At 43.7% G+C, this 72,089-nt stretch overlaps 1 protein-coding gene across 1 annotated transcript; it reads left to right on the top strand.

The window, feature by feature from the left end:
- The first annotated feature begins 28,054 nt into the window (after positions 1 to 28,054).
- ATP5F1A (ATP synthase F1 subunit alpha) lies at positions 28,055 to 46,460 on the top strand. Its single transcript, XM_082244187.1, has 12 exons — positions 28,055 to 28,232; positions 33,342 to 33,420; positions 34,486 to 34,655; positions 37,064 to 37,237; positions 41,201 to 41,367; positions 42,211 to 42,359; positions 42,934 to 43,085; positions 43,686 to 43,910; positions 43,997 to 44,104; positions 44,756 to 44,900; positions 44,987 to 45,137; positions 46,246 to 46,460. The coding sequence occupies exons 1-12, from the start codon at positions 28,173 to 28,175 to the stop codon at positions 46,322 to 46,324; spliced, it is 1,659 nt and encodes a 552-aa protein (XP_082100313.1). The 5' UTR covers positions 28,055 to 28,172; the 3' UTR covers positions 46,325 to 46,460.
- The last annotated feature ends 25,629 nt before the right edge of the window (positions 46,461 to 72,089 follow it).

The raw sequence follows: 72,089 nt of genomic DNA, 5'->3' as shown, positions 1-72,089 counted from the left end.
ACAAGGAGGCCTCCAGGGTAACCCAGAGTTTCAACTCTGCATGAAGTGTCCAGTCAATCCAGCGGGAGAGCATGGCCGCCTGGTAATAGCGCCTAGGGTCCGGGAGTGCCACTCCACCGTGTCGTTTAGGCAACACTAGGAAACGGCGCGCCAACCGCGGCCACTTACCCGCCCGCACGAAGTCGGTAAAAGTCGACTCAACTTGTCCCAGAAATGCCCCCGGGAGCGAAATCGGCAGCGTCTGAAAGAGGTATAGTAGTTTGGGGAGTATCGACATCTTCAGAATGTTACACCGGCCGAACCAGGAATGAAGCCCCTTGGACCACCTCGCCAACAGGGCCCGAATGCTCACCAGGAGGGGGGGGAAATTGAGGCGGAACAGGTCAGCTGGGTTGGGTGAGAGCACGGTGCCCAGATATCGAAGCCCCCCCTGGGCCCATCGAAAAGGGAAATCCAAAGTCAAGAGATTCTGAAGAGGCCGTGGCAGGGCCACCCCCATGATCTCCGACTTGGAGAGGTTGATTTTCAAGTTGGAGACGGAGCCAAAAACCTCAAATTCCCGCAGAAGGCACGGGAGGGAGACCAGGGGCTGGGAGAGGGAAAAAAGGAGGTCATCGGCATACGCCGAGATTTTGTATGTGGTGTTCCCTACGAGGATGCCCGAGATGTTGTCATTTGCCCGCACTCGGGTCATAAAGGGCTCGAGTGAAAGTGCGAAAAGGAGAGGCGACAAGGGGCACCCCTGACGGGTACCGTTACGAATGCGGATCTGATCCGAGAGGACCCCATTTGCCTTCACGCGCGCGCTCGGGATGGTGTAGACACTCTGGATCCACGCCATCATTCGATCCCCTATACCAAACCTACGGAGCGTCGCAAAACAGGTAATGCCAATTCACCCTGTCAAACGCCTTTTCCGTGTCAGTACTTAAAAAAAACGTGGGGAGGTTGGTGCGGCGAGCCTGGTTATAAGATCGATAACCTTGATGGTGTTATCCCTGGCTTCGCGGGTGGGGACAAATCCCACCTGATCCCGATGCACCAGGGCCAGCAAATGTAACTGAAGGCGGAGGGCTAAGAGTTTGGTAAAAAACTTCAGGTCTGCGTTCAACAGGGAAATCGGGCGATAGCTCCCGCAGGCGGAGGGATCCTTCCACTCCTTGGGGATCACGGAGATGTGGGCACCCAAGGATTCCTCCCGAAAGGCGGAGGTAGTACCCACCGCGTTAAAGAATTGCAATAAGTGGGGGGCCAAGATCTCTTTCATTGTTTGATAGTAGGAGACGGGGAAGCCGTCAGGCCCGGGAGCCTTGCCCTTCTTCGCAGAGGAGATCACCGCAGAAAGTTCCTCCAGTGTAAACGGCGCTTCCAGCTCCTCCTGGTCTGAGGAGGAAATGCCCGGGAGATCCACGGAGTCAAGATAGGTCAATGTGGCGTGCCCATGCGACGGTTGTTGGGGGAAGATCATATAAGCGGGAGTAAAAGTCGCCAAAGCACCTAGATATCTCCCTAGGAAGGTGGGCCCTAGAGCCACTGGCATCCAACAGATAGGGTACGTAGGACGCCTTCTGCTGCTCCCGGAGAGCGCGTGCCAGCATCTTTCCGCATTTGTCCCCCGATTTGTAAGAGAACCGCTTGCACCGCTGCAATGCGGCCTTAGCTCGATGAAAGGAAAAATTCAGCGCAAATGGATCTGATTATTGGAATGGCTGCAGCCTACCCCAAAAATATAGTACAAGACTATATCAAAAAATGAAGGAAGTATGATAGGGTAATTGGCGCTGCCAATAGTATTAAAAAATGTGTGTATATATATATATACACAAGGGAGTGGTATATCTGACAAATGCAAAAACGATGTAAGAAAATGTGTAAAAAATGTGATAACAATGGTGTAACTAAAGGTCCTTATATATACCCAATGGTTTCAATGTAATCTCACAATATGTATCTTAATCAACAGAGGATATGATTATATCATTAATAAATATTAATCATAAACCAGTAAAATGAAACAACATAAATAAATAAAAAAATAAAATATGTGCGGTGCCAACAAGCAATAAATATATTTCAACCAGTGAAAAATAAGTGAATCTAAAAGTAATTGTCGTGACTGGTGTAATAAATAATTTAAACACTAGGTGGCAGTATTGATAAAAAATGTAAAGTGTGGATATCCAAATAAATGACAGTTGTAAAGTGATAAAATGTGCCAAGTGGTATGTTAATATCAGGAGAAAACAGTCAATACTAAAAAAGTGAAATAATGGATATCCAGGTGAAAAATTAATATATAAAATAAATACTAAAAATTAAATATCGTGCCAAGTGAAATAGTTTGAAATCCATAAAAACACTTATAGAAATTCCAAGAATAAATCTACACAGATAATTAGATAGTCCAAAAAAAGTGAAAAAAGTCCAACAATTATTGATCAATATAATGATCTTCCAAAAAGGTGCAACAATAATGTGCTATAAAGTGCCAGCGAAGGTTTTCATGGATGGAGGGGGTGCTTCCCAGTGATGGATCAGGTTGTGGGTGTCGGGTGAGGGAATTTCCGTGCTCCCCTTCCTACAAAGCCCGCACTCACCAGAGAGCGGCACCCCTACAGGGGTAACCAGCGTTGGATTAATGGGGTGTTCCCCGGAAAACTGCGGTGAGCCTCTCCACTCCTTCTGGGATCAAATGCACTTCCTCCTTCCAGCAATAATGTAATTTAGGCAAACGATGTGGCATGGGATCTTGGGCAGCACTCCAAAGTGTTAGCTGCTCCTGATGACGTCAGCTTGATGACGAAACGCGTAGAGCGTAGGCACGTCAGTTCCGCCCTTTGACACGCATATCCGGTTGCTGATACGCACGGCGTCCGGAAGTACCGCTATACGAGGGGTTCGCGGTCCCTACCTGCTTACGGACACTGTATCGTTATTTTAAATGTGAGTACTTTATGTTATATGCCTAATAAACAGACACATTTTGCAGTACATCACTATATTAGTGTTTTCTATCCATATAATCTCGGACATCATTGATAACACTTTGGAGTGCTGCCCAAGATCCCATGCCACATCGTTTGCCTAAATTACATTATTGCTGGAAGGAGGAAGTGCATTTGATCCCAGAAGGAGTGGAGAGGCTCACCGCAGTTTTCCGGGGAACACCCCATTAATCCAACGCTGGTTACCCCTGTAGGGGTGCCGCTCTCTGGTGAGTGCGGGCTATGTAGGAAGGGGAGCACAGAAATTCCCTCACCCGACACCCACAACCTGATCCATCACTGGGAAGCACCCCCTCCATCCATGAAAACCTTCGTTGGCACTTTATAGCACATTATTGTTGCACCTTTTTGGAAGATCATTATATTGATCAATAATTGTTGGACTTTTTTCACTTTTTTTGGACTATCTAATTATCTGTGTAGATTTATTCTTGGAATTTCTATAAGTGTTTTTATAGATTTCAAACTATTTCACTTGGCACGATATTTAATTTTTAGTATTTATTTTATATATTAATTTTTCACCTGGATATCCATTATTTCACTTTTTTAGTATTGACTGTTTTCTCCTGATATTAACATACCACTTGGCACATTTTATCACTTTACAACTGTCATTTATTTGGATATCCACACTTTACATTTTTTATCAATACTGCCACCTAGTGTTTAAATTATTTATTACACCAGTCACGACAATTACTTTTAGATTCACTTATTTTTCACTGGTTGAAATATATTTATTGCTTGTTGGCACCGCACATATTTTATTTTTTTATTTATTTATGTTGTTTCATTTTACTGGTTTATGATTAATATTTATTAATGATATAATCATATCCTCTGTTGATTAAGATACATATTGTGAGATTACATTGAAACCATTGGGTATATATAAGGACCTTTAGTTACACCATTGTTATCAAATTTTTTACACATTTTCTTACATCGTTTTTGCATTTGTCAGATATACCACTCCCTTGTGTATATATATATATATATATACACACATTTTTTAATACTATTGGCAGCGCCAATTACCCTATCATACGGCCTTAGCTCGATATCGCAAAAGATCCACCACCTGAGTCCTTAAATGGGTCAGCCTCAGACCGGTTTCCCGATCGGGTCCCCGTTTGTGTCGCTCTTCCAGAGAAACCACTTCAGCCAACAGAGCGGTCAATTTGGCCTCCCGCTCCCGTTTGAGGCGAGCCCCATGTCGAATGAACACCCCCCGTATCACAGCCTTGTGGGCCTCCCAAAGCACTCCCGGATCACAATCCGGAGTGGAGTTCAGTTGGAAATAAGACTGGAGTTGTTGCGTGACATCCGCTAGAACGTCGGGATCCTGGAGGAGCCCCTCGTTCACCCGCCAATGCCAGTCCGCGTCCCGGAGGGTCCCGCTGAGGCTGACCGACATCGTGACCGTGCGTGGTCGGACCAAGTAATGGTGCCTATCTCCACGTCCACAACATATTGGAGAAGGCGGTGAGGGATCAGAAACAGGTCTATCCTGGAGTAAGCCTGGTGGGAGTGGAAAAATATGAATAATCTCGTTCACCTGCACGTAAGAGACGCCACGCATCCACCAGCTGGAGGTCATGCAGAATGGAATGGACCTGCCGACGTGGACCCCGAGGCACCGACGACGTCCCGGTGGAGGTATCCATCGCCGGGTCAAGCGGGAGGTTAAAATCCCCTCCCAGGAGCAGACGTCCCTCTGCGAAGTCGACGAGCGCCGTCAGAGTCTTCCGAACAATTTTCCACTAACTGCCACTAACATCACCAGTGACATTAATACAGTGATCGGTGCTAATAATATACACTGACAATGTACTAATGGTACTGAATGGGAAGGGGTTAACATCTAGGGTGATCAAAAGGTTAAATCTGCCTGGACAAATCCAGTTCTCTATCCCCTGGACCCACTACCTTGCCAGCATGCACTTCATCAATACTAATCGTATCCACCTTCAAATATCTGGGTGTCAACATCTTTCCCGATCCTAATAAATATATTGAGTTAAATCTCCTCCCCCTGTGGCGTAAATTCCGTGAGAAATGCACATCATGGTGTAAACTTCCATTATTGAGAGAATTAAGTCAAATAAAATGGTATGGGCCCCTCAATTATTGTATATATTCAACAACTCCCCGAAAGTGTTTTTTTATTCATAGATTCCTGATTTTGCAATCTAATCTGACGTAAAAAAAACGGCTCGGATTACTCTGCCCAGACTTCAAATGGGTAAGGAACAGGGAGGTATGGCAGTTCTGCATTCCAGAGCCTACTATTTAGCTTCCCAATTACAACAACTTGGGGGTTAAGGGCACATAGACCCGATGGACTCTAACCATGGGCATACATGCAAAGTGCTTTTTTTTTTTTTTTTTTTGTTCAGCCAATGGGCTGAATGGGAAAAAAGGATCCTAATCGATTCCTCCATTCACATTGATCGATGTGGATGAAGAAATCTGTCAAGAAAAGTGAAAACAAATATATGCTGAAGCTTATGGACCCAGCCCCTATGCTTCGTCATATATTTTTTTTTTTTTTTAACTGTGGTGGTGAAATCCCCTCCTACAGCGCCGTAGCCACTAATTTACGTATGCTGAGAGCAAACCCTGTAGCTGTCAGAATAAACAGATTAGTGCTACAGCTGATGGGCGTCTGCAAACCAAACAATGGTTAACAGTAAAACACAGTAACAATAAAACATTACAGTATAGTATAAAGTACAGTAAAAACAGAACACTATCTCAATAAAACGACAACTATTTTTTTTTTTTTTTACACTTCCTTTTGTAATTCTAAAAAACTTTAAATGTTTCAGGCTAGGGTCTCTCAGAATGCAAAAGCCTTCGAACATCTTTTAGACCCTGTGTGAATGTGTGTCCTACACTGTGCCGAGCTGTACCCTATACAAACTAATATAGCGACAGAAACAGTCCTGGATGCAGAGATCAGGTTTGCCAGGACAGGAGGGACATAAATAGCGGGTGTCACGCATATATCCATGTTTGTTACAAACACAACATCTTTTTGGGGTGCTCTTTGGGTAGTGGTACCAGGAAGGCCATCTGGAAAATGCCTCTCATGCAGCCCTCTCACTGCATCTGGATTGGGAAATTGGGCCACAGCACCTTCTGGATACAGAAGGGCTGTGATAATCTCTTCCTGGAATGTTAGGAAGGATACACTTCTTCCTGACTCTTTGTATAGTACATAGGAGTTAAGCAGAGCCAGTTGGAAGAAATATACAGTACAGACACTTTTGAGGACCAGTGTCTGGCCTTACGGGCAACTAAGTACGGCCCCATCATTTGGTCATTGAAGTCCAGCCCTCCCAATCTAAGGTCGTAGTCTTTGTCCTTCCACCTCACTGCGAACAATTCATTACACCTCAAGCAGGCTCTCTTCAACACCCCCCCCCCCATCTAATTCAGGAATTTACAAGCTGTTGGGGGAAGCCAAGGTGACTAGATCTCACAGTGCCACATGCACCAATTTCAAATTCAAAAAGTTGTCTAAAAAGTGGCACGCTTGTGTAATATTTGTCCACGTACAAGTGGTACCCCTTTCCGAATAAGTGTGACACCAATTCCCAAACAATCTTGCCGCTGCTTCCTACATAGTCTGGGCAGTCGGGGGGGGGGGGGGGGGGCTTCACATTGCTACCTTTTCCCTTGTAAACCAGGAATCTACATGTATAGCCTGTTGCCCTGTAACAGAGCTTATACATCTTGACCCCATATCTGGCATGCTTGCTGAGAAGAAAAAGGGAGGCCAGAAAATTTAATCAGAGACTCATCTATGCAGACATCTTGTTGGGGCGTATACAAGGCTGAAAATGTTTGGTTCAAGTGGTTTACGAGGGGCCGAATTTTGTGGAGCCGATCATATTCAGGGTCCCCCCGAGGATGATAGAGTTCATTGTCGTTGAAAGTGCATAAACTGCAAGATTTGCCTATATCCAGTCCTGGCCATGGCAGCAGAGAACACATGCAAATGATGAATTGGGTGGTCATTGAACCAAAATGACTGCAACTCATTCTTTTTAGTAATGGCCATGTTGACGGATAGGCCCAGAAAAGTCTTAAACATGGAGACCATGATAGGTTTCCATGCAACTTGTCTGACAAGGGTCAAATTTGGGTTTGCGGCAATACACTGATTAGCATATACATTGGTACAATAGATCCGACAGATCTTGCATGAAAAACAGCTAAAAAACCAAGAGGAGTAAAAGCTGCTGTTTCCACCTGAATTCAGGGTTGGCTACTGAAAAGGGAAAGCATGGGCCCTGCAGAACCTGTGGGCTGCCAATAAGGATTTGCAAGCGCAATCAGGAAAGGCATTATGGGCTCTGCAGGACTGTGTTTGAATTCTTGGTGGCTGCGGGACACTATTTGTGCTAGCCACCGCACCATCTTATCGGACTGCACTTATCGGACTCGCCATGTCACCAAGTGTTACTGCACTGCTGGTTTTTCTATGATCAGGATGTACTAGGCTGCTGGTGCTCACCAGTTCACCAGAAGGTAGAGCTGCACTAGTACTGGCACTCTGCTGCATACAGGAATCATGCAATTGAAGCTGGGTCCTAGAGTCGGTCTCCTGCCATTGGTGCCCTGACAACTGACATTGTGACAGGGCAGTGAAAGGGTTAACTAAGGGTAATCAGGGGGGTTAAAACTTTATTAGGGAATATATGGCCTGTACCCTGACCCTACCTGGTACTGACTGTAACGGTATCTAGCATCACTGTGAAACTAATATAGTGATCAGTAAAAAATCTGTACACTGTACCTAGTTGAAACTGTGACAGGGAGTGAAATGGTTAACTGAGGGGGGGCGATCAAGGGGTAAATGTGCCTAACTGTGTGTACTGGTGTCAGTGTAGTGCTTGTACTCACAGTAGATGCTCTCTCCTCTCATGCTGGAACCAAAAAGTTCTCCAGGAGAAGTGATTGCATCATTTTCTGTGCCTGTGTTTACATTACACAGACACAGGATGTCCTGCCATTTGTCAGAACTGATCAGCAGATCCAGGCCATAAATCATTGTTGATTGATCGGTTCTGAATCAAATCCGATCACCACCGGGCCAGCGCACTGGTACGTGATTTGGCACAGACAGGCCGCCCTGCTGCAGTAAATGTACCTGGGCGGTCCGGAAGAGGTTAAAGGAAAAAAAAAAAGAAGATATACCCGTGCTCCAATCCAAACAGCTTAGGGGTTGTAAAGTCAGAAGGTTTTTTATCTTAATGCATTCTATGCATTAAGATAAAAAGCCTTCTGTGTGTAGCAGCCCCCCCTAATACTCACCTGAGCCCATGTCTATCCAGCGATGTCCACGAGTCCCATGGCCTTCCGGGACTCTCCCTCCAGATTGGCTGAGAGACGCCATTTGCTCCCACGTCTGTCAATCAAAGTCAGTTAGCCAATTAGGAGAGAGAGGGGTGGGGCGGAAAAGCAGCTCTGTGTCTTGCAGCTGCTTGCTGTGGGGGGGGGGGGGGTACTCAACAGGAGGGAGGGGCCAGGAGCAGAGAAGAGGGAACCGAGAAGAGGAGGATCCAGGCAAAACCAACGCACAGAGCAGGCAAGCATAAGTATATGTGTGTATATATATATAAACCATCAGGTGCTAAAGGAATGTGACCACATGGTAACGCTAAAACTTCTGAATGAACCCTCTGCTCACTGCTATACACCTTCTATATCAAACTTTGTATAAAAGGAGGGATATTTAGTTCACATTAATTGCACATTGCAAAACATGTTTAAGCCGGCCAACTTCGTCAAAGTAATCCCTCTCTGGCCAGTTTTTTTTTTTTTTTTGGTTGCACTAGATGGAGTGCTGTCCTTTTTTCAACCTTTCTAACTATGAGATGGGCGATCGGATACTCCCTGGATCAACATTCATTATTGCTGATCCAGAAGAAGGCAAAAACCCTACTGAAGCATGAGCCAATTTGCTCCAACAGGGAAAAAATTCCTTCTTGACCCCCTTAGAATATATTTGAATAAATTATTTTTCTGGTGCAAATGGCAGCAGCAGGAATTTTCTGGTTTCTGCAGCTTTTTTTGCAGTCTGTGAGTGGCTAACTATGGCCTGCCGAGCCTGTGCATACTAATGACAGTGTGGTGGCGGATGCAGCTATTCGTGTTTGTTCACACAGTGCACTTTATGTGCGTCCAGCAGCGATCACCACAGATAATCGCTGGCTGCATGAACATCCAGAGGAAGGCAATGTAAGGTGCTGTTCTGTGCTCCCTTAGTAATGTAATGTGCTGTGCTGTCCCCCCCATCCCACCCCTCCTCAACAACACCGCTGCGATGAATCCCCCCCCCTCACCACTACTACCGCTGCCATTAATCCCACCCCCTCACCACCACTGCCACTGATCCCACCCCCTTCACCACCACCGTTGCCACTGATCCCACCCCCTTAACCGCTGCCACTGATTCCACCCCCTTAATCACCACCAATGCCACTAATCCCACCCCCTCACCAGCACCGCTGCCACTGATCCCTCCCCCTCACCACCACTGCTGCCACTGATCCCACCCCCCCCTCACCACCACCTCTCCTGCCACTGATCCCACCCCCCCTCACCACCACCCCGCCCCCCGCTGCCACTGATCCCACCCCCTTCACCACCATCCCCTTTACCACCACTACCCCGCATCCTACCCCCCTCACCACCACCACCGCTGCCACTGATCCCTCCCCCTCACCACCACTGCTGCCACTGATCCCACCCCCCTCACCAGCACCCCCGCTGCCACTCATCCCACCCCCCCCTCACCACCCCCACTGCCACTGATCCCACCCCCTTCACCACCATCCCCTTTACCACCACTGCCCCTCATCCCACCCCCCTCACCACCGCTGCCACTGATCCATCCCCCTCACCACCACTTCTGCCACTGATACCACCCCCCCCCTCACGACCACCTCTGCTGCCACTCATCCCACCCCCCTCACCACCACCCCTGCTGCCACTGATCCCACCCCCTTCACCACCAGCCTTGCTGCCACTCATCCCACCCCCTTCAGCACCACCACTTCCACTCACTCAATCCCACCAATGCTGCCACCTATCCTATCCCACCACCGCTATCACTGACCCAGCCCCCCCCCCCCACGACCACCACTGCCACTGTTCCCTACCACCACCACTCATCCTGTTCCACAGCCACTGATCCTATCCCACCACCACCCCTGCCACTAAATCCATCCCACCATCACCTCTGCCACTCATCCCATCCTATCCCCCCACCACTGCCACTCATCCCATCCCATCCCCCCCACCACTGCCACTCATCCCATACTATCCCCCCCAACACTACCACCACCACTCATTCCATTCCATCTACCCCACCACTACTGCTGCCACTTAACCCATTCCCCCCTCCACTGCCACTCATGCCATTCCTTTACCGCTGCCATTTATTCCATCACCGCTGCCACTCATCCCATTCTATCCCCGCATCACTACCACCACTGCTGCGACTCATGTCAACCCCATGCTCCAGGGGACCTATGCCTCCCTCCTGTACACCTAGATAGGAGGGGCAGCATATAGAGGAACCAATCCCAATGTAGGGGATCAGTTCCTCTATATGCCGCCCCTTCTATATCCAGGTGTACGGGGGTGACGCATGGGGCTGGGTCGCCCCAGGGGTCAAGGGGGTTCTTCATGGTTTCTTGCACTTGGGCCCTGAAGGTTCTAGTTATGCCTCAGACCTGGAGGCACCCTGGTTGAAAAAGGCTGTCCTACACGATATACTTAATTTCTTCTCTACCTATACGCTGGTTTGAACAACCAACGTGAGGATGTCACCGTTTGTTTTTCCGATCGTTCCCTGGGGCATGAGCCATAAAACGTCTCTGCGGGTTGGCGGTGTTATGGAGCCGGCATTGCCTGTTAAGAAAAAGAAATATGAGTTTAGTTGTGATCAGTTTTCATACGGTACTTTCTTATAGCTGACGGTTTCTTAACCACTTCTGGACCGGAAGGATTTGCCCCCTTCCTGACCAGGCCCTATTTTGCCATTCTGCACTGCGTTACTTTAACGGACTGTCTTTCCATGGGTACCCTAGGATACCCTTGTGTACCCCTTATTGCTACGTATGGCTAATATGAGTTGGTTATGGAATATAAATCATGCTTATTGCCTGCCCTTAACTTCTCTCATCCAGAGAGTGTTAAGCAGGCCATAGATAAGTAGAAAAATGGACGATTAAATGAAAATCTAAATTTGTTTGATTTAACATGCATTAGTCCCATCATTGTCTTGGAATTTGTGCAACGAAATTGCAAAATCTTTTGGATAGTTTTCAACGAAGACACTTGTGTTGAGATCGATATCTTCATAGACGTCACACACTTGACAGGCTTATGCGCATTTCATTTTTATGTTTTTTTCTTGAACGAGTTCCCTATTAACAATAAGAAAACTGTTTTCTATGAAAAAAATTTCCAACACATTCTTTCAGTTTCGATGACGGCATAAAAATTATGAGAAATTTGAACGATTGGTCTGTCTACCTCAATTTCCGTTCATTTTTCTACTCCTCTATGGCCTGCTTTATACTCAGTGGAAATACAGACAGTTTTTAAAACCCAATAGGGGTCCTTCTAACCCTTCCACACTTAATCCAACAAGAAAAAGGTCGGGCCATACATAGACCTTACCTACCAATATAGTGGATAATAGGATTATGGAGGGAAACTCACACAAACTTGGGTGGGATTCAAACCTATAATCTTAATGCAACAGGCAAGACTGCTAATCACAATAATCACACTGGTTAGCACAGGTGCTTTGTATTCTTAGTGTGTTTAACCACTTGCCGACCGCCGCACGACTATTTACTGCGGCGGTCAGCACCTCCTGGGCAAAGTGACGTAGTACTACGTCGCTAGCTTGTGAGCCTCTAGGGGGCGAGCGCGCGCCGCCGGAGGCGCGCTCCCGCCCCCGCTCGTTCCCTAACAAGTCCGCACGTGTGACCAGCGGACCCGATGTCCGCCGGCCACTCGCGATCTCCCCTTGGAGAGGGAGAAAGGCAGGCGGCTGATGTAGACAAAGCCGCCTGTCATTCTCCCTGATGTAAAAACAGAGATCATACGATCCTGCTATGTAGGATCGTATGTCTCTGTGCTTACATCACTAGCCACACCCCTTTACAGTTGGAAGCACGCCCCTAGGGACACACTTAACCCCTGCATCACCAATAAAGTTAACCCCTTCCCTGCCAGTGTCATTTTTACAGTAGCAGTGCATATGTATAGCACTGATTACTGTATTAATGTCACTGGTAACCCCAAAAGTGTCAAAAATGTCAGTCAAGGGTCCGATCTGTCCGCCGCAATGTTGCATTCCCGCAAAATCGCAGATCGCCGCCATTACATTAAAAAAAAAAAAAACACCAAAAATGACAGAAATCTTTCCTTTAGTTAGTAAACGCAATAACTTTTGCGCAAACCAATCAAAATACGCTTATTGCGATTTTTTTTTTTTACCAAACATACGTAGCAGAAAACAAATTGGCCTAAAATGTTAAAAAATTTTGATTTTTAAATTTTTTTGGGGAATTTCATATAAAAAATGTAAAAAATATTGTTATTTTTTCAAAATTGTCGCTCTTTTTTTGTTTATAGCGCAAAAAGTAAAAATCGCACAGGTGATCAAATACCACCAAAAATGGGAAAAAATGGACGTCAATTTCATTTGGGTACAGTGTTGCACGACTGTGCAATTGTCCATTAAAATCACACAGTGCCGAATCGCAAAATACCCCCTGGTCAGGAAGGGGGAAAAATCTTCCGGGGCTTAAGTGGTTAAAGTGGACCTTCAACCAAAAAAAACACTTAGTGGTCTGTTTTATAAAAAAAAAAAATTTAGATGGCCGAATGTAATGAGAATTTTCCCCACCATGACAAATTCTGATAGTAATTTGCTAAATACATCGATTTCCTTCGATCGCCAGCTCCTTCTCGTGGCCATAATGCAGCAGTTTTCCTGAAACATCTAAATCAGGAAAATACCACATTATGGCCACAAGATGGAGATGATGATCCTAGGAAGTCACTCTATTAAGCAAAATAGGATCAGACTTTGTCACATTTGGGCGAATATTACAAGCATATTTTTTAAAGATAGACCCCTAAGCATTGTTCTCTTCCAGCCTAATATGCAACTGTATTTTGTTCAGGGAGTAAGTGCCTTTTTTATGCTGCTCACTCCCACTTCCTCATTTCATGCCTAGGCGAGGGAAAAGTACTCTTGACCCACCTACCCTGCCTGCAGCCTCCTGGGACACACATCATACATCCCAAGAAGCTACAGCACTATTCTCTCTGCAAGCTATGATCTCATGCATGCGCAGTAAGGAGCCTGCTGCGAGGGATCAGAATGAGACAGACAGCTTGCAAATGCAAAATAGCATCATGGAAGACAGCAGTGGACTCCATGGACTGGTGAGAACGCGTTTCTCTTACAAGTCAGCAGCTACACTACTCATAGCTGCTGATTTTTACTTTTCCCAAAGCCAGGGGAAATGCCCCTCTAAGTAGACTAGGTGATCCATCTAATAAATAAGCAATTCTCAGTTGTGGGTAGAAACTGTACTAATACAGTAGAAGTTTCTTCCCTTAAACCCTTATTTTTCTGATACTTACTGTTCGATTAATATTGTCTGCTTCCCTGCAATGATCGGCAGTTTTCCTGGATGTGCTGGAGAATATGGGAGAGGCGAGAACCTTGGGACATTCGTAGCTTTTCTGTTAAAGAAAAACAAAAGTCAGTACAACTGAACAATACAATATAAGAAAATGTAATAGAAATGTACTTATACTCCTGGCACCGATGTGTCAAGATAAATACATATTTATATAATAGTCATATACTTACTCTGTAGTCCTTTTCACCTCTCGTGAGCAAGACAGACAATGAAATTTCACCCTAGAAGACAAAAAAGATTCGGAGGTTAGACATGATTTTGCTATGATGATACTAATAAGAAACTTAATCCTTTCCCCACTCCTTCCTGGAGGCCCTTTAACTAATTCTTAACGCCAGGAGATGGGAGATACTTCCCGATCCCTGTGATTGTCTCTCAAAGGGGTCACATGGTCGGAAGCCTCACCCACTGGCTTTCGATCATAAACAATCATGGCAGCTCAGTCACTGTGCCGGGAGTGCTCAGCACCTTTCTTGCACAGAAACCTTGGCCACCATGGATGCATATGTATGGCATATGGGCACTAAAGACCACCCTCCCTGCATTAAGTGGTCAGCAAAAAGTGAAATCGCTTTTCACAAAGAAGTGGATCCAGCTACACTTTACTCTTATTGCTGGATCAAGCAGAAGTAGAACCTTAGCCAAGACTTTTTAGGTTTAATAGCAGGCTAAATCTATCCAAATGTAATATTTCAGTTATGGGGAGAAAGAACCCCTGCTAGACTTTTATATAATGTGGTGACTCCAGTAGCAAGGTCTTCCAGCTGGCTATACCATCCCCACCCCCAAACTATGGAGTCTCACTCCTACTGCTGTACAAGAAGGGGTCTCATTGCTCCTATTGCATTCTCTAAATGAACAATCCAAGAGGCAGAGTGCGACCTTCTAATCATGATCATTGCATTCAGAGGTGGGAATCTGGCTCCCATCTGCTTGGTCTTATGCACAGACCACATATTTGATTTATAGAAACACTCCCCGAGAAGTGAGAAAAAGCCATCAAGGAAATGTCATCACTTACTTTGTAGCAGAAGCTTCATCCTCATCCTCCTTCTCCTTCTTCGCTATGTATCTCGCCATTTTGTCCACCTGTAGAGTAAATAAGAAAGTGAGAAAGGTTAGAACAGAAATACAGGTATATGAATGGTCTTAACTACTTGCGACCGCCCGCCGCACTTGTACGGCAGTAGTCTGGTGCTCCCAGGCAAAGCATCGTACATGTACTGCGCTAGCCTGGGAGGACCTAGGGGGCAATCGCGCGCCTCCGGAGGCGAGCTCCCGCCCCTCTCGTTCCCTGGGGAGCCAGCCTGTGTGACCGGCGGCTCCAATGGCCGCCGGCCACTCGCAATCTCCTGCAGGAGAGGGAGAAAGACAGACGGCTGATGTAAACACAGCCGTCTGTCATTCTCCCTGTAGTAAGCACAAAGGCTATGTGATCCTGCTATATAGGATCGCATGTCTCTGTGGTTACTTCACTAGCCACACCCCCTGACAGTTAGAATCACACCCCTAGGGACACACTTAACCCCTTGATCACCAGTAAAGTTAACCCCTTCCCTGCCAGTATCATTTTTATAGTAACAGTGCATATTTATAGCACTGATTACTGTAGTAATGTCACTGGTACCCCCAAAAGTGTCAAAAATATCAGTTAGGGGTCCGATCTGTCCGCCGCAATGTCGCAGTCCTGCAAAAAAAAAAATCGCACATCGCCGCCATTACTAGTTAAAAAAAAAAAAAAAAAAAAATTACATAAATCTTTCCCGGAGTTAGTAAACGCAATAACTTTTGCCGAACCAATCAAAATACGCTTATTGCTATTTTTTTTTTTACCAAAAATATGTAGCAGAAAACAAATTTGCCTAAAATGTTAAAACATTTTGATTTTTACATTTTTTTTGAGAATTTCATATAAAAAAAAATGTGAAAAATATTGTTATTTTTTCAAAATTGTCGCTCTTTTTTTGTATATAGCGCAAAAAAATAAAAATTGCACAGGTGATCAAATACCACCAGAAGAAAGCTCTGTTTGTGGGAAAAAAAGGACATCAATTTTGTTTGGGTACAGCGTCGCACGACCGCGCAATTGTGTGTTAAAGTCACGCAGTGCCGAATCGCAAAATAGGCCCTGGTCTTTGAGCAGCCAAATACTCCGGGGCTAAAGTGGTTAATAACAAAGGCAGGGAGAAGCTTGACTCTACAGAAAAAGTCAAGATTAGTTATACCTTCCACTGCCTATATTTTAGAGTCCACTTATTGTTTCTTGATAATCGTTTGACCTAACGTTACCCTTGCTTATCCAAGTATCCATTTTTTTCATATACGCAAGGTTTGTATTTCTTTTGCCTAATAGGTTCATTTTTATGATCGTCAGCTCCATCTAGTTGACATAATTAGGATTTTTCTGAAATTCCTAAATCATTATCCTACATCATGATCACTAGATGGAGCTGACAATCATAGAAAATAAACCTAATTATCCAGAATACTGAGTGAATGCCCTTTTCATAAGTAAACCCCTAATTTTCGGTTCACATATAAGCGAATCGGATGCGTTTCAGAACCACATCTGATTCGCATTATCTGTACCAAACTGGCTTTCAATGGAGGCAGTTCACATATATGGGGCCCGGTTGAAGTGCAAATTAAAAAAGCGTCCTGTGCGTTTTTCAGTCCGGTTCAGGTGCGATTTAAATGTCAAATTCATGAATGGAAACCGCACCGGACTCTGCACAGAAACCGGCTCCACATATTTGTGAACAGAGCCAAAGTAATTTTTGTGTAGCAGCCCCAGAAACCTAGGGAGCTGGCCAGTGTTGTACATTGGGAAGAAATATGTAATACCCAATTATACTAGCAAATACAGATGCAAACTAGAAACTTACTTTATTTTTCATTTCTTCCTTTTCCTTTTCCATTACTTCCATCAATTCGTTCTGGCGCCTGATTTTTTCAGCCACAAGTTCAAGCATCTGGCAGATGTGCGCATTGGAAGAATCAAAGGTGCTTCGGTCCAATTTTCCAGCAAGGTCTTTAGTCTACATGGAATAAAAAAAAATAAAATGAGGTTAAGACTGATATGAAGGTGGGGAGACAAGCGGAAACTATGCTAAATGTAACATATTGCTTATTTTAATTATCTGTATTCATAGGTGGTTGTGGATATGAATGAATGGGCCAGGTACTAGGGGTCAGCTATGGCGCTTTTCCACTGCGAGTACCGGCTCGGCTCCACTTGGCACTGCTTGGCCCAGCTCAGATCAGTTTGCTTTTCCACTAAAGTAGTAAGTGGGTGGGATTACAACGATTCTCTGACCAATCAGTGGCTAGTAGTGACAAACAATCAAGGCTGCATGCGAAGGATTGTGGGATATGGTATAGGTACGGCCCGCTTGGAACCCCAACCGAGATTGGTACTGTTTAAGCGAGCCATACCATGTATTGGAAAAGTGCTGCTGTACCAAACCGTACCGAACTGTTCAAACACGTACCACGCGGTACCATGCAGTGGAAAAGCGCCAATGCGAGCCCTACCGAGCCGTTCCATGCAGTGGAAAAGCGCCAATGCGAGCCATACCGAGCCGTTCCATGCAGTGGAAAAGAGCCAATGCGAGCCATACCGAGCCGTTCCATGCACTAGAAACCTAATTCCTTCACTGACCTATCTGGCAAGAAAGGAGACTTGATTTTTCTCTTCTGCAGTTTCACTGTCACTTACAGGTCCCTCCCTTCACTCTGTAACTGGACAGAGAAAAGAGAAGCAGCACAATGATCAGCTTATCCCTCTGTCACTCTGCTTTCTCCTCCTATCAGAATGCTATTTGTGCTGCATCTCCCAGGCTAAACTTTTCTGCACAGGGACTGAAACCGGCTGATACCAAGTCAAATTTATGTATATACACATACTTGTATTAAAGAGGAAGTCAATCCGTTTAAAAAATGTGAAAAAAAAAAAAAAAACTGTAAAGACAAAGGCATAATGAGCTGGTATGCATAGCATACTAGCTCATTATGAAGTACTTACCTAAAAATGAAGCCCCCTCAGTGCCGACAGGATGGCCGACATGTCCGGCAGTCCTGCTTCCTGGATCTCGTCCTCCGGCCATCTGATTGGCCAGGGGCGAGATTACATCACTCCCGCGCATGCGCGATGGAGCCGCCGTTCGCGGCACTGGGATCTGAAGGAACGGCACGGGTGGTCGTTCCTTTAGAGCGGAGCGCATGTGCCGATGACATCATCGGCTGCATGCACTGTAAATATCTCCTAACGGTGCAAGTTTAGGAGATATTTATAGCACCTATAGGTAAGCCTTAATATAGGTAAATGTAAACAAAAGGGGTTTACAGCCTCTTTAAGAAAAAAATACAATGATGTATTAACCACTTGCCGACCGCTCACATGGCGCGTACTGCGGCAAAGTGGCTTGTTATCGTCCAGCGATGTAGGTCTACGTCGCTGGACTCCTCCCCTTGTGGGCGGCGCGCACGCGCAGCCGGAGGCTCGCTCCCGCTGTATTCAGACACAGCGGGAGTCGGGCCAGGGGAGGAGAGGCGGTGATCACCGCTGCTCTTCCCCGATCGTCGGGGATCGAGTGTGGAAATCCGCCCGTTTGTGTAAACAAAGTGGGCGGATCTCCTATGTGACAGACAGTGACAGATTACAGGATTCAGCATAGCTTAACCTGCGATCTGTGTCTGTGTCACACAGTCCCCTCCCCCCACACACGTCAGTAAGCATCAGGCATACATTAACCCCTTGATCACCAATAAAAGTTGACCCCTTCCCTGCCAGTGTCATTTTTACAGTAACAGTGCATATTTATAGCACTGATTACTGTAGTAATGTCATTGGTACCCCAAAAGTGTCAAAAATGTCAGTTAGGGGTCCGATCTGTCCGCCGCAATGTCGAAGTCCCGCAAAAAAAAACGCAGATCGCCGCCATTACTAGTTAAAAAAAAAAAACAATAAAAATGCCATAAATTTCCCGTAGTTAGTAGCTTCGATAACTTTTGCGCAAACCAATCAAAATACGCTTATTGCGATTTTTTTTTTACCAAACATAGGTAGCAGAAAACAAATTGGCCTAAAATGTTAAAAAATTTAGATTTTTACATTTTTTGGGGGGAATTTCATATACAAAAATGTGAAAAATATTGTTATTTTTTTTTTTAAATTGTCGCTCTTTTTTTGTTTATAGCGCAAAAAGTAAAAATCGCACAGGTGATCAAATACCACCAAAAAAAAGCTCTATTTTTGGGGGGAAAAAGGACATAAATTTATTTTGGGTACATCATCGCACGACCGCGTAATTGTCCGTTAAAATAATGCAATGCCGAATCATAAAATATGGCCTGGTCAGGAATGGGGTAAAATCTTCCGGTCTTAAAGCGGTTAAAAATACGCTCATTGAGAATTTTTTTGTCAGACATGTAGCTAAATACATTTTGGCCTAAATATATGACAAACATTGAATATATTGGATATTTTTAACTGTCAAAGTAGAAAAATATTGTTATTTTTTTCAAAATTGACGCTTTTTTTTATTAATATCGCAAAAAATGAAAAGCGCACAGGTGATCAAATACCACCAAAAGAAAGCTCTGTTTGTGGGAAAAAAAGGACGTAAATTTAGTTTGGGTACGGCGTTGCATGACCGCGCAATTGTCAGTTAAAGTCGCACAGTGCCGAATCGCAAAAAGTGGCCTGGATGTAAAGCAGGAAAATCCTCCGGTGGTAAAGTGGTTAATGATGATAGATCTGCAGTAATGTTGTGCCTTTTATATCTGCCTGGATTTCAACTTCAATTGGCAAATCCCATGCAGAGAGGAAACTATTCTATGAAAATGAATTGTGGTGCAATGATAAAAAATAAAATAAATAGAAGCTCACAATAACTTACATTTTGCTCGGTCTGCACTTTTAGCTCCATCGCGTTGTGTTCCATGCTTTCCAGCCTCTTGAGAATAGCCTGTTAGATAGAGAAAAGAGATATTAGTATGGACAGCATAGGAGAGGAGAGGAGAGGAGTGAGAGGAGAGGAGTGAGAGGAGAGGAGAGGAGTGAGAAGAGAGGAGAGGAGTGAGAGGAGAGGAGAGGAGTGAGAGGAGAGGAGTGAGAGTAGAGGAGAGGAGAGGAGAGGAGGGAGAGGAGAGGAGTGAGAGGAGAGGAGAGGAGAGAGAGGAGAGGAGAGGAGTGAGAGGAGAGGAGAGGAGTGAGAGGAGAGGAGAGGAGTGAGAGGAGAGGAGAGGAGAGGAGAGGAGGGAGAGGAGAGGAGTGAGAGGAGAGGAGAGAGAGGAGAGGAGAGGAGAGGAGAGGAGTGAGAGGAGAGGAGAGGAGTGAGAGGAGAGGAGAGGAGAGGAGTGAGAGGGGGATGGTGCATGTGGATGAGTGTGGGAAGAGGGTAGAAGTAGGATAGAAGTACTATAGCAAGGTGAGACACAAAGGGTGAGGAAGACATGACAATAAATAATAAGGGAACACAATATCTTTACTTACATCTCTGTATCGTTGATTATTCTTCTCCGCTGACTTCATGCGCTCATCATAGATTTTCTTTTCCTAAAAGATAAAAACAGATTGTTAGAACACAAAGTTGGAGTCATTTTTACTCTCCAGCTACTAAGGAACTACAAGCCTACATATCATTTAATGACAAGTGTACATCATATCCTGAATGGTTTAGTGTTGTTACTGGGGTACCCCAAGGTTCAGTGTTGGGACCCCTGATTTCTAATATATTTATAAATATCGGTCTGGGATTAAAATTACCATTTTAGCGCCCATTCAGACTGGCGCGACACGACTTGGTGGGGCGACCTGTGAAGCCGCGGTGCACAGCGTGCACCGTGACCTCGGCGCGACTTGCAGGGACTTCATATAATTGAAGTCAATGCAAGTCGCCTCCAGGTCGCCCCAAAGTAGTACAGAACCCTTTTTGTAAGTCGGAGCGACTTGTGTCGCTCCTATTAGAACGAGTCCTGTACTATTCAATGGCGAGCGACCAACCGCGACTTGTCAGGCGACCAACTTAGTCGCTCCGACTTAGAAAAAGGGTCCGGAGCTTCTTTGGGGCGACCCGGAGCGACCTGCATAGACTTCAATGTTATGAAGTCCGTGCTGGCCGCTCCGAGGCTCGCACCGCGACCTATGAGGTCGCCCCGGCAAGTAGCGTCGCCCCAGAGGGGACGGGGCCTTATACAAGCTGTACACTCACTACTTTACATTGTAGCAAAGTGTCATTTCTTCAGTGTTGTCACATGAAAAGTTATAATAAAATATTTACAAAAATACCAGGGGGGTGTACTCACTTTTGTGAGATACTATATATATCTATATATATAGATATATATCCTAATAAATAATATATTCCCTCCTGAGATTAAAGTACAGTATAAATTCAACTTTGTAAAATAAAATAATAATAAATGCACATCTTTTTCTATGTAAACAAAAATGTGCATTTAATATTTATTTTTACTATAAGCCTGAAAAGCATTGCACCCGCGATCAGGGCTGGATTTTCCACTAGGCACATTAGGTATCCTTCCTAAAGTGGCGCCCGTCAGTATGAGTTTTCTTTTTTTTTAACCCTTTTTTCTGCAAGGTCTGTATGTCGCAGGGACCGATCAGCGGGGGTTTTACATACATTCCGGGGGCTGCAGCCACCAGAATTGTGTGTAAAACTGACAGGCAGACTCCTGCCTGTTAGATGGAAGCATTCCGGTGACTGGGTTACTGCCCAATTGCTTCCGCCCACCCCCGAAACTCACTGATTTTACACAACACCGGCAGCCATCTGTAATGTTCTGGTACCTCTGGTACCCTTGTCTCCATATTTCTCCTCTGCTAATTGCGTCCCATCTTGTGTAACAAGGGACGCATATACCTTTAAGACCGGATGACATCATTGCCGAGCGCCGCTATGAGCGGCTATTTCAATCGCCGGTTTGCTCTCACTCATCGCTCGTTCAAACCCACATGTTCACCGCACCTACTCCTGTGAAGTCGGAGCTGCTGACATTCTCCCTTGCTGAACTGAAGCCGGAAACCTCGCTGGTGATCCGTATCTCGCTACGGGATCACCTCTCTCCAATGGACACTGTTACTACTAACCTATCTAAGTGATAAGTACCCCACAGGGGATTCTTACTAACCAATCTCCTACTGTCATCTACTGCAATTACCAAGACTATCTGTATCTATCTATTCACTATCATCTGCATAGACTGTTAGCTCTTGGGACTACCTTCAACTATCCTTGCACTAGGTTACTCTGTCTAAGTATACTCCATCTGTGTCCTCTTACCATCTGCACTATACTTGACATCAGAACCTATCTGCTTTACCATCACCTGCAACTCTCCTAATACTACTTCTAGTGCTCACCATACAATAGCCTGTCTCTCATCTATACATCCTCATATATTCTATCCCTCCATTAAACATCTATTAATATATATATGGTATATAACAGGCTGTACACGGTGATGAAGTCCTGAGAGTTGGATATGTTTGTTCAACAGATTCTCTACAAGGCTACTGAGTGTAATAATTCTGCAGCTGTAAATCCATCCACTAACAAAAACGCATGAACGTTACACCATCACTCTCCGGTAGATGCTATAATTAGTGCAGATTTTTGGATTGTAACAATCTTTACTACTTATACCATCTACCGGAGTGTAAAGGCTGCCGGTGCGTGAAAACACCAAGTGGTCAAAATCTCCAATTATTCCTGGTGTACACTCACTGGAAACAACATTGTTGGAGTTTTCGGTAGAACACCGGCACACCAACCCCCCACATGAAAGTAAAAATTAATCCCAGATTTTGTGTTGTCCCAACAAATGTAAAAGAGGGGAAATCTTCCAATGGGGACACTAGTGACCGGGGAGGGGGGGGGTCTCCGAGAGATTTCCTCTCACTTCCTGTTTGGCTATGGGACAGGAAGGGAAGGTAAATCATGGCAATGAGACAAAGATGGCAAAAATAAACCTCGCAGGGGTTATAACCCTACCTTACTCTATCCAAAAGGAAATGCAAAACAAGATTTGCCTATAGTTCTACTTTAGGGCTCTTTCACACGGGCCGCCTCCGTAGGCGGATCCGTGCTGCTCAGTGGCGATCGATCCGCGATCCCCGCTGAGCCGGCGGATGACAGCCCCGTCTCCGCTTGCAGTGCGGAGAGGGAGGTGTCACAGCCCCCGCTGCTCTCTATGGGGAATCGGATGAGAGCGGACCGCCTGATCCCCAGGACGGATGGAAAATAGGGTTTCCATCCGTCCGGATTTCATGGACAGGATCGGATGCGGGTGGCAGCGGGTGTCAGCGGAGGTGTCACCGCTGACATCCGCTGCTCCATAGGGCTGAATGGGGCATCCGATCAGATCCGCCTAAAAAACTGACAGGCGGATCTGATCGGACCGCCCGTGTGAAAGAGCCCTTAACCACTTGCCGACTGCTCACAGTATATTTACTGCGGCAGTCAGCCCCTCACAGGCAGAGCGACGTAGGTCTACGTCGCTAGCCTGTGAGCCTCTGGAGAGCGAGCGCGCGCCGCCGGAGGCACGCTCCCGCGCGGTCACGGACCCCCCCCCGCGCGTGTGTCACTCGGCGATCGTCGGTGGAGAGGGAGAAAGGCAGGCGGCTATTGTAAACAAGCCGCCTGTCATTCTCCCCTGTGTAGAAACAATGATCATACGGTTCTACTATGTAGGACCGTTGATCACTGTTCCTACACCTCAAGCCACAGCCAATCACAGTTAGAAGCACGCCCCTAGGGACACACTTAACCCCTCCCTCTCAAATAAAGTTAACCCCTTCACTGCCAGTGTAATTTTACAGTAACAGTGCATATGTATAGCACTGATTACTGCAGTAATGTCACTGGTAACCACAAAAGTGTCAAAAATGTCAGTCAAGGGTCCGATCTGTCCGCCGCAATGTCGCAGTACCGCAAAAAAAATCGCAGATCGCCACCATTACTCGTTAAAAAAAAAAAAAATGACAAAAATCTTTCCCTTTGTTAGTAAACGCAATAATTTTTGCGCAAACCAATCAAAATACGCTTTTTGCTATTTTTTTTTACGAAACATATGTAGCATAAAACAAATTGGCCGAAAATGTTAAAAAATTTTGATTTTTACATTTTTTTGGGGGGGAATTTCATATAAAAAAATTTGAAAAATAGTGTTATTTTTGCAAAATTGACGCTCTTTTTTGTTTATAGCGCATGATCAAAAAATCGAACAGGTGATCAAATACCGCCAAATGAAAGCTCTGTTTGAGGGAAAAAATAGGACGTCAAATTCGTTTAGGTACAGCGTCGCACGACCGCGCAATTGTCCGTTAAAGTCACGCAGTGCCGAATCGCAAAATACCCCCTGGTCAGAAAGGGGGTAAAATCTTCCGGGGCTTTAGTGGTTAATCTCTTAGGGCTCGTCTAATTATAACTGCCACCTTTCAGCCATCTAGCAAATGATTACATTACTTAGGGCTTGGCTAAAAATAACAGTTACTTTCCTAAAAATTTTCTTGTCTTTGCCATACTATTAAAAAATAAATAAATAAATAAATCTGTCTTTGTAAAACGGAGTCGCCCAAAATCTACCACTTCCTCCTCTTGCTGGACAGCCTGGCTGCTTTAGAAAGTGAAACAGCCCTAGACATTGCACATCATGTGGCAATTAGGAATCAGGGTGGTGTGTGGCAGGGACGGGACAAGGGGTGGGCAGTAGGGATGGCTGCCCTAGGCGCAATGGTTTACTGTAAGGATGGGGGCGCCTTCCTTCTGTTTCAAGACTGACATGAGTAGTGATAGCGGCAGTGATTTTGACATGCCAGTGACTGCTGGGTGTAGGATCCCTTCAGCTTGCATAAATGGGGGGGGGGGGAGAGTGAAGTTTGGCATCTTTGCCCTGGGTGCTGGATGATGACCTTGTCCCTGTTGTGTGTTATGACTATGTGCAGAATGAGTTATGCTATCAATGATCATACCTGTATGGCCTGCTCTTTTATCTGTTGCTGCAGCTTCTCCATGCCCTTCTTCATGGCCTCCAGGTCACTCTGCAGCTGTTTAATGTCCTCCTGTTTAATGGCCGCCTTCTTCATGGCCTCCAGGTCACTCTGCAGCTGTTTAATGTCTACCTGCCCCTTTTGTTGTGTGTCCTGCTCTTGACGCACATGTATTAGGTGCCTCTGCATATTCTTCATTGCCTTCCTGTCCGACTGTGCATCCTTCTGCAGCTGCACCATGTCAGCCTGCATCTTCTGCATCTTATTCCGCTCCTCCAGCTGCAGCTGCTTTTGTTCTTCCAGCTGTTTTTGCAGCTCTGCGATCTTCTGTGCGTCCGTTTCCTTTTCCAGATGCAGTTTCTTCAATTCAGAGCACAGATTTCTAACTTGGTTCTCCAGGTCTGTGATCCTGGAGTCCGTCTTCACTGTCTCCTCCTTCGTCGGTTGGAGGATGTCCTCCGGTATTAGCTGGTCAAAAATAGCAGTCATCTGCTGGCTTCGTTGTTCATAGCCCTGCTTGATCAGTTGGTTAATTATTTGCCTTTTTGTGGTCATTTTTGCAATTGTAAAATCACTCAAAATTTGAAAAAAGAAACACAGGGAAATTCACCGGTCAACTGAATAGAACTCTAAAAATAGCTCCTCTCGGTTTGACTGCCTGCTGTGTTCTGGAATTCCCTGACCGAGTCATGCCTTATATAGCCCCTTTGTCTCCGCCCACTCCAACTGCCACTTTGTCTCCGCCCACTCCAACTGCCACTGCCATGGTGACATCACAGGTCACATGACATGTGGGTGGAATTGCACTGATGTGAATGCAGAGTAAATTAAATCTTCATATCCAGTCATCATCATTATCACCCTATGGGGGTGTTTTTGTTTTCATGCTGCTTTATCTGATTTGTAATCCCGTTATTAAGATTAAACAATTTCATCCACCACATGATTATACAGAAAATTTTTATTTCATTTATTATTTTATTTTTTATTTTTTTTTCTTTTCAAATTTGTTTATTGTTTTGAATAAAACAAAGGAGAACTATCTGAATTTTACATGGTTTGTGGTACAGATTCAAAAGGTAACAAACATAATTCAGTTGAGACAAATAAAAATTCAAATGCAATATCGCACTATATATAAGCATCAAATAGACAAAAATAATTTTTTATTTAATTTCATATTTTTATTAATTAAATAAAAACAGGTAACAAACATAATTCAGTTGAAACAAATAAAAATTAAAATGCAATATCGCACTATATAATAGCATAATAGCATCAAATAGACAAAAATAATTTTTTATTTAATTTCATATTTTTATTAATTAAAGGAAAAAAGGTAACAAACAAATTCAATTGAGACAAATAAAAATTCAAATGCAATATCGCACCATATACATATAAGCATCAAATAGACAAAAATAATTTTTTATTTAAGTTCATATTTTTATTAATTAAATAAAAAACGTAACAAACAAATTCAATTGAGACAAATAAAAATTAAAATGCAACATCGCACCATATATAAGCATCAAATAGACCATAATTATTTTTATTCAATTTCATATTTTTATTAATTAAAGAAAAAAGGGAACAAACAAATTCAATTGAGACAAATAAAAATTCAAATGCAATATCGCACTATATATAAGCATCAAATGCAATATCGCACTATATATAAGCATCAAATGCAATATCGCACTATATATAAGCATCAAATGCAATTTCGCACTATATATAAGCATCAAATGCAATATCGCACTATATATAAGCATCAAATGCAATATCGCACTATATATAAGCATCAAATACAATATCGCACTATAGCATCAAATGCAATATCGCACTATATATAAGCATCAAATGCAATATTGCGCTATATATAAGCATCAAATGCAATATTGCGCTATATATAAGCATCAAATGCAATATTGCGCTATATATAAGCATCAAATGCAATATCACACTATATATAAGCATCAAATGCAATATTGCGCTATATATAAGCATCAAATGCAATATCGCACTATATATAAGCATAAATGCAATATTGCGCTATATATAAGCATCAAATGCAATATCGCACTATATATAAGCATCAAATGCAATATTGCGCTATATATAAGCATCAAATGCAATATCGCACTATATATAAGCATCAAATGCAATATTGCGCTATATATAAGCATCAAATGCAATATCGCACTATATATAAGCATCAAATGCAATATCGCACTATATATAAGCATCAAATTCAATATCGCACTATAGCATCAAATGCAATATCGCACTATATATAAGCATCAAATGCAATATCGCACTATATGTAAGCATCAAATGCAATATCGCACTATATATAAGCATCAAATGCAATATCGCACTATATATAAGCATCAAATGCAATATCGCACTATATATAAGCATCAAATGCAATATCGCACTATATATAAGCATCAAATGCAATATCGCACCATATATAAGCATCAAATAGACAAAAAATTTTTTTTTACTTAATTTCATTTTTTTATTCATTAAATAAAAAAGGTAAGAAACATAATTCAATTGAGACAAATTAAAATGCAATATCGCACTATAGCATCAAATAGACAAAAATAATGTTTTATTTAATTTTATATTTTTATTAATTAAAGGAAAAAAGGTAACAAACAAATTAAATTGAGACAAATAAAAATGAAAATGCAATATCGCACTATAGAAGCATCAAATAGACAAAAATAATTTTTATTTCATTTCATATTTTTATTAATTAAATAAAAAAGGTAACAAACATAATTCAATTGAGACAAATTAAAAATTAAAATGCAATATCGCACCATATATAAGCATCAAATAGACCAAAATGATTTGTATTTAATTTCATATTTTTATTAATTAAATAAAAAAAGGTAACAAACATAATTCAATTGAGACAAATAAAAATTCAGATGCAATATCGCACTATAGAAGCATCAAATAGACAAAAATAATTTTTATTTAATTTCATATTTTTATTAATTAAAGAAAATAAAAAAACGTGTTGTGGAAGGACATTTTGAGGGGAGCCGTGTGTTCTTCTCTGCTCCGGCGTCAATAAAGTTTGGTGTAAAGAAAGCAGCGATGGGCGGGGATTTTCCCCGTGAGATCTTCCGCTTAATTAGAGCGCGGCTCCGCCCCTCCGGTCTGTCAGATTGCCTGTTGTTCACCTCCTCCTGTTAATAAAGCTGGATAGGGAAAAAGGCGGGGCGATGGGCGGTGTTCTCCGGTGGGCGGGACTGACCTTCTCTTCACAAGCTCGTCACCGGGCCGCCATCTTCTCAGTCAGCGGGGACAGCCGGACATAAGAGATCCCGCTCAGCGCGCCCTTCACCGCCTCCTCCTCTTTCTCCACCACCGGGAATCATGCTGACAGTCCGGGTAGCCGCCACCCTCGCCCGCTCTCTGCCCCGGCAGGCCGGTGTGGTAAGTGTGAGGATGGGCGGGCCTCATTTCTTCTTCTCCGCTCTTCTTCTCATCCTGCAGCGGCCTTCTCCCTCCGTGTCCTCCAGCCTAGGCCTTACCTCATGGGGCATCGGGGACGGTGTGAGGGGAGCGGGGGTGCCGTGTGTGGTGAGGCCCGGGGCACAGTGTGAGGGGAGCGGGGACGGTGCAGGCCTGTTCTGTGAAGGTCAACGGCGGCCTCGTGTCACCGCTTACTTCCCGAGGCCTGTTACCGGGAGGGGCGGACACCGGGGGCTCTGTATATAAGAAGAGGATAGAATATATATGTCTATAGAACTTTATGAGGGGACTGTCACCCCCTCCCTGCATCCAACATTACCCCCCCCCCCCCTCCCCCACACACTGCATGGGGAATCAGAGGGAAATCTCACTTTATTATTGTGTGTTTATCTGTGACTTTCTTCCCTGCATTGCTTTTTATACTGACCCCCTCCACACTGCTCTAGGATCTTTCTAATGGTTACTATAAAAATATTTGCTTTTTCCAGGTTTTTACTATTTTTTCCATTGCAGTGACAGTTGAAAAATTTTATTTTTTATCTTTTTTTTTTTGCCTGTTCTGTAAATCTCATTGCAGAAAGGTGTAAGGGACGTTCTCTGCGCTGCTCCAGAGAGACCCCACCCCCTCACTTTAATTAAAGAAGGAAAAATAAATCCCCACTCCCCTTTTTTTCACCTGATATGCCTGTGCAACCATCATCCTTTACAGATCTATATAAAAAAAAAAAAATATATAAGCATCAAATGCAATATCGCACCATATATAAGCATCAAATAGACAAAAAATTTTTTTTTACTTTTATATATTATTTTTTTAATTCTTAATATATAGATAGAAATAATTAAAAAAATCTATATATCAAAATTAAATGTATATCTCTAAATATTAAATATATAAAAAAATATTTTAATATAGAGATATATATTTAATTTTGATATATAGATGTTTTTTTTTAATTATTTCTATCTATATATTAAGATAATTAAAAAAAATTATAATATATAAAATATTAAAAAAAAAAAAAAATATATATATATATATATATATATATATATATATATATATATATATATATATATATATATATATATATATATATATATAATTTTTTTTTTTTTTTGTTTATAAGTTGATCTTTGATGTGCATTATTTTAGTGCTGGTCCACACTAGATGCAGTCCTGGGGTTTATTTTTTTTTTCCCTGCATGAAAAAATGCATGCCCAGTGTTTTTTCATTTGTTCTAATAGCCCTGATTCACACCAGTGCAGACAGTCTGTTTTTTGTTGCAGAAATAAAGTACAACATGCAGCACTTTATTTTATTTTTGCACAGAACTGTAGTGAAACTTGGCAAAACTCATCAAATAAAAAAAAAAAAAAATGGACCTTAAGACCCCATTCACACTGCCGCAACTTTTCAGGCGACTTGTCAGCCTGACAAGTCACGGTATGTCGCGGTCCATTGAGTAGTACAGGGCCCGTTCTAATAGGAGCAATGCAAGTCGCTCCGACTTAGAAAAAGGGTCCTGTACTACTTTGGGGCGACCTCGGAGCGACTTGCATAGACTTCCATTATGTGAAGTCCCTGCAAGTCGTGCCGAAGTCGCAGTGCAAGCGGCTTCACAGGTCGCCCCCCCCCCCCCCCCCCCCCGAAGTCGTGTCGCCTCAGTGTGAACCGGCTCTAACTGTGTGTGGGGTGAACTGTAAGCAATAAGACATTTGGAGTTCATTTTTGTGGTGTGAACTTGAGCCTTAACCTCTTGGGTTATATTAGGATCCAGTTGCACAGAAGATATTGCACAAATAAGTAGAGGACGTCCTCTGTGCCCAATACTCCAGAGAGATCACTACTTGAAGGGGAGAAAAAAAAAAACCATACACGTGTGTGATATAATATATATATATATATATATATATATATATATATATATATATATATATATATATATATATATATATATATATATATATATATATAAATTTTTTTGTAATCTCTCACCCCCCCTTCATGCTGAATGCTTTTCCCTGTGTCCTGCTCCTCCACCCCACCCTATACTCCAGTCACTTTTTTTTGCAAATTCCTTCTTCCCTCCCCCACCTTCAGTTCTTTTATACTGACCATACCTGTGCAACCTCCACACTTTAGCCATGGTTTGAGTATTATACTGTTGTTTTTTTTTATTCCCACCCACCCCTGAAATGGAATACATGGATGTTTGCCTTTAAACTTTTTTGTATGGTGATCAGGGGACGTCCTCTACATTCTGTCATTGAGTCCGGGACACGGCGTGTCATTCAGTTTACTGTCATATATTCAGCTTACAGTCCTTGGAGCGATCGCTGTGCCCTTGTGTGCTCTGCAGGTGTCTGCTCTGGAAATATACATTATATATTCTATATAATGTATGTTCTATTTATTTTTACATTTGTGTAGTATGGACACACATGTCCCTTTTGCTAGTTTTATTTCACCTGTTTTTTTTTTTTTTTTTTTTTCGGTGTAGTATGGGCACATGTTCCTTTTTCCAATGGTTTTTTTTTTTTTTTAATGTTGTATGGGGACATGTCACTATGTGGTGCAGGAACTGCATTCAATTTTGAACAGGAATCGCACCGCATGCCTGTTCCAGTCACATGCGATTGTCTAGCAGTACAATTTGAGCCATTCTGTATGGCACAAATCGCACTGAATCCGCCAAGTGCAGGACCTTTTTTTTTACTTTGGCCACACCAGAATCCGATCGTATAGGGGTTCACACCCATGCAGTCCAATTCTGCAAATTATACTGCTGGTTTGTGAACCAATTTCAGGGTGTCGGTAACATAATCACCCACAGTGGTTTGCATGAACTGAGCTTTGCGGAAGGTTTTTTTACTTTCATGCATTCTATGCATGAAGGGGAAAAAAACCTTGTGTAGCGGCCTCCCCAGCACCCCTTGCTTACATGAATATGATCCGATCCAGCAATGTTCACGATGGCCATTCCTGTCCCAGCCCTCTCCATCCTCATTGGCTGAGAAAGCAGCAAGAGCCCATTGGGTCTCACTGCTGTCAGTCACAGCCAGTGAGCCAATGAGTAAAGGGCAATGAAAAATGAATCACTTTAAGCTGCGCTTGCAGTGTTTTAGTGGGTTTGCAGTTCCGCTTTAATTATTTGGAATAATTTAAAGCTGCACTCAGGGGACCATAAGTGTCCTCCTTTGCAGTGGGCCTGCGCTTCAAGGGTTACTTACTGGTTTCTGTGCAGGGGAACAGGTGAAGCCATTTTATGTGACTGGTCCCTGTCCAGGGTCCTCTTTGGGCAAAGGTTCCTGTGGGGACCATAGCCTTGTATTGGAAGCGAGGACATCAAAGGGACAACCTAACAATCAGACTGGTAAAGCAATATGAACAGAGCCGTAGAAGGAAATCCCCCCCCCCCCCCCCCCTCACTTTTGATTCCTTCACTTCCTGTTGGAAATAAAAGGGAAATCTCCCTTCCCCCCCTGGGCAGGGCACACAGCAAAAGTTAAACTTGCAATATTTCTGCTCTAAAACATTTTTGGCCATTGTATATATGCTTAGTAGGGATCGACCGATTATCAGGAAAGCAGATATATCGAGGGCCGATATGCACTTTCCCCGATATATCAGAATCGGCCCCTGAGGTTACCGATATTGCCGATATTTCGGAAAGTGCTTGTACCGGAGTGATGTCTGCAGCTAGAGGTATCACCCCGGTACCGGCGTCCATAGCCGATGGTCGGCTATCTTGTAATGACCAATGTGGCTGAGAAGCGGCTCAGCTGTCAATACAAGGAGCGGGAGGGGGCTTCTACCTCCCCTCTCGTCGCCTTCCGTGGCTCGCCGGGTCTCCCGTCCCACGGCTGCCAAGACCCGATCAAAGCCGCATTTGGGTCTTCAATCTCTATGCAAAAACCCAAAAGTGATATCATGACATCACTTCCAGGTACTGTCTGGTGCTAGATTAAAAAAAATTACAGCATTCATAACTGCCAAACTTGGCATTGTGAATGCTTTTAAGTGCAGAGGGGTTTGGGGCCTTTTAGGATCCCTCCATAAGAGTACCTGTCAAGTGAAGAAAAAAAATGTTTTAAATGTACGAAAATATCGGCCAAGGTATCGGCAATGAAAAAACAATATCGGTCGATCACTAATGCTTAGGCCCTTAAAGTGGCTGTAAAGCCCTAAGGTTCTCTAAGCATTAAGGTGAAAAACCTGTACTGCAGCCTCCCCCTCTCCTAATCGAAGCCCGATCCAGCAATGTGCATGAGTGGATCTGCTCTGTCCGCTGTTGCTCTCCTCATTGAACAGATTGATAGCAGCAGGAGCCATTGGCTCCCTCTTTCTGTCAATCAAAAGCTGTGACGTGGTAGTGAGCCTGCATAGTGGCTCCCCATGGAAAGCGCCTTTCCATGGGAGCACTTGAAGGGGCCTGGTGCGTTGGCATAGGAATCCAGAAGAGGATCAGGACTGCTCTGTGCAAAACTATATTGCACAGAGCAGGAAAGTTATAGTAATGTTAACTAAATGTTTACAACCTTTTATTCATGGTGATATTGTACAGTATAGTACATGAGGTGAGACTGGCTATTTTCACTTTTCAGCTAATTTAGAATGTTAGAAGGAAGTCATGATTTTGGGAAGGTTGTCTTACTGCAATCTCATTGCTCTGTTATTCTGGTGTAGGACAGGAAGGCCAAATTGGATGATAGAAGTTTTTCTGCTGGCCATTTACCTCCAGTCTAGGCCCGATACTGGGCAACTCTTGTGTCTGTCAGTGACTGGTCAGGGGTCTTATCAGTGATGTGATTTGGGCACTGAAGGCAATAATGCTTTATTGGTATGTGTGGTAAGCTATGCATTAAGCCTGTTATGCTTTGTATATTACGCTAGGTTTGTAGTTCAGGAATCATTATAGAAGGTTGTCGGCTCACATGTTGTTCAAGGACAAAGTTCACAAGGTGACTTGAAGCTTGTCATTGTATCAGGGCCCATTTCCTGTCTGAAGGGCATTAATATTTATAGAAGATATTATATGAAAATAAATCTTTTGTTTTTTCGTTAGGTCTCCAAAAAAGCTCTTGGTGCAACTTTTGTTGCAACTAGGAATATCCATGCATCTGGATCATGGCTTCAGAAGACCGGTAAGTGCTTTGTCTTGTGTGCAGATGAATGTTTAATGTGTCGTAGATATCAATGTTGGGATGCCTTTCTAGTTGCTTTGTGGTCACCTTTACACATGATCTCTAACTGGTCACCTTTACACATGATCTGTAACCTTTATGGTCTGGGCCCTTGCTGACCCCCATTGAAGGTCAGACAAGCTCATCTCTATCTGAATAAGACAGGGTGACAGTTGAGTTTATAAGTTTAGACGCCTAGAATAGTTCCAACTGATGAACAATTTGCAAGCCTAAAGCTTTCCCTGGACTTGTGCGTGTATAGGCATGTGAAAGCATTCTTTTTTAAAAACTGCAGCTATAGTCTAGCACTTTATAAATAGTATTTCATATCTGTGGCAAGTTTTGAGGTCTTGCACTTAAAGCCTCATACCAAAGAGAAATGGAACACTTGCAATGGTTAAAGTTGTCAATTGGTGTAAGATTATAAATCTGGATACAGATTTTTGCCTCACCTGTGAGGCTTTTATTTTCATGTTGTCCAGTAGCTAGATCAGGCATGTCCAACCTGCGGCCCAGAGCCGCAGGCAATGCGGCCCACTGCCCCCTGGCAATTTTATTTTGCTGGGGAGGAAGGAAGTCGGGTCGGGGGCACAGCCACAACAGCTTCCAACTAATGGTAGTCAGAGGCTGAGGGGAGGGGAGCATGTGCAGTGTTTCTGACTCCTACCACCATGACCACTTCAAATCACTGAAGTGGTCATGGTGGTTGGAGTGTTCCTTATCTCTCAGAAGAAGTAAACCTCTGTATACGGATTCCATTTCATTTGATCATCCTCTAGTTGTGTCAAATTAGTGCGGGGGGGTGCAACAGCATTTTATTACATGCCTTAACTATAGTATATATTTTATATGCGGCCCGAGAAAATTTCTCTACACTCAATGTGGCCCAGAGAGGTCAAAAGGTTGGACACCCATGAGCTAGATGGTTCGTGATTTAGAAAATTATCAGATCGTGGCTTCATTTTTGTTATAGTTTTAGATTTGTTGCCATTTTTTACTTTACTGAAAGGCCAAAATATTCTACAGGTACTGCCGAGGTATCCTCCATCCTGGAAGAACGTATCCTGGGTGCAGACATCAGCACTGAACTGGAAGAAACAGGCAGAGTGCTTTCCATTGGAGATGGTATTGCCCGTGTCTATGGTCTTAGAAATGTCCAGGCTGAAGAGATGGTGGAATTCTCCTCAGGGTTGAAGGTTCGTCGTCATTTTTTTAATTTGTGTGGTGTCCAAGGCCTGTGTAATGAGTGCCTTCTTAAGGACCATGGGGCAGAGCTTGGGTAGGACTTTTCACCTCAGACAATTAGGGTGAGTGACGTCTGTAAGTTCAGCCTGTACCACTGCTGGGACCCACTGAGGGTGAGACGGCACCGGGATGAAAAGCTGCTACACCAATGCCATTTAAAAACTGCACTAGGGCAAGAAGTGGTTAATTGGAGGTAAATGCAAAACAGAACTAGTTCTAGAGCTGCTCCCACCCAACTCTAACCCTGTAAAGAGGATCGCTATACTTATTATTTTGTAGCTGCTCAGGTCTGTTCCCAGGCTGAGCTGTTAGTGGTGAGGCAGCCAACAGCTGAAGCCCAATAGTAACACCAGGGGTGACGTCCCTTCGTAAGCATTTCCTAGCCATTGTTGGATTTCTCCTGCACACAGAGGGGGCTGCTGGGGCCCAGAGTTACTTTAGAATAGGTAAGTATAGCGATCCCCTTTTTACAGGCATTAGGGGTAGGTTTAGCATTGGGTTTTGCCTTTACTTCCTCTTTAGACTCCCTCTGACTAGACTAACTTCAGTGATTGTAAATGTTTAGTTTTTTTTTTTTTTTTTTCCTTCCTAAAATGTCAAACCTGCTCTGTGTAATAAGTTTTGCGCAGAGCATGCCCAATTCTCCCTTTCTGGGGTCTCCCACTGGCGCTCCTGGCTCCTCCTGCCTTTGGATTGCTATGGGGGGCACTCATGTGGGCTCGATCTCAAGTTGCACTGTGCATGTATTGACATTGTGTGGCTCTTGCTGCTGTCAAATCCTCTAAGCCAGTGGTCCTCAACCCTGGCCTACAGGGCCCACTAACAGGCCAGATTTGCAAGATAAGTGAAATAAATCCCAGGTGATATCATTTGCTGCTCAGTGATTGCAGTACTCTAGTCTTCATCTCCCCAAGGTAATACTTAAAATCTGGCCTGTTAGTGGGCCCTGAGGACCGGAGTTGAGGACCACTGCTCTAAGCAATAAGACTGGATGGCAGAACACTGCTGCAGACTGACAGTGCTGGATCGAGATTCGGTAAGCAATGGAGAGCTGGCATGGGTTTTTTTTTTTTTTTTTCCCCGAATGCAGACAAGTCATTAAGGTAAAAAAACTTAATCTTTTATAACCACTTCATCCTATACTATTTTAATTTCTAAATTGAGAATAAGTGCCCCTGAGAACCCATTTACAGCCTAACCTTTAGTAGGGCTGCACGATATTGGGGGGGGGGGGGGGAAGAACATTACGATATTTCGTTTTCAACAATATATAACTCAATATTTCTCTGGGTGGAATGCAGAAGACGGATTAGGCAGAGTCGGGACTCACAGTTGTGGTAGGAGGTAGAAGAACACAGCCCGACATGACATCTGTCCCACATGCCGCCCTGGAGCTAGTTCTCTTGACTGAGCGGTGAGTAGCGGCACAGCGAACAATCACGTGAGTAGCGACACAGCGAACCAATCAGGTGGGCAGGCCCATGTGATTGGTTAGCTGTGCAGCTGCTCACCACTGAACGTGTGGGGTGGCTGCCAGCACTGTGAGTCCTCCTCCCCCCCCCCCCCCCGAGTCCTGACTTCTCCCTGCCTAATGGTAAATATCGTGTCTTCGGCGATATAAATATATCGCCCACGCCTGCAGAACGGTAGTCGATATCACATCGACTATCGTTCAGCCCTAACCTTTAGTGCCGGTTCACATTTGGGCGAAGCGGGAACGCTGCGAATATACAGCATGTTCCCGCATCGCATCCGCACCCCTAGCAGTTCACACTGCCATATGCGATACGCTGGGGGTGTCATTAAAAGTTAACAACGCCATCAGATCGCATATCAGTGCGATCTGAAAGTTCGCACAGTATCGGATTGCACTAGTGTGAACCAAAAAAGGGTCCTGTGCGATTGCTGTGCAAATTCAGCCATACAAACTGGCTGAATTTGCACCGCACAGAGATCGCATGTGATTTTAGGAGCAGTGCGCTCCGAATTACATGCGATCTCTGTGATCGCACAAATGTGAACCAGCACTTACCCTATGTTCACACACCCCCCCCCCTCCCATCCATTTTTATTTTTGCTGCAGATTCTTAGCGGCTGGCTTCCTGGCCCGCTGCTTGGCAACCAGCTATATACAGTGTTTTTAGGGGGGTGGGGGGGGGGAGTAGAATGCAAAACACATGAAGACCTGCATAGATGTGAACCTAGACTTTTTATCTTATCTGTTGTGTTGCCTTAAGACAACCCGTTGAAATAGTTCATTGGGTTAGTATGAGGAGGTATTCTAAATGGCTCCAGGTAGGCAGCATGCCTTTTTGAGGCTTCCTTTAAAATTTGTTACTTTATTTTTTTTTCCCACTAGGGTATGTCCTTGAACTTGGAGCCAGACAATGTTGGTGTTGTGGTGTTCGGTAATGACAAGCTCATCAAGGAAGGAGACATTGTGAAGAGAACTGGTGCTATTGTGGATGTACCTGTTGGTGAAGAACTGCTGGGACGTGTTGTGGATGCTCTGGGTAACGCCATTGATGGCAAGGTAATCCCATCTGTCTGCGTGGTGTTTATAATTCAGGTCTACCAGTAATGGAAGGAAGTTTCAATAATTGGGTGTTCCACATGGAAATGCAGTTGCGTAAATTGTCACCTTCAGTTCAGAGTGATGGGTTCAGCATATGAAGTCTATCCTAAAGTGTCCAGATTCATTTTTATGAATCTGTGGTTTATCCAAACAAGTGGGCTGAGCTTTGATATGACCTATCTGAACGACTGGACTAAATTTTATTCCTGTTCTTGATTCCCCCTTCAACAGCTGTTAAAAATAGATACTAGTTTATTATGCTGGTCATGTCAGAGCTAGTTCAGTCCCATCACCAGACTGCAGGTTTATTGATTGATTTATTTTTTTAAACTTAAAAAGGAAAAAATTAGATCAAGCAAGCAACCTAGCCCTTTTCCCTAGGGGCCTCCCAGGTTTCTGGTATTCGTCGGAGCAACTTAATTGGAGTAGCAGAACCTGAAGATGACTGCTCTTTGGAGCAAGTGTCAGTGTAAAAGCTGCAGGTCCTTGAGTATGTAATCTTTTTAAGTCAAATGGTTGTCCAGGAGCCTCCTTTTTTATAACTCCCTGATGCAGGATTTGGAACCCTGGTCCTCTCAGGCCGCTCACCCTTTTGGCTTGCTCTAATTGAGTCTCCCTCCTCCCAACTCTGGATGGGGGGCAGAACCCATTTTGGCTATCCGCCTTCCTAGATTTGGATGACCTACAATCTAACTGGCAGTTTGAGTCCCAACAGTAATATGGGATACCTGGGGTATTCGGGGTCTTTGCTATGTACTAAGGGTCGACAGATTTATTTATTTTTTTTTTTTTTGCTCTACCTAGTCAGGAGTAAGGACCTAGTTCCTTGCTGGGGTCTCTGGTCCTGGCAATTTTTTCCTTTTTTAAATGAGATTTTGTCCTATCTTTGTTCCCGTGAGAATCTACGATCAACTGCTGGACTGGGCGACGGACTAGAAAATCTAGATCCAGAGGGTCTGGCCAGTGCAGGACTCACTGGACGGGGGCAGCTGGCCTGCAAGTTAAATGTTGCAGTGTTCCTCCTGGCCGACAGCCCCCCTTTTCCGATGGAGCAGTGGTCTGTCAGGAGCGATGCCCACCCTGTTCCTGGTATGGTAGGTAGCTGTCGTTAACCCACCCCACCCCTGGAGGGTTTTGGGCTTGACATGGCCTTCCCATTGGACAGTTGGATGCCTGGGTTCCCCTCCTTCCCATGCAGCATCCCCCCCCTTTTTCAGTGGCCCTCTGCGGATTTGTTACTTTCCTCCTTTTTTAGGTCGGTCGTGGGGTGTCGAACTGAAGGGGGAAGACACCGCCGGCGACCAGGGCGATCAACCTTTGGGGAAGGGACTATCTGGTGGGGGCTCCACAAGGGACGCCCTCTTTCTGTTGCGATAGTGTTCAGTGCTCCTGGGGTCCCCGGGAGCCGGGCAGGGCCGCCATATTTTTTTGTAGCCTTTTTATGCTGTAGATCGATGGCCATGTTTGTGGAGCCTTGGTGGCCATTTTTTGTTTTCTCGTTGGAAATAGCTTCAAAAACGGTCACTGCTATGTGACAGTATTTCGGTGGTGGGAGCCCCTCCTCCTCTAGTACTGACTCCTGGATCTTTCTCTTAACCATTCTTCTTGGCTCAGAGGCCTTTTTCATCCCTCTGGGTCTCAAGATAAAGCATCTAAGGCCTTCAGAGCCTCTACCAGAGGTTCCAGCAGAACCTGGTCTGGAAAATCACAAGCAGGCTCCTGTGGACAAGGGGCGTCCTCACACGTATCTAGGGTGGGGGTAGTCTTCACCGGTTTCCGGGTCCGTGGACTTCCCTGGTAAAGGACAAGTGGGTCCACGAAGTCCTTCGGTCCAGCTACAAGATCTCGTTTCGATCTTATCCTCTGGAAATGTTCTTCCCTTCCAACCTGCGCTTGTCCCCAGATCACTTACTGGGTCCCTTTTGGGGCGGTGCAAGACTTGTTACTTCAAGGGCTGATTGTCCTGGTTCTGATGTTTTTCTCAAACCTCTTTACAGTCTCCAGGAAGGAAGACGAGGTACGTCCAATTCTGGACCGCAAGACTCAACTGCTTTGTGCAGGTACAGAAGTTTCAGTTTGAGTCCATTCGCATGTTAGTAGCGTCCCCTACATCAGAGGGGATTTTCTCGCTTCTATCGACATCAAGGATGCCTACCTTCGCTTTCCAATATGTGGCAGTCACCAGCGCTTCTGTTTTGCCGTGGGCGAGGAGCATTGTCAGTTTGGGGCGTTACCCTTTGGTATCGCCTCTGCTTCTTGGGTCTTCATGAAAGTGTTGGCCCTGGTACTAGCATTGTTGCATCAGCAGGGGATCGCGGTACTGGGGTACCTGGATGATCATTGTCTGTGAACGGAGTCTGACTGCTCTGATGGACAGCTTGGAGATTACTCTGCAAACGCTGAGGGAGTTCATTTAGGTTCTGAACCCTCAGAAGTCTGCTCTGGTTTTGTCCAAGACTGGAATATCTGGGTCAGACTCTGCGTCAGCCAGAGTGTTTCTTCCCCTGGCAAAACTCCAGAAATTGCAGGTGGCAATCCAGCTTCTGTTCAGCAGACCCTCAGGCTTCCATGGGGTTGCTAGGCCTGATGGCATCTACCTTCAAGGTTGTTCGGTTTGCACAGTTCCACATGAGATCTGTGCAAAGAGATCCTGGTGAAATGGGACAAGAATCCTCAGTCTCTAGGCAGTCTGATCCTGTTGAGCCGAGGCACGAGAGGGTCCCTGATCCTGGTGGCTTCATTCTCCAGCACTGAGAAAGGGATAACTCTTTTTCTCCCCCTGTACTGGATGGTTGTCCCCACGGATTCCAACTTGTCCCGGTGGGGAGGTGTCCTCGGCACAGATTGTGTTCAGGGGGTCTGAAATCTTCCAGAGTCCAGACTGCTGATCAATGTACTGGAACTCCGAGCAATCGGACTGTCTGGATCATTGGAAATTCGTCTTCAGGGGTGTCCTGACGTTCAATCGGACAATACCATTGCCTGTGGTAATCACCGGGGCATAAGAAGTGCCCTGGCGGTTCGGGAGGTAGCCAGTATTCTAAGGTGAGCAAAACAATTCGTTCCATCCCCTCTGCTGTATTCATTCCAGAGGTGGAAATTTGGCAAGCAGGTTATGTCGACAGGCATTGGACCAGGGGAAATGGTCGCTTAATCCTGAGGGGTTTCATCACTTGTCTTTGGGGTACACCCGAGGTGGACCTGTTGGCCTCTTGTCTAAACTGGAAGGTACAGAGGTTTGTGGCAGTCTCGGGTTCCTCTAGCCGACGCCTCGCTTGTAATAACAGCCGAGTGGCTGCATTGGTGGTTACAAAAATGCAGACCGTCGGCTCTATAAAAAACAAAGTTACTGGGGTGATAGCTGCAGGCATCACCCTAGTACAACCGCTTGAAGCAATATGGGTAAATTTGAGACCTACCGATTCTTCAAAAGTGAATATCGGTTGCACTGATCCCATACGTACTATTCTCCAGGTTAGATTAATCCGGGACCCACTCCAGTCTTAGGATCCACTTGGCGACATCTCAAATACTACCTATACATTCCTCTGTACCCTCGCCACTTCTTCTCAGCCCTAGCCAGGGTAAGTCTTTGGATACTTAGGGGTGCAAATTACCTGCTTCCCTGCTGACTATATTGCCCTAAACATAGAACCCCTGTTCTTGAATAAATCTGAGGCTCGAGTATTGAGCTGCCTCCTTTATGGAGCAGTGTTTTGCCTAATGTCTATTAATTTTATTTTTTTTTTTTAATCTTGTCATTACCTTTTTTCGTGATTATTTTTCAATAAAACACATTTGAAAGTTGGTTAAAACTGATTTTTGTATAACCGCAGGGTTGTTTTTTCCTAAGAGGATACAGTATTTAATCAATAGTTTGGAACGTAAGTCTTGACTTTTTTTTTTTTTTTTTTCTTTAAGGGTCCAATTACCTCAAAACTCCGTAGGAGAGTGGGTCTGAAGGCCCCTGGCATTATCCCTCGTATTTCTGTGAGGGAGCCCATGCAGACAGGAATCAAGGCTGTGGACAGTTTGGTGCCTATTGGCCGTGGCCAGCGTGAGCTGATCATTGGTGACAGACAAACTGGGTAAGTGAGTCAACCTCTGTCAAAATGGTGTTTTCTTTAAATACTTTACTGACTTGTCCCCTATCTTCCTTGCCCTGTACATAAAATGGGAAGGTGGGGGGCTGATTATTACGGTTTGACTTCCTGTTCTGCCAAAATGTAAGGGTAATATTCCCCGACTGACCTACAACCATAGATGGCTTTTGATGATAAAGCAAAGTAGGTGTTTGGTTTTGGGCTTTAATTCACCTTTTCCTATAATCTAAAAGAATTTTTTTTTTTTTTCCCCTGCAAAGATGTGTCCTTTGAATTTGAACCTGAACTTGGCCTTTAAAGCAGCACGTTTTGTGCGGCTGAGGGAATACATGCACTTTAAATGCACACCCACTGACGTGAACCTTGTCTTAGTGTGGCAATACGAAAAACAATTTGAGTGTTCAATCTGTAATGTTCAAGGCTTCTTTTCACACGTGCTTTCCGATCAGGTCTGCCGGTCAGTTTTTCAGGGGGACCTGGCCGGATGCTCCACCCCTATGGGGCAGCGGATGCCAGCAGTGACATATCAGCTGACACCCGCTGCCATCCGATCAGGTCTGTGAAATCCAGACGGATGGTAACCCTATTTTCCATCCGTTGAGCACTGTCAGTTTTCATTTGATCTCCTCATAGAGAGCGGGGCTCTGACAGGTCTGTCTCTGCACAGTAAGCAGAGATGGAACTTTCATCAGCTGGGATTGGCAGATCGATTCCACCGGGCGGAAAGGACCCTTAGGTTTGAAATGTGGGGGTTGGTGCTTAGAAATGCATACAGATACCTTTCGGTTTGTTGGGACTTATTTTCCTTTTGTGCTAATTGGTTCACAGCAAAACTGCCATTGCTATTGATACCATCATCAACCAGAAGAGGTTTAACGATGGAACTGATGAGAAGAAGAAACTGTACTGTATCTATGTAGCTATTGGACAGAAGAGATCCACCGTGGCCCAGCTGGTCAAGAGGTTGACTGATACAGGTAGAACATGCAATATATTTGCTAGGTTTTTTATTTTTATTTTTTTGGCCATAGCGATCAGGTAGGCCAAGGACCTGCAATTTTGTATTGAAGATTACCTTTTTTAGGGATTAAAGTAGTACAATGGCCTCATTAAAATGCTGCAGCAGTCCCACAAATACCTGTTGATCCTTCCAGTAAAGTTCACCTAATGCGACTTCAATCGATGCTGTGACACTGCTATTGCAGTGCTCCAGAGCAGAATGTGTCTACTTGCACATTGGTGCATTCGAATGAAAAAAGTTGCAAGGAGTCTTTACTTATCAGCATTGTCACTGTTGATTTTATCAGCCTGTAGCTTGTATATCAGCACCTCACCACACCTATTTCCTTTCCTGCCTGATGCTTTCTAAATTGACTCTGTACACTTTTTTGTTTTCTTGACTTTTAATGTATAATGCTGATGGTTTTTGAAAAAAACCATGGAGGGATCTGTTCGGGTCCAGGAGCGGCTGTTGGTTGCGCAAGTTTTGAGTTGTTTGAAAGCAAGGTAGTGTGCGCTGCACTAATTTTTAATGGTTTTTGACCTTTTTAGATGCCATGAAATACACAATTGTGGTGTCTGCCACCGCCTCTGACGCTGCTCCCCTGCAGTACCTGGCTCCATACTCTGGCTGCTCTATGGGAGAGTACTTCAGAGACAACGGAAAACACGCTCTGATCATCTATGACGATTTATCAAAACAGGTATGCATTATCCCAGTTTATCCAAAAACAAATGCCTTGAGAGCTATATGCTTGGGCAACTGGTTATGTAGGTCTTCATATATTGCTAAATTGAATGCCAGTTGTCCTATCTAAGTTAGCCAAAAAATCTTCCACTTTTTTTTCTATGAATGTGAAACCTTCTTCAGAACTGTATTGGGGATAATTACCTAATTCTGACCTTTCATTGGTAGCTGGGATCAGGATGACAGCCCCCCTCCTGAGCCTGAACCCTACAAAAAGCAGCAGCTGTCCACATTTATCACCACTGGTTGCCATTTGCTTTTACCTTCGCTTAACCTTTTTGGGATGTCTTGTATTGTGGTACAACTGGCTGTCTTGTGAAGGATTGTTTCACTAAAAAATAAAATGGCAAGTTTGCTTATGGGTGGATTCTAGTGAGCTGATATAGATTTAGATTTGCTACAGTAGTATGACCCGCCTACCTCCAGAACTGAAGCAATTGGTGAAATGAGACCGTGCTGTTGACTATATATTAGAAACAATGTAGCTTGGGGCGGGTATGAAGTACAATACCTGCAATTGCTGTTACTGGTTGTGTAACATATCCTGTTTCTGCAGGCTGTGGCCTACCGTCAAATGTCGCTGCTGCTGCGTCGTCCTCCTGGTCGTGAGGCTTACCCTGGTGATGTGTTCTATCTCCATTCCCGTCTGCTGGAGAGAGCTGCAAAGATGAACGACACCTTTGGAGGGGGCTCTTTAACTGCTCTCCCCGTCATTGAGACACAGGCTGGTGACGTGTCTGCTTACATCCCAACAAATGTCATCTCCATCACTGATGGACAGGTAAGTGGCTGCTTACATTGGTTTAAAGTTATTTTAGTTGTCAATTTATTTCTGCTCCAACATTCCAATCATCTCCTCCTTTGTAGATCTTTTTGGAGACTGAGCTGTTTTACAAGGGTATCCGACCTGCCATCAACGTCGGTCTGTCTGTGTCCCGTGTAGGTTCTGCTGCTCAGACCAAAGCCATGAAACAGGCAAGTCTACATCTACTGTTTACGAACTAATGCTTTTTTTTTTTTTTTTTTTAATCTTTTTATTAAATTTTTCAAACCAACAAACCATACAAAAAAATATAGGAAACAGTCAAGTCAAAATATCAAAATCCCTTCTTCTATAATAGAAAAAAAAAGTGCTAGTACAATCACTTAAATGGACCAGCCTATGCTAGGATGTTGAGAAAATATACTTTATAACTAGTGCTTTTAAAGGATAGGGTCAGCTTTTGTATACTGTTACACTGATATTAAGGGTTCTATAATGTTACTATGCAGCAATTTCCCAGTAGCCGCTGTCACATATAAAAATTAGCATGGCTGTGCAGAGCTTTGCCTGCTCAGCTGTGTCCTTGGGAGATGACTAAATTATAAGTCCCATCTTCCATTGTGGCTGGAGGATGTCCAGTTTCAGTGTACTGTGAGCGTTCTGATCACTTGTCTATTCACGTTCTTTCAGCTCTTAGATAGCCTATACAGAGATATGAGCACACAGCTATAGGAAGATTCTTCCAGAGCTTGACATTGCACTTGCAATCCACTGATCATGGACTCAATTCTCTGTAGGCCCCTGGAAGAAATTTGTTTCTCTTCCTCCAAAAACAGGCATTTATTAATTTTTTCTATATCTAGGTGGCCGGTACCATGAAGCTGGAGTTGGCTCAGTACCGTGAGGTTGCAGCTTTTGCCCAGTTCGGCTCTGATTTGGATGCTGCTACCCAGCAGCTGTTGAACCGTGGTGTGCGCCTGACTGAGCTGCTGAAGCAAGGACAGTATGGTAAGCTGACTTAGCCTCTGGTCTTCTATCTAACCATAGTTTTTTATTCTGTTTTCTGCACATATGTTATCTTTCTATTTTTGCAGTTCCCATGGCCATTGAAGAACAGGTAGCAGTTATCTATGCTGGTGTAAGAGGTCATCTGGACAAGATGGAGCCAAGCAAGATCACAAGATTCGAGCAGACTTTCCTGGCTCACGTTAAAAGCCAACACCAGGACTTACTAGCAAGCATTAGGTAAAGATTGCTCATTTTATTCATTGGTTTCAAGAGTTGCATATTTCTTAATTTGGTACCATTTTCCCCAGAATGAGGACTCAGTGATCCAAAAACGCCTGTTTGCACTAGTGCCATCTGAATCAATGTAGCTCAAATCAATGTTTTCATTAAATTTCTGTGACTTGCATTATGAAAGTCCACTTCCCCTGTAGCATGTGGGGAGAAAAAATGGGGCTAATGCCAACTACTTTTGGCTCCACTGATGCATAAATTGGCTTCTGTATATTCTACTCGGGGCAAGCTAGGCTGTGGCAACTGAACCCAATTGTGCTTTGGTACAACTTCTGCATGTATGAAACCCAGAATTGCTTGGCTAGAAGTTACATCTCGTGTGTTTTTTTTTTTTTTTTTTTTGCGCAGTTTGTTAAAGTTGTCTTTACAGCTTTGGTAACTTTCTACAATTTAGGGAAGGGAGCGTAAACTTGTCCACCATTACAGTGAAATACTTCAACATTGATTGCATCTCTGAATTTTGGGCGACAATATCGGCGCTGTGCCAACTTTGACAGGAAGCTCTGCTGAGGTTGACACCCCTGGACATGTTCCACTGTATTAGGTCATTTTAAGATGGCAGTGTTCATCTGCAAGACGAAGGCTTTTTTTTCCTCATAGAACCAGCATGTTGATACTGTCATGGCATCCAGTGATCACATCTGGTATCACTGTGGTTCCTAACTGTTGGTAAGGACCCAAGCAGTTGGTCATAACTAGAATAGATGCCACCTGCAGAGCATTGTTGCTACTGGATCTTAAAAGGGATATTTTTTTTTTTTTTTTATAAACTTATCCCAAACTTGTCTATGGGGCTGGATGATATAGATTATGGGTGGTAAGGTATTGAATATCTTAATTGGAGGAACTGCTGTTTAATATTAGTGTGTGGTGTTTATCTCCCTCCCTCCCTCAATCCTCCTTTGTAAAGCAAGACTACCTTTAAGCACTGTTTTAGCTTAAATCAATATCTGATGATGATGGCCTTGTCATGCAGCTTCAATTATGGTCTTAAAAAATCTTTTGGTTTAGGCTTCCACTTTGTAAAGGCTAACCATGTCATTTTTTGTCTTAGGACCGACGGAAAGATCTCCGAGCAGGCAGAAGCCAAGCTGAAAGAAATTGTATTGAATTTCCTGTCCACATTTGAGTAAATTCCACCGTTTTTTCCTGTTGGCCTGTGGCTGTCGCTGTCCTTGTTCCTGGTTCCATTTTCACTAAACTTATTGAAGCACTTGTGCTTTTAATGTACAGACGTTTCTCAATTGGAGAGTAAAATTTCTGAAAACTGTGTCCTCTGTCTTGTGTTTTTTCTGTGCTTGTTTGGCTATTTAGACAGTCCCACAGCAATCTTTGTGCATGGAGGGGTACATTGCAGTCAGCGTCTTGGGCTTATGTCACATGAGCAGTCCAATTGGCTGCAGCAACAGGATTGCTAGAAAGGGGTATACTTCTCCTGTTCTACAATGCCACTCACTGGGCAGAACCGCTAGAATTCTGCACTTTTCCATCAAGGGGGGGAAAAATCTGTAGAAAAAACAGTGGATTTTATTCCCCCCTCCCCCTTCCCTCTTGCAATCTTGTTGCTGGTAAGCTCCAGGACTGCTAGTGTGGCATGAGACAAAGCTTTAAAAGCCCAAACCTGGGAATGAATTTCTTTACAGCAGCAAAACATTTCCAAGTCAATTGCAGTCATACACGCTTATAGCGATTTATCCTTCAAATCAGATTGTTTACAGCTTCTGACATTGCTTTCTCCACACTCTAGCTGTAAGTGACTCAGGTCTCAAAACTCAGTACTATGGTTGTATCTTTGGCGCTTCACAAAACTCAGCCTCCCAATTTTCAGGAAATATGTTTTGTAAACCTATTGAGATAATGCAGAGAGTTGAGCTTTAATTGTATGTAGCACCCTCCTAGTTGGGTGATAAGTAAAGGCATTTGGTTGCTCTTCTGTTTATCAGGGAGCAGGATTTCTAGTTGGCCTGTTGCATATGTCCAGGTGTGATTCACTTGGTCTGAAGGAGTGTCCCCACTGTATCCAATAGGGGAGCCTGTTGGGACAGTGGAGGAAACACAGCCAGTGACGCAGAGGCTTTTGTGACTGTCCCAGTGGGAGGGCACAACTGCGGCGCATCCTGGGATTGGTCATAAAAGCCAAGGGCACATGTGACTCGAGTCTCAGGGCAGGAAGCCAGGTCCCAGGAGGAGAGTGATGGCTGTCTCTCCTGTCAGCAAGGAAGGTGGTCACAGGCAGTCGGCCTAGTGAGCCAGGTGTGGTGCTGTGCCAGGAGGTCCAGGATACTGACGGGAGTTAAGGCAGAGCAACCTGAGGAAAAATGGTGTCTGTGAATACCAGGGTGCTTGCCAGGGGTCTGTCCAGGAAGGGGACCACTCCATTGGGCTCAGTGGACAGAAGCTAGCATGCACAGCAAGTGAGAAAGGGGGTGTCAAGTTACCTTGAAGAGTAACCTAAAGAACAGTTCACCTTTCAAATCTTCACTTCAGTGGCAAAGTAAAGCAGCGGCCTTGCTGCACTCAATAGTTAGAAGTCCAAGATTTGTGCATAGTTGTCAAGTTGGAGTATCCCACTCATCCCTTCTCCCATCCAAGTTCCAAATAAAATACAAAAAAAAAAAAAACAATCCCCTGGACTGTTATTGACTGACTGAGCCAAGTACAGTGATAAGATTTTACAAACTATTGCTATGGGTAATCCAATCCAAGCAGCTCCCAAGGGGGCAGTGCTACATATAAATTTAGCAGCCAGCTTTACAGGTAAAACTATACATGGAGATAAAAACCTTGTCCATCGCCTCAGCTGGAGACAGAGTACCCCCGAAAGGAATTGGATAACTCAAACTTTCTCATGCACTATCACCCCAAACAAAGTCAAGATGGTAGGGTGATCTGATATATAAGCATACATTTAAGAACTAAAGGTCCACAAATCTTCAGAGGATCAACTGGTCCATTATAAACTGGTTTATTAAAGTATATTTAGTTAAAAATAGAACATGAGAAATTGCAAAGGCACAGGCCGCCTCGCTAATTAAGATTGTTGACCACTTTTGTTATTTGGGCATAATCATACACCCCAGTTTTGCTTAATGTATCCCCATTGTTACAACAATTTTAAAGACAAATTGTCTAGCTGGGTTAAATTACCCTTGTCTGTTGTGGGGAGATGCAATCTGATAAAAATGATTTGGAATCTGCAATTATAGGTCTTGCAACAATGTCCCTGTGTGGATTCCCATTCATGTTTTTAAACAATTTTAACAGTTTTCACTCACTGATTTGGCAAAAGCAGAACCCCACATCAAACTAGAAACGCTGCAGGAGGCTAAGGAGTCTGGTGAGTTGGTGGTTCCCAATCCCTACTTTTACTACTTAGCGGCCCAGTTGCAACATATCAGGGGTTGGTCCACCAGGGATGATTCAGATCCCATTAGAACTGTGATTGCAACGGTTTTGTCCACTGGCGACTTCATAGAGGCACTGGAGGCTGGGGAACTGAGTTCTCTCCCTTGCTGTCCTAAGATATTGCTGCTGGACAAAATTTGGCGAAAAGCTAAACACTTTTGTTACAAAGGGTACTCTAAATACACTTGCATTGTCAACAATACGAATTGCCCCGAACTGGCAGACTGAGAAACTTTGTGGAATGGGACAGGTTTGGGGTGTCGTATATCACGCAGTTGTATCACGGTTGTCTCCTTGAAGACTTCAAAACGCTTAAGTCGGAATTTGGTCTTCCCAATTCACTGTTTTACCAATACCTACAGCTGTGTCACGCTCTCATGGCCCAAGCTAGGGAATCCTCCTGGAGGTTGCAGCATCCTACTCTTCTTGCCCATTTGGCATCATCCACGCTTGGAAAGGGACAGATCTCCTCGCTGTACACCTCTCTTCTGACTCAATGTTATGTCCTTCAAATGTAGGGCTGGGTGGTTGGAGGATGTGGGTTATATCTTCTCGGAAGAATGGGCGGGTATACTTTAAAATCTCCCTAAAGTGTGTCTATCCTCTTCACAGAAACGTACCCAATTGTTCATTCTACATCGCACATATCGTACTCAGCAAAAGCTGTATGATAGGCACAGGAGAGACTCAACTTTATGCCCGAGATGCAGGATACACGCAGGTACTTTATTGCACATGTTATGGTAATGTGCGAAACTGACCCGTTACTGGACTGAAGTGTTGCACTCAAGACGATTTGGAGTGTGACTCTTCCGCTGGACCCGAAATTGTGTATCCTGGGTTGGTTAGATGAGGAGCTGTATTCCCCGGGTGTACAAAAGAGTACTGTTCCTTGCCAGAAAACTCCCGGCACGGAGATGGATATCACCTACTGCAGAATGGGTCAAGGACGTTAATGCATTATTGTTGAGAGAAAACCTTACTTATAAACATGGGGGGAATCCACAAAAATTTGGGTGGAGTGGCTTGATGTCCCTGGCTTGGCCCCGGTACAATTGGTTTCTAATAGGATATTGGGTGGAGTTATCACATCTTCCTGATCACACGCAAGGCATGGGTGGTTATTGTACATTGACTGGGGGGACCGGTTAATCTTGCAGAGATGGCACTATATTTTTGTTACTAATTCCGTAGTGGTTTGATTAGTTGTCCATAGGACCCCTTATTTACCTTTAGCCCAATATTCTCCTGCATTAGGTTGACCTATGGATGTGCTGGGGTTCCATGGCTGTTCTGGGACTTGTTCTGGGGTCCCCTGGCCCAGGTCACGTCATCCTCCTGAATGTTCTTGCATCAGGCACTGTTTGATGCACGGTGCCTATATGCGAACCTGCTGTGGGTACCGCCCCTGACACGGTTACATCCCTACTGATGGTGAATGTTGATACTGTTTACATGCATGTTGAATAATGGTGCGTTTGTTTCATGGCTTCCAGTTATGTACTGTACTGAGTTGTTTTTGTTCTTATGGTGTTTTCTTTTCTGTGTTTTGTATTGTTAATTTTTTTTTTTTTTTAAGAAAAAGCATTTATCTGATTTAAAAAAAAAAAAAAAAAAATTGCAGAGACCTGACATAGTTAAAATGACAACGTTGTCAAAACCAGATGAAGCAACTGCAACACCCACACATCCACTACGCACTCATCCAATCCGAAGGTTAAATCAAAGAGGCACTAGTGCAAGTGGCCAGATAGAGTATGTGTTTTTTTTAACCACAGTTGGCCAGTCCGGCTTAAAGAGTAGTACAGAGCCAGATGTGATTTGAATTCTACAAGGGATAGATGACTGGATCCGCTAACAGTCGGTGTATTTGCATAGTACACGTAAAGACTGAATAATAGCCCAACGGCTATCCTGGCTGTCTAAGGGTGGGTGCAGTATCTTGCTAGGAGGCCGGCAACATGTGGGTGTCCTATGGACAGTACACACAAAGTATGTCAATGCGATCTTGCTACTCTCCAGCCACTCTGAAGGCTCCTAATGCCTTTATGGACAGAATCCACATAGAGGTAGTCCACCAGAGCACTCTTCCTTTTGTGCTGCTCTGTTTGCAGTGCCAGTCCACAGGTAGATAACGTAAGTGTGGGAGTCTGCATAGTTTGGTCTAGGAATGGATGTCACAAGGGTGATGCTCATGAACACGAGCTTCTTCAGAGCAAAGGGTTTCAGCTGAGGTGCGTTAAATAGGATTGTTAGTAGTTGTACCATTAGGTTTTCAACAGTAGGGGTCCTCAGCGTACACTCATCCATCCAGCATTCATTACAACAAATAGGTAAAGGAGCCCTGAGTGCAACATTAAACAGCATATATTTAAAATAACAAACTCTTTTTTCAAGAAGGGGATAGATCAATATGAGACAGGGAGCCCTGGGTGTAAAGTCATGTAAATAAAGGTCAACTGGCAACCTGCTAGGTCTGCAGTAATTTGACTTTCTCTGATGACGTTCCAGGATGGCACAACTGAGATGAGGGGCTTTGCCCTAAAGGAAACCATCAATTGACTGCTTATAAGTCCCTACCCTTCCTCTTGCTCCTCAGTATTGATTGTTTCTCCCTTCAGCAAAATGTTTCTTATATGACTGGGGAGGGCCGAACTAACCTGCAGGCTATAGTCATTCTCACAGGTCGCCTTAAAACTGCACCAGCGCTCTAGCACTATAGCAATGGATACACAACTCAACTGTGACCATAGAACTGCCACTAGACTGCTCTCATAAGCTCCTGGTAAGCCCTCAGGCTGGGGATTGGAGGAGGGCGTGCTTCCAAGCCTCGTTCTGAGTACAGCGGGGGGTAAAGGCCGCATCACAGGTGGGCAGCGTGACCCAGAAGAAAAAACCCCCCAGGAGAGAACAAGGTGGTGGGTAGTGGTCGGCACGCTGTACCAGCAACCAAAGAACAGGGCCAACCACCTCATGGAGAAAGAAGAGATGGCGACTGCGGGCAAGTCCAAATTGAGGCCAGTGAGGGACCTTAACTGACCAAACACCTGTCTTAGGGAAATGGTTCAGACGATGTATTAAGCCCAGTACACACGATCAGATTATCGAACGATCTGTCGTCCGTTTTTTGTTGCAGGCTAGTCTGATGTCGAAAGTGAAGAGGTTATTTTCATACGAATTTTCGTGTACGACAGAATTCTACTTCAGAAGTGATGTCATGTGTTGGATTGTTTTGTATGTGTTCTTTCGTCTCTGAGCATGCCTAGTCTTGCTCTTAAAGCGGTAGTATCCCGCTTTTTTCACTTTTACCTACAGGTAAGCCTATAATAAGGCTTACCTGTAGGTACAAATAATATCTCCTAAACCGGCACGGTTTAGGAGATATTTACAGTGCATGCAGCCGCTCGCGCGAGCGGCGCATGCGCTCTGAAGGTCCGGGGGGACCTTCAATTAAGTTGCCGGGAGCTTGCCGGAAAAATCACTCCCGCGCGCATGCGACGTCATCGCGGCTCTGGCCAATCAGCGCGCCGGAGCCGTCTCTTCCGGCCAATCAGCGCGCCGGAGCCGCAGAACCCGGAAGAGACGACGAGGGATCATGGCAGCGCCCGCATCGATGTCCGGGGGTCCGTGTCGGGGCTCCGTTTTAAGGTAAGTTACACATAATGGGCTAGTATGCGATGCATACTAGCTCATTATGCCTTTGTCTTGCAGGTTTTTTTTTTTTTTATTTTTTTTTTTTATTGGGTTTACAACCGCTTTAAGATTTTTTTCAGACGAAAACTGTACTAATTAAATGAAAATCAGACGTTGTGTTGACGTAAGATAAAAATGTTATAGCTTGCACATCCAGTTTTTGTCGTCCGAAAATCCGTAATCGGCTGTCGAAAGCACCATACCAACAATCCGAAAATCGGCAGATCGTTCGTCGGACGAAATTTCCCTTCCGATTTTCGTTTCGTGTGTACGGACCTTTAGACTCCATGTCAGTCAGTGAGAGGGAAGCCATTGCATAACTAGCAGACTATGCAGTTGAGCTTGCAAGGGCTAAGGCTAAAACTGTCATATCAACACTGCTAGATTTACTGTTCTGATTATTAGGGCATGGGAAGGGGAAGTTACTTCCGAAGGCAAATTATGCCCAGGTCTGGATGGGGTACTGTCTGGATGCTCTGAAAAGGGGAAGAAGTACCCTGTGAAACCCAGGAAGGCAAAGGAACAATTTGTTTTCCTTCCCTAGCATCACCACCAAAGAGGCAAAATGACACCAAGATTAGGGTAGGGGTCTCCTGTCTCGTTTCATCTCCCAGTGGGAGAAAATATCAGACAGCATCTACATTTGTCGGACCTTATGAGAAGACTTCCGCCTAGAATTTTCTGCAAGCCCCCCTTCACATTGACGCATCCTCCCAGGGATGCTTTGAAGAAATCGGCCCCTCTGGAGAGAATCCAGGAGGTGTTGCCTCTACTAGAAGATCAACAATACCAGGGATTCTACTCCCACATATTTAAAAGATAGAGGGCCAATGCGCTACCACTGAAGTAATTGAAATGCAGATGTATATGTAAGTACAATATGGATAAAAGGAGAAAAAAGAGCTGACAATTTTTAAAGTGCCGCCACAAAAAATTATGAAGTAATGTAAAATAAAATCATCGCAGTTCTTCTTAATAAACCAAAGTCAAGACGTGTCTTAACTGATGTGAAAACTCAGATTCGCTAGGAATTGCATGCTAAATAGTAAGTGAATGTGACATAATATGCGAAAGAAAGAGGGTTGAAGATGACCAATAGATATAGTAAACAACCACTCTAATGAATGTTAAATCAAGATCTAAAACATCATAAATAGCATAATACACAGTGATGAACTAATACAAAAAAAAAGGGGGGGGGGTAAGAAGTCCAGTGTGCACTGTGCAAGGTTGAAAATAACCAATACATATAAGCAACCACTATAATAAATGTTAAATCAACATTGCATAATACACAGTGATGGAATAGTGCAAAAAAAAAAAAAAAAGAGGGGGGTAAAAATCCAATGTGCACTGTGCAGGATTAAAAAAGGTAACCAGAAGATAATAACAATAAATATTAATAATGCAAAAATAATAAATGCTAATAAAGAAAGTATATGCGTATGATCAGGGCAGTAATAGTGCTTCAAAAATTAGGTAGATAAATGAAATTAATGTACTAAATAATGAGTGAATATAATCATTCAAAGTGTCCATGTGCAGAAGTGCAAAATAAGTTCTTGTGCTCCAAATGCATAAAAAAGTGACTCTTCAAATTGCCAGCAGCAAAAGAAACGTGTGACCAACGTGAGCTAATCCAAAAGTAAGTGCAATGGCCGCTCACCTCCAATTCACTCAAATGAGCGTTTTGTTAAATGTAACACCTTTCAGCATTGATGGTGCCTTTCCAGATGTGTAAGCTGCCCATGCCATACGCAGTTATGCAACCCCATACCATCAGAGATGCAGGCTTCTGAACTGAGCGCTGATAACTTGGGTTGTCCTTGTCCTCTTTAGTCTGGATGACATGGCGTCCCAGTTTTCCAAAAAGAACTTCAAATTTTGATTCGTCTGACCACAGAACAGTTTTCCACTTTGCCACAGACCATGTTAAACGAGCCTTGGCCCAGAGAAAACGCCTGCGCTTCTGGATCATGTTTAGATATGGCTTCTTTTTTGGACTATCGAGTTTTAGATGGCAACGGCAAATGGCACGGTGGATTGTGTTCACCGACAATGTTTTCTGGAAGTATTCCTGAGCCCATGTTGTGATTTCCATTACAGTAGCATTCCTGTATGTGATGCAGTGCTGTCTAAGGGCCCGAAGATCACGGGCATCCAATATGGTTTTCCGACCTTGACCATTACACACAGATTTTGTTCCAGATTTTCTGAATCTTTGGATGATATTATGTACTGTAGATGATGATAACTCCAAACTCTTTCAAATTTTTCTCTGAGAAACTCCTTTTTGATATTGCTCCACTATTTTTCGCTGCAGCATTGGGGGAATTGGTGATCCTCTGCCCATCTTGACTTCTGAGGGACACTGCCACTCTGAGAGGCTCTTTTTTTACCCAATCATGTTGCCGATTGACCTAATAAGTTGCAAATTGGTCCTCCAGCTGTTCCTTATATGTACATTTAACTTTTCCGGCCTCTTATTGCTACCTGTCCCAACTTTTTTGGAATGTGTAGCTCTCATGAAATCCAAAATGAGCCAATATTTGGCATGACATTTCAAAATGTCTCACTTTCAACATTTGATATGTTAACTATATTATATTGTGAATAAAATATAAGTTTATGAGATTTGTAAATTAGTCCATTCCTTTTATACTCACAATTTGTACAGTGTCCCAACTTTTTTGGGTTTGTATAAGCTCTGTGACAGGGCAACAGGCTATACATGTAGTTTCCAGGTTTTCGAGGGAATTAGCAATGTGGAGCCCCTCAACTGCCCAGACTACATAGGGAGCATTGGCAAGATTTTTTTGCGACTTGGTGTCACCCTTATTCAGAAAGGGGTGCCATTTATACGTGGATAACTTCTATTCAAGCGTGCCACTTTTTAGACACCTTTTTGATTTTGCAATTGGTGCATGTGGCTCCGTGCGAACTAATCGCCAGGGCTTCCCCCAACGGCTTGTAGATACCCGACTAAGACAGGGGGAGAGAGAGCCTGCTTGAAGTTTAATAAATTGCTTGCAATGAAGTGGAGGGAATGTTTTCGTTCTGTCTTCCATTCACGCAGATACGACAGAACAAATTGCAATGGCGACTGGTGTTGTTGAGAAGCCCCTCTGTGTCCACGAATACAACCTTAACATGGGAGGGGTGGACTTCAACGACCAGATGATGGTACCGTACTTAATTGCCCGTAAGGCCAGTGTCTGTATACTTTTTTCAATTGGCTCTGCTGAACGCTTATATGCTATACTAAGCATCAGGAAGAAGTGGATCCTTCCTAAAATTCCAGGAAGAAATCATCAAAGCCTTTCTGTCTCCAGAAGGTGCTGTGGCCCAAATTCACAATCCAGATGCAGTGAGCCGGCTGCATGAGAGGCATTTTCCCGATGTCCTCCCTAGTACCCCTACCCAAAGAGCACCCCAATGAAGATGTCGTGTCTGTAGGAAATGCGGATTTAGGCGTGACACTCAATATTTTTGTCCCTCCTGTCCTGGCCAAAGGTGGTCTTTTTTTACAGTTACAAAAAAAAAGTGTAAAAAAAATAAAAATAATTAAAAAGCCAAAAACGGTTGTCGTTTTATTGAGTTAATTTTCTGTTCTTACCCTACTTTTCTACTTTTACTGTACTTTATAATATACTGTTATACTGTAATGTTTTATTGTTACTGTGTTTTATTGTTAACCACTGTTTGCTTTGCAGGTACGCCCATCAGCTGCAGGAATGATTTGTTTATTCTGACAGCAACAGCGTTTGCTCTCACCATATACGTAATCAATGATTGTAGCGCTGTAGGAGGTGATTTCACCACCACAGTTAAAAAAAGAGCATATATGGTGAAGGATGGGGTGGACACAGGGGGTGGATCTCCCCTATGCGTCGCTATATATTTTTTAACACTTTTCTTGGCAGAGATTTCTTCATCCACATCGATCGATGCGAATGGAGGAATCTGCTATGTTCTTTTTGCTGAAGGAAAAAAAACAACATTGCATGTATGCCCATCATTAGAAGTGGGTGGATTCTGGGAGGTCTAATGGTGGGTATACCACACACTTTCTGGTTTTGTATTTTACAGCCAGCAGTCAGCTTTCATGTAAAAGAAATCCTAGCAGATAATTAGCTGCTAGACTGCTTTTACAAGCAGTGGGAGGGGACACCCCCCCGCCGCCTTCCACGATTTTCTAGGGCTCTCCTGTCCCACCAGGTTACCCGAGACTGCAACCGGTGGTTCTGTCAGCTGACCATAGAGCTGATTAGAGAACAGAATGGCTCCAATAATCCTTATGGCCTAAGATACCAGATACCAGATGCTGCGAGCATTTCATGACTTCGGTTTCGCCAGATGTAAACAGCACAATTGAGAAATTGGAAAGCATCTTATCACACCAATCTTGGTGTGGTCAGATGCTTAAAGGGCAGAGGAGAGATCTAGAGTCCAATAGACCCCAATTTAAAAAAAAAAAAGAGTACCTGTCACTACTTATTGCTATCATAGGGGATATTTAAATTCCCTATGATAATAATAAAAATGATAAAAACATTTTTAAAAAATGAAAGGGAAGGTGTCAAAATAAGATGCTGTCCCCCAGCATCTGCACGCAAAGGCGAATGCAAGCATCGGTCTGGTGTCGTATGTAACCAGCAATTGCACCATGCATGTGAGGTATCACTGCGAACGTCAGATTGAGGGCAGTAATTCTGGTAGTGGACCTCCTCTGTAAATCTAAAGTGGTAACCTGTAAAGGCTTTTAAAAATTTACATAGTTTGTTGCCACTGCACGGGCGTGCACAGTTTTAAAGCATGCCGGTATCTATGTACTCGGCATAAGATCATCTTTTATATTGTATCAAACAATTCGCCAATATATTGTGTATTTGTGCATTAAATTAAAAGAAAATGTTTATTTTTCTCAAAAAACTGCTTTTGGAAAATCTCTGCGCAAATACTGTGTGACAAAAAAAAGATTGCAACACCCACCATTTTGTTCTGTAGGGCTTCTGGTTTAAAAAAATATATAAGGTTTGAGGTTCAAAGTAGTTTTCTAGCTAAAAAAAAAAGAATAAATAATTTTTTCATGTAAACAGAAAGTGTCAGAAAAGGCTTGGTCTTCAAGTGGTTAGAAGAGTGGGTGATGTGTGGCATAAGCTTCTAATATTGGGCATAAAATGCCAGGACAGTCCAAATCCCCCCCCCCCAAATGACCCCCTTTTTGGAAAGTAGACACCCTAAGCTATTTGCTGAGAAGCATGTTGAGTCCATGGAATATTTTATATTTTGACACAAGTTTAGTAAAATGACAATTTTTTATTTATTTATTTTACATAAAGTTGTCACTTAAATGATATATTGCTCACACACGTCATGGCTATATGTGAAATGACACCCCAAAATACATTCTGCTGCTTCTCTTGAGTATGGAGATACCCCATGTGTGAGACTTTTTAGCAGTCTAGCCGCATACAGGACCCCCAAAATCAATCACCCCCTTTAGGCTTTCTAAGGGCGTAAATTGTTGATTTCACTCCTCACTATCTATCACAGTATAGACACAAATGACCCCTTTTCGGAAAGTAGACACCCCAAGGTATTTGCTAAGAGGCATGGTGAGTATTTTGCAGCTCTCATTTGTTTTGGAAAATGAAGAAAGAAAAGGAAAAATGTTTTTCTCTTACGTCCTCTGACAGTCGCCTGCCCACTCATACAGTCTTCACTACTGGGTATTGGTCTTATCCACAGGAGTAAGCTAGGCAGAATATTTTGTTAGAAACATTCACAAAAACTTTGCATAGACACACCTACAGGGGGCTGTCCCTTTGGTCCAATACCCCCCTGCTAGCAGCATTCCCAATTCAGTTTGTCTTTTGTATAAGTGGGAAAATTTCTGCGCTAATTGTGAAAGAAAAATAGATAATAAAATGAATAATAAACTGTGATCAACGTGAAAGCAGCACACATAAGATTCATAGAAAAAATCCCCGAAACAATAGTAAAAAAAAATATGTGTAGCGCTAACAAAATTTAAGTACTATAATTAAATACTCAGAAAAGGTTCTGATCATTGTGCCAAAAAAAAATTAGTGATATAAACAGGTATAGTCCATGTGAAGGAATATATGTGAATAAATAATCAGAAGTGTCCAACACTAGTGTAAAAACACAGTATTTAAGTGCCAAGGAATTCCAAAGGTAGGTCCCGGAGCCCGGGGTAAGGTGAAAGGAAGAAGGAGCTACACCAGGAAAAAGGGGGTCACCAAGTAAGCAGATTGGCAGTTTACCAGAATATATGGGTCACCCAAATGAATGGATAGACCAATGTAGGCTTGATGTAATAGCCAAAGAACTCCAGCAGATGTCACTCCTCCAATGTTAAACGATAGATACTTAGCAATCAACCAGCAATCGATGGCATATAAAAAATGGTAACAGGAACATAGTGTAACTCCGTAAAAACTCTAAATTTATTAAAATCAAAGGCAGATACACTCACATATAAGAAGACATCATAAGGCATGTAATAGTATTAGTGCAGGGGCATCTCCCAGCACGCTATCATCAGAGAAAAGCCGGCTAGTGGGGGCATGGTCTCGCCACGTCCGATGACAACGCGACCTTGATGGTCTCTCAGGCTGTGGTTGAGTGGACTAAGGTGCTAAGACGCACCCTTGTGGCTGATTCCGCCCCTCCTGCTACTCTGGAGATGGTGGACCAAATTATTCAGGCTGTTTTATACCTGTGTGACGCGGCCTTGGATGAGGCCCCTTTAGTCTCACGCTTATCTGCAGTCGCAGTGAATCGTGTGGTTGAAAAGCTGGTCGGCCGACCAGTCTTCCAAGAAGACTGTGTCTGACATCCCTTATGCAGGGAATCGCCTTTTTGGGGACTCCCTGGACGAATTGGTGAAGGGGGTCACTGGGGGTAAAATTACACTGCTGCCCCAGGTGTCCAGGGGCAAGTCTTTCCGCGGTAAGCGGGGCCCTTCCTTTAAACCTAACCAGGGGTCCTTTCGTGCCTTCAAGGCACATGACAAGGGCAAATCCTTCAAGGCCTCTGGTGGCCAGAAGAAGCCTTGGGCGGGCAAGTCATAAGCCGCCCACGCTGGCACGGCGGCCCAGTCCGCCTCGACCTGAAGGGGCGCCCTCACCCATTTCAGGGGTGGGGGGACATCTGCGCTGTTTTCCCGAACCTTGGCTGGCCAAGATTCAGGACAATTATTTTACAAGTCATGTGTCCACAGATAGCAGCCATCTTGGCCATGACGTATCCAATTTAGGGTGTGCCCCTATCCTCAATTGACTACATGGTGGATATTACATGGTGAATGTTAACTTATACTTTCAGTCGACCCCGCTGACCGGCACCATACTGCTTGGGTGTCCGTCGGCGGTTCTTCTGATATCAAGCAATACGTTTCCAAGAATTATATGACTATCAATGATCTTGTACTTTGAACTGTATGTAAATTTACTTTTATAAGTTCTATGCACTGAGATATTGTACAACATAGACCATTGTTGTGTGGTCTCACTGTGTCCTTAATACACAATTATCTGCCTGTATTTTTCTATGATTTTAAAATATCTAGTTTTTTGTTGAATAAAAGAAATCTTTTTTAAAAAAACTCTTGTGCCCGAAATCCCTGTTTCCCAATCCTTCCAAATGTAACAAGATTCAGGACAGATGGGTTCAGGAACTAATTTGGTCAGGGTACAAGACCGAATTTCGATCGCGCCCAGCAGACAGATTCTTTCCCTCAAACCTTCATTTAACCCCAGATCGTTTCCAAGATCTCCAAGGGGTGGTTCAGGATCTCCTCGCCTAGGGGGTTATCTTCCCGGTGCCACATCGGGACAAGTTTCGGGGTTTTTACTCAAATCTGTTCACGGTGCCAAGAAAGGAGGGCAAGGTGCGTCCAATTCTGGACCTAACGTTTCTGAACCGCTTCGTGCGGGTTCAAAAGTTCCGCATGGAATCCCTCAGATCGGTGGTGGCCTCCCTGAGTCCAGGAGATTTCCTGGCTTCCATCGACCTCAAGGATGCGTATTTACACATCCCCATCTATGTAGGTCATCAGATGTACCTCCGATTCGCAATCGCGGAGGAGCACTATCAGTTCGTGGCGTTGCCTTTCGGTCTCGCTTCAGCTCCAAGGGTATGTACCAAAGTGTTGGCTCCTGTCCTGGCCCTGTTGCGGGCGCAGGGGATTGCAATCCTTGGGTATCTGGACGATCTCCTGTTAAGGTCGAGTTCCAGTGCCACTCTGTTGCACGACCTGTCAACCACGGTTCAGATGCTCCAGGAGTTCGGGTGGACCATCAATTTTCAGAAGTCGACATTGTCTCCTTCTGTTTGCCTCCCTTACCTGGGGACGGTTATGGTATGCGGACATCATGCAACTGGTCGTCGAGCCTCCCTGGCGGCTCCCGTTACGAGACGATCTGCTGTCTCAGGGGCCGATCTTCCATCCTGCTTTACATTCGCTGGCTTTAACGGCGTGGCTGTTGAAAGCCAGGTCTTGAGAGATCGGGGTCTCTCATCGGCGGTCATTTCTACTCTACTCAAGGCTAGGAAGGCCTCGTCCGGTAAGATTTATTATCGTACCTGGAAGGTTTATTTCGCCTGGTGTGAATCAGAAAATAGGAAGAGAACTGCGCTAATCCAAAAAGTAAAAAGTAGAAGCAGCAACCTCAAGTGTGACCGACACCCCAAAAGAATATTATAATAAATAAGTTGCGCTAAAAATGAGACATATAATGTGATTATATGGTAGAAAAAAAGTCCGTAATAATGTCCAAAAATTTGGAAACATGAAGTGAAGTAACCAGCGAAGTAACTGTGCAGGTACCGCTTACCGGAAACAGAGTATGTGAAAGCCAAATTATGACAGGCAACTCCAAAGGACCTCAGGAAATAGACCCAGGTGGACCTCGTAATTCCCACGTAGATCTCAGTAAGGTATTGGCATGTGGAATGAAAAACAATACGCCATAGCGTAAAACCAAAAAAACAAAATCAAAAGGTAACACCCAAAGTGATTGGGAGCACAAAAGTACAAACTTTGAGAACATCATCTTTGATGAAACGCGTCAGGTCACGGCGTGCTGACGTCACCTTCACGTTATTGTCCACGAAGGACGGGCGAGCGGAGCCGTCCGGCCGGCGGCTGTTACCTCTCTCCTTTGGCTTTTGAAATCCGATGCTTGTAAGTGTTTGTCTTTTATATTCAATAAATATCCGTGGGTTTTATGCTATGGCGTGCTCCTTTGTATTCCATGGTTGATGTTTCATCTGCATCCTGAGTCCCCATTGGAGTTCCAGCAGAGGTCTTAGTGGATTGGTCCCCTTAAATATTCATTTGCATATTATCTACTTGGAGTCGCTGCAGTACTATCGGGGGAGGTGTCTGACTTTACCTGTCTGATTTACCTGTTTGGTGATTATCTTTTTACAGTCTGGTAAGAAGTACCTATTGAGTTTTTGTGGGGATCCAGTTTCTCTTATTCACGTCTACTCACTAGATTCACTTTTCAACACGGGAACTTTTATGCTCCCAATCACTTTGGGTGTTACCTTTTGATTTTGTTTTTTTGGTTTTACGCTATGGCGTTTTGTTTTTCATTCCACATGCCAATACCTTACTGAGGAGATCTACGTGGGAATTACGAGGTCCACCTGGGTCTATTTCCTGAGGTCCTTTGGAGTTGTCTGTCATAATTTGGCTTTCACATACTCTGTTTCCGGTAAGCGGTACCTGCCTGGTGTGAATCGCAGGGTTTCCATCCTCGCTCCTTTTCGGTGGCGTGGGTGTTGGCCTTCCTGCAATCTGGTGTGGACCAGCGTCTTGCGCTGACCACTATTAAGGGTCAGTTATCTGCGATGGCCATCCTTTTCCAGCGCCCATTGGCGTCAAATTCCTTGATCCGCAGCTTTATTCAAGGGGTGCGTCATCTGGCTCCCCCTAGGAGGGCACCCTTGCCTCCTTGGGACTTGAATTTGGTTCTGTCCGTCTTGCAACGTCCTCCATTTGAGAACATCCTGGAGATTCCTCTGCCTGCGCTGTCACGGAAGGTCGCCTTTCTGGTGTCGGAGTTTGCGGCCCTGTCTTGCCGCTCGCCCTACCTGGTTGTTCATAGGGATAAGGTGGTCTTGCGACCTCATCAATCTTTCCTTCCAAAGGTGGTGTCCGATTTTCATCTCAATGAGGACATTGTCTTGCCTTCGCTGTGTGCGAATCCTAAGCATCCTAAAGAGTTTGCCTTGCATTCCTTGGATGTAGTCCGGGCGATCAGGGTGTACCTGTCGTCTACTGAATCCTTCAGAAAGTCGGATTCTCTTTTTGTTCTTCCTGAAGGACCTCGGAAGGGTATGGCTGCGTCTGGGGCAACCATTTCTAAATGGATCAGACAGACGATTGTACAGGCTTATTCACTTAGGGAACGGGTTCCGCCCTTACCTGTCACGGCGCACTCTACCAGAGCAGTGAGTGCGTCTTGGGCCTTCCGCCATCAGGCGTCGGTGTCCCAGGGGTGCAAAGCGGCGACCTGGTCATCCGTGCACACCTTTACAAAATTTTACAAACTTGATGTTTTGGCATCGGCAGATGCCTCCTTTGGCCACAGGTCTTGTGCTGTGCTTTGTGCTGTCTTGGCATTTCATAGCCTCTGAAACTGTTATAGGTAGTGAGGAGTGATATCAACAATTTACACCCTTAGAAAGCCTGAAGGCGGTGATTGGTTTTGGGGGTCCTGTATGCGGCTAGACTGCCAAAAAGTCTCACACATGTGGTTTGGGGGGGGGGGGGGGGGGGTTGTGCTATCTTGGCATTTCATGGCCTCCGAAACTGTGATAGGTAGTAAGGAATAAAATCAACAATTTCCGCACTTAGAAAGCCTGAAGGCGGTGATTGGTATTCGGGGGTCCTGTACGCGGCTAGACTGCCAAAAAGTCTCACACATGGGGTATCCCCATACTCAGGAGAAGCAGCAGAATGTGTAATTCCACATATACCCATGGCATGTGTGAGCAATATATTATTTCAATGACAACTTTGTGTACATTTTTTTTTTTGTTGTCATCTTTCAAACACCCGTGACAAAAAAATTAAATATTCAATGGGCTCCACATGCCTCAGAAAATTCCTTAGGATGTCTACTTTCCAAAAAGGGGTAATTTGGGGGGGGGGGGGGTTACTGCCCTACCCTTTTAGCACTTCAAGAAATGAGATAGGCAGTCAGAAAGTAAAAGCTGCGTAAATTCCAGTATATACACCATAGTTTGTAGACGCTATAACTTTTGCGCAAAACAATAAATATACGCTTATTGAGATTTTTTTTTTTATCAAAGACATGTAGCTAAATACATTTTGACCTAAGTGTATGACAAAAATTGAGTTTATTGGAAACTTTTTTTATAAGAAAAAGTAGAAAATTTCTTTTTTTTTCTCAAAATTTTCAGTCTTTTTTCGTTTATATTGCAAAAAATAAAAACCACAGAGGTGATCAAATACCACAAAAAAAAAAGCTCTGTTTGTTAGAAGTGGTTAAAGTAATGCTGTGCTGTATGGCAAAAAATGGCCTGGTCATTAAGGGGATAAAACCTTCCAGGGCTGAAGTGGTTAAAGTAGAGATAAAAGCAAATCTTTTTCTATTTTGGCTAGAGTAAAGCCCCGTACACACGTAGCGATTGTCGGCTGAACGATCGGCCGTCTTTTGTCCGGTGCTGTCCTGTCGGTTGAAAAGTGCTAAAGACTGCACACGAATTTTGTCGGCCAACAACAGCCGACTGCAGAAGTGATGTCATGTGATGGTTAACTTTCCGTGTGTTTTTTCTTCTCTGAGCATGCCCAGTCTTGCTCATCTGCTGTTTGTTGGCCAAATTCTGTACTGACTGAGGAACAATCGGCCGTTCTGGTGTTGGCCAACAAAAATTTTAAAGCATGCACACCAGATTCTGTTTGGCCGAAAAGTCGCAGTCGGTTGTCGGAAGCATCATACTAACCAGCCAACATTCGGCCGATCGGACGTTGGCCGAATATTTACGGCCGACAATCGCTACGTGTGTACGGGCCTTTAGGGAAAGTTATAACCTCTCAGTTTTTTTGGCCATTGTGGGCGTGTCCCATTGGGCAGATATCTCTTTACTTCCTGTCCCATAACCACAAGAAGAAGTGAAGGATTCCCTGGTTGTTACCAGAACTAGTGTTCCCATTGGAAGACATTGATTCTATTCCCATTCTGTAGACCACCGAGTTCTTTTTTTTCTTAATTCCAGTGATAACCATTAAATAGAGAAGGTCAACACAGCAATAAAAACATGACAGGTGTTCTAATCCCTCTCTACTCAAGGCAAAACTTTTTTTTTTTTTTTTTTTTATATATATAAAGTTATACTTTAACCAGTTCTGGACCGGAAGGATTTGCCCCCTTAATGACCAGGCCATTTTTTTTGCTATTTGGCACTGCGATATTTTAACTGACAACTGCGCGGTCGCGCGACTTTGCACCCAAATAAAATTGATGTCCTTTTTTTCCCACACATAGAGCTTTCTTTTAGTGGTATTGGGTATTTGATCACCTCTGCGATTTTTTTTTTTTTTTTTTGCGCCATAAAGAAAAAAAGAGCGACAATTCTGAATCTGAAAAAAAAAAAAACAACAATATTTTTCACATTCTGCTATATAACATTTCCAAAAAAAAAAAAAAAAAAAAATTAAATATTTTTTTTTCACCCTTTTAGGCCAATTTGTATTCTGCTACATATTTTTGATAAAATAAAATCACAAGAAACGTATTTTGATTGGTTTGCGCAAAAGTTATCGCGTCTACAAACTAGGGGAAAGATTTGTCATTTTTATTTATCACATTTTTTTTTTTTTTTACTAGTAATGGCGGCGATCTGCGATTTTTAGGGGAACTGTGGCGGACAGATCGGACCTTTAACTGACCTTTTTGACACTTTTGGGGGGACCAGTGTGGCATTACTACAGTAATCAGTGCTAAAAATATGCACTGTTACTGTAATATTGACACTGGCAGGGAAGGGGTTAACACAGTGGATGATCAAAGGTTTAAATGTGAGCCTAGGGGGGTGTTTACTAACTGTGGGGGGGGGGGGTTGGGCTTTTGAAATGATCATAGAGACATTTGATCCTTTATAGAAGGATCACAGGTGCACTGTGATCATTTCAGAGAGAAGAACGGTCAGCTGTGTTTACAACAGCTCTCCGTCCTTCTCTCAGTGGGGAGCAATCATGGGTGGCCGGCGGCAATCGCGGCCGCTGGCGGTAGCGGTGCACGCACGCCCACCAGCACCAGGCGAGCGACTGGCGTACCCCTACATCGGGTCGCGTAGGAGGGGCTGCCTGCGGCAGTATAACTGCGGCGGGCGGTCCGTAACTGGTTAAAACAGAGGTGTCCAACCTGCGGCCCAACACAAAATCGTGAAGTTAATTCAAAAATGTTGATTTTTCTTTTTTGGAATTTTTTTGTAAAAATGCATTTACACTTAGCGAACACATGTGCCAGAAAAAACTATTTTGACAGCATCTCTTTACTGGACCTAAGTTTTATCTTCTTCTTAATGTCTTCATAATCACGCCTTATTCATGTCATCATATTTCGGCAGCACCTATATTTAGGAGTAACTATTTAAAGATGAAGCACACGAAGGGCCAAAATATTAAAATAGTGTCTTGAAACTTCATTGAGAAATTCTATTACAACCTTTGAACCAGATATTGATGCATTTATCAAAGCAGTGTCATATATCGCACTAGTTTTGTTGCCCTTTTTTACTTTTTATAATTAAAAAATTACCGAAAAAAAATGAAGTTTTATTAATCCAGTACATTATCTATATCAGTAATCGTTAAGATGTGATCTCCCCAACTTTTTTTTTTTTTTGCTCCTCACCTATCCTTATTAGTGTATTTTGTGTGGTCCAAGCAGAGATGTATAGTAACGAAGTAGAACTACTTAAGTACTGTACTTAAGTACCGAAATGCAGTATCTGTACTTTCCTAGAGTAGAATTTTTTTCTCCTACTTCTACTTTTACTTCACTACATTTTTTCGATGATTTCAATACTTCTACTCAAGTATTTTTTTTTTGTGCTGCATCGTTACTCGTTACTTTTAAAAAAATTACCACTGCCAGAACAGTAGATGGCAGGTTGCATAAAGCTCAAAAAAATGTGTATAATGTCATTTGTAAATCAGCGCATACGAAAATAAAGGCTGTGTATAATAAAAGCTGCTATACCAAATCTTTCCAATAAAAAGAAAATATGAAACAAACAAATAAATGGTGCTACAGCGCTTAAAGTGCATCAAGAAACTACTAACAAACACAGGTTAATCATTTGAATAAATCATTTGAAATAATAAAAACAATATGATGTTCAAACTTTTGACTTCTTTCTTTAATAACAACTACATAACACAGTACTTGTACTTCTACTTTCAGTACTTGAGTAGAATTTTTTTTTCAAAACTACTGGTACTTTTTACTTTTAGTACTTAAGTAGCAAATTTTTTGAAAAAACTACTTGCAATACTTAAGTAAAAAAAATTTTGAATACTTTAGTACTTCTACTTAAGTAACTTTTTCTGCGAGCACTTCCACTTCTACTCAAGTCATTTTTTGATCGAGCACTTGTACTTTTACTCAAGTAGAAATTTCGAGTACTTTATACAAGTCTGGGTCCAAGACAATTCCTCTTTTTCCAATGTGGCCCAGGTAGGGCATTAACGGATAAGTTCACCTTTGGGAACATGTTACATGTTACACCCATTTTTCCAAAAGAAAAAAAAATAACACATGCACGTTTTTTTTTTTTTTTTACCTTCAAAAAAATGTGCACTTATTATTTTTTTTTCTAAAAGGTGAATTTATCCTTAAAAAAAAAAAAACTTGCACTTTTAAAATCACTTTGAAGGATAAGTTCACCTTTACAGAAAAAATAATTTAACATACTTTTGAAGGAAAAAAAAAAAGTGCAATTATTTTTTCCTCTGGCTTTCTGCTTTCTTCAGTAACCCTGTCCTGTCGCATTACCACTAACCATCAGAAAATGGAAGTGAGGTTCTGAAAAAACAATGCTTACTGCGCATGCGCCATACGTTCCAAAATGGCCGCTATGCGTTCCAATGGGTTTCCTAATCTAACAGAACACAAAGGCATCATCGGACATCTTCTTACACCCACAAAGTCTTAAATTTCACCCTTATTTTAGCAGTAAACTCACCTTTTATACTGAAATACAGTATTACATTTTTATTATTATAGTATTATTAGAATTATAGTAAATACAGCGACAAGACTGCAGGCCATCTTGGTACACCCCGAGCTGCTCAGCGCCAAACTGATTTTATAGTTAAATAGACTTTTTCACTCGGTCGCGGTGAAATAGTCTATTTCAGTATATAAGGTGAGTTAACTGCTAAAATAAGTGTGGAATTGAAGACTCGCTTGGGTGTAAGAAGATGTCTGCTGCCGCCTTCGTGTTCTGTTAGACTAGGAAACCTATTAAAACGCATAGCGGCCATGTTGGAACGTATGTGCAATAAGCAATTTTTTTTGCAACATCACTTCCGGCGCATTTTCTGATGGGTAGCGGTATTCTGATAGAACACCCCCACAGTCCATTGAAAGTCTGTATGCCGCAGTGGAAGATAGTACATGTAGTTTATTCATTCTCAAGAATCTGAATGAATGACACAGCTGTGTGGGTGAGTCCTGCACAGCCACACTGTTTTTAAAAAGTGACAGCTTGGGGGTGAGAGGGGGCAGTTTCATGTTCCACCTTAAAGCAGAGTTCCAGCCTTTTCACTCACCTGTCTCATGGTCCAGCGATGCGGCCGCTCGAAGTCTCGATCCTCTTCCCTCTGGTCTCGGCGGTGCCGGCATCCCGCCCCCCCCCCCCAAAAAAAAAATGACATGCCAAATGTGGCACGTCAGGGGGTTATTACTACCTAAAACGGAAGTTCCCCTTTTGGGTTGAACTCCGCTTTAATATGGGTGGAGCAATGTAACATGTTCCAAAGGTGAACATAGCCGTTAACTATTTTATCCTTATGCTATCATTAGTAAATAGATAGGATTGTATGTTATGTTTACTTGTTTTAATTATTTATTTATTTTTTTACATTTCTTTAGTTGGTTTCCGGCCTAGGCCAAAATGATTTCATACATCCCAGGGTTCTTGCCCATTTTTTTTTCTTTTTGGAGGAGGGTTTTATTTTTAACTAAGAGCACACCCTCCTGCCTGCATGCCTTAGATAAGGGCTGATGGATTCCAGGAAGTAAATGCTACATCACCTATCCTTACTCAAGATGTCTGTGGCTAGAAGTGCTAAAACATGTTGTACTTACCTGTTCTATGTAATGTTTTTGCACAGAACAGCCCCAACCCTCATCTTCTGGTATATAAGGTGAGTTTACTGCTTAACTAAATGTAAAATTGTAAATGTAAATGTAAGACTTGCTTGAGTGTAAGAACGGCCACCTCTACTTCCATAGTTGCCAACATTTAAAAAATGTTTCCAGGGACACTTTGCAGCACAGCTATCAATTACCACACCCACTTCCCTGAAGCTCCGCCCACTCTGCATAATTAATCTCGCCTACTTATTAGATTATAGAGTCTACTCCATATAGAGAGAATTACAGGAAATTGAAGAGGGAATTTCAAACTTAAGGCCACAGTAGCAGAGTTGGAATAATTCTCCCATTCAACTGCACTACTTCTGCGTAACATTTATGGGCAGCCTGATTAACAGGTGCTTCCAGGGACAATATAAATTACCTGGGACAGGCTCCTATTTGCAGGGACTGTCCCAGGAAAAAAAGGGACAGTTGGCAAGTATGTACTTCGTGTTCACATTAGGAAACCTATTGGAACGCATAGCGGCCATGTTGGAACGCATGGCGCATGCACAGTAAGTTGTTCTAGTTCGTACGCCACTTCCGGTAGCAGAATCTGATAGGTAGCGGTATTCTGACAGAACACAGGCAATGACGTGGGCATCTGAAGAAGGACCCCAGGAAGTAAACAGGAAAAGAGAAGGCCTTCAAGCGAACAATGACGTAGACACCCAAAGAAGGACCCCAGGAAGTAAACAGAAAATAAAAGGACATCAAACAGGCAATGATGAGGATACCTGAAGAAGGACTCCAGGAAGTAAACAGAAGAAGAGAGAAGGACATCTAGCAGGCAATTATGTGGGTACCTGAAGAAGGACCCCAGGAAGTAAACACTGGAAAAGAGAAGGAATTCAAGCAGGCAATGACGTAGACACCCAAAGAAGGACCCCGGGAAGTAAACAGAAAAAAGAGAGGACATCAAACAGGCAATGATGAGGATACCTGAAGAAGGACTCCAGGAAGTAAACAGAAGAAGAGAGAAGGACATCTAGCAGGCAATGATGTGGACACCCGAAGAAGGAGCCCAGGAAGTAAACAGAGGAAAGAGAAGGAATTCAAGCAGGCAATGACGTAGACACCCAAAGAAGGACTCCAGGAAGTAAACAGAAGAAGAGAGAAGGACATCTAGCAGGCAATGATGTGGACACCCGAAGAAGGAGCCCAGGAAGTAAACAGAGGAAAGAGAAGGAATTCAAGCAGGCAATGACGTAGACACCCAAAGAAGGACCCCAGGAAGTAAACAGAAAAAATAGAGGACATCAAACAGGCGATGATGAGGATACCTGAAGAAGGACTCCAGGAAGTAAACAGAAGAAGAGAGAAGGACATCTAGCAGGCAATGATGTGGATACCTGAAGAAGTACCCCAGGATAAACAGAACAGAAAAGGATCATCACATGACCCTGGTTTTGGACATGGCCGTTTTTTTTTTTTTCATACCAGCGGTTAGTTAGAGGGAGGCATGGAAGGCGGCATTGCTAACATCCCGGAGGGGAGCTTTAAAGAGTTAGTGCACCTTCACCACAAAACTGCCTATGCAGGTAAGAGGGGTGTCTGTAGATAAAAAACAAACTGCAGCTCCAACCAAAATTGGATAATGCCCTTGCTATAGATGTAGGCCTTTTATGTACCTTCTGGAGCCTGTGTGGAAAACTCCCAGCGACAACATCATCCCATCCTGCCTTGTTGCTAAGACACTTCCTGCCGGTTCAAACCCCATTGCACACTCTCTCTGTCTCTCTCTCTCTCTGTTCTGTCGCGGTAGCTCTGAACTCTGCGATGCTGCCATGGAGGAGATAGTGGACCACACATGTGCAGGGGTTTGAGAGCTCGCTCCTGTGATGGTCTTAGCAATGGTCCCAGCTGCAAGGTGGGACAGAATGAGGACATCTCTGAGAGTTTTTCAGCCAGGCTTCAGGAGGTATGTAAATGGCCTACACCTATAGCAAGGGCTTTTATCAACTTTAGTCTGAGCTGCACAGTTTGTTTTTATCTGCAGACGCCCCTTATTTGCACAGGCAGTTTTTGGTAAAGGTGAACTAACCCCTTTTTATGGAAAATGGTGCTTTCCCAAACCAAATGTCACTTAGGCCCCTTTCACACAGATGGTGCGCCGGACAGAGTCGGTTCTACTCAGCGGGGGATCGATCCGCCGATCCCCGCTGAGCAGGCGGATGACAGCTCCGTCTCCGCTCTGTGTGCAGAGACGGAGCTGTCAGATCCCTGCTGTCCTCTATGGGGAGATCGGATGAGAACGGACCGCCTGTCCCTTCTCATCCGATCCCATCCTCCAGACAGATGGAAAATAGGGTTTCCATCCATCCTGATTTCACGGACAGGATCGGATAGCAGCGGGTGTCGTTGGACATGTCACCACTGACACCCACTGCCCCATAGGGATGCATGGAGCATCCGATCAGGTCCGCCTGAAAAAATGACGATCGGATCGCCCGTGTGAAAGGGGCCTTAGGTTTTTACCTACCAATTTGCTTCTTTTGGGAAACAGAGAATCGATAACATTTTCTCTTTTCCCCCACAAACCCCACCTTATACTGTACTGACTGACATCACATCCCATGCAGGAGCAGAGCAGTGAAAGCTCCCAGCACATTGTGGAATGTTAGCTGCAGGTGACCAAGCACACCTACAAAAAAATATATACAGTATACATTTATTTTACAAATTTAGTTTATCATTTTTTTTTTTTTTTTTAGCACTTTTATTTATCCTGTAAATGGTTAAATTTGGTATTTTGAGAGGCCAGAATAACGAAAAGGGAGTGGTGAAAAAAAAAAAAAAGCTCTTGCTAGTTTATCTAATCTATTATTGTGTCCTTCCTGGTTCACCTAACTGGGTGTGTAGTCGGGGTGTACTGTGTGCGGAAAGGTGTCCCTTTCTCATTACAGAAAGTAGGGAGGTATGGCGTTCACACGGCTGTAGGGTGCATTTTGTGAAAGGGAGAGGAGGCAGAGACGCAACGCACTTAGGGCTTGTTCACATTTAGGGGGTGGTAAAACCCAGCGTTTGAGTTGCGCTTTTACTGCCCCTCAACCATTACCTACTTAAGGCCCCTTTCACACTTGTGCGACTGCAAAGTCGCATGACAAGTTGTACTCAATGATTCCAATGAGTACCATTCATATATGTGCAATTTCCAGTCGTCCCTGCACTACTTTGGTCCGACTTTGATGCGTTTTAGTTAGTTTAGTTAGTAAACACTCCCCTAGGCTCACACTTAACCCTTTGATCGCCCCTAGGTCAACCCCCTGACAGTGTCATTATTACAGTAACAGTGCATATTTTTAGCAGTAATTACTGTAGTAATGTCATTGGTCCCCCTGAAAGTGTCAAAAATGTCACTTAGGGG

Source organism: Pelophylax lessonae, assembly GCF_965119305.1.
Source record: "Pelophylax lessonae genome assembly, chromosome: 1".
Lineage (NCBI taxonomy): Eukaryota > Metazoa > Chordata > Amphibia > Anura > Ranidae > Pelophylax > Pelophylax lessonae.
Note: the sequence above shows the minus strand (reverse complement) of the source record. Positions and strands in the feature narration are given on the sequence as shown.

Bases quoted from the DNA above. Each gene is read 5' to 3' on its own strand.
- ATP5F1A (XM_082244187.1), top strand. From the start codon at position 28,173: ATGCTGACAGTCCGGGTAGCCGCCACCCTCGCCCGCTCTCTGCCCCGG. The intron at 37,238-41,200 runs GTAATCCCATCT...TTTTTCTTTAAG, and splicing joins GTAACGCCATTGATGGCAAG to GGTCCAATTACCTCAAAACT. The intron at 41,368-42,210 runs GTAAGTGAGTCA...ATTGGTTCACAG, and splicing joins ATTGGTGACAGACAAACTGG to CAAAACTGCCATTGCTATTG.